Below are 72,089 nucleotides of genomic sequence, written 5' to 3'. Positions count from 1 at the left end.
CACAGCTATACTCTAAACTAATGTTATTACTAACAAGGATTTGCATGAAATCCTATCCCTTTTAACTCCCATGCAGGCTTCCAATAACTGGAGGAGACAGCCGGAAGAGCCCACATATTAATTCCAGTGACACCATTCATGCACAACATGCTGGATATAGCAGTTTGCTGATCCATGAGTTTCATAGTCAGCTCTCCTTACAGTGAAGACAGTGGCGGCGGCGGCGGCGGCTCTGCTTCACCTCACTCTCACTGGGAAGCATTTGCTGGGCTAAAGACTCCAGAGCCCCAGGGAAGCTTCTTCCTCATATCCCCTTGCACCATGCAGCAATGAAAGGAAAATCGGAACGGTGATTCTTCAACCACCAAGTAAGTGCCTGTGAGTGCTCATCAGGATATACCCTTCCCTGCACAACTACAGTATGCATTGCAGCAGCTAGTCAGCCATTGTATGCACCAATGACATGGCATAACACTGTGAAGTCAACAAAAAGGTGCAATATTTAGAGGGGCTGCATTTTCATTTAGAAGCGCCTGAACGCCATTTCCCAAAGCAGATGAACCCTCCACCAGCAGCATCTCTGTCTCATCAAGAATGAGCCCATCAAGAATTCTAGGGATGGATTCAGGACTAAGGAGCACGTCAGACCGTTTGTCCATCTATCTCAATGTTCTTTACACCATACCTGGAGATGCTGTGGATGGAACATGGAACCATTTGCATGAAAAATATGTTGTACTCTTCCCTTCCACCACCTTGCCTCTTTTAGTTATGCCAGTGTCGAAAGAACTGCAGCCATAGTTTCCAGCTATGTCATTAATTTACCTAACCATTTCTTGGCATTACATAATCTCGTTTTGTACTCTTTTTTGTTCTTTGTTGAGCCAAATATGCAGTTGTTCTGGAAGACCTGGCTCATATGGTTAACTATGATCATTAATAATTTCCACAAGCAAGGAGCCACCACCAAAAAGATCTATTTATGTGTGTGCTGTCCTCTGGACCTCTCACAGGGAAAGTACATGAAGAAGGGCTTCAGAGGATGATTGTGGGATCTAGGTTAGTTCATATGGAGTGAGAGGGTGTGTGTGTGTGTGTGTAAAAAACCTTGAGAATATCAATCTGCCTAGGATATAAGTGGGTGTTTGATGCAAGTCATGGTCTAATGCAGGCAAAGCTAGAATGGGCTGGAAACATCAAATTCTGTGCATAGAACCATTTAAACTGGATTCTGCCTGAGTCCCTTCTTTGGACCACTCTGTGACAGTGGAAGCACATTTTGCATATGTGGAAAGCTACTTGCTCCTTTGATTTTGCTTCTCATTTCCACCTCTGACATTGAAAATAGATTTGAGCAAAAATTTCTAGCGAGTAATCACTTGTAGGGATGGTTGTATGAGCATTTAAGATATGTGAATGGAAGCAAATTTCCTTCACGCTTTGCACTATGATGTATGTTTCAGACTTGTGGATTACAGCTAACATGCAAACATTTTCTGCTTGCTTTTCTAAACGCACTTCCAAACTATTAGTGAGGAAACTCACATAAGAAGCGGTCTTTAATATAGGAGAGATTTGTTTGCTATATCTTGTCGCTTACTGGGGAAGGAGACGCCACCTCAGTCTATGCTTATCTGCATTCAGCTCGTGGCTAGGCTCTTGCAACTCCTCTAAGTTAGCTGATGCAATTTCTATCAAATTTAGCACAGATCAGTAGGCAGTGATTGTGACCTTATTCCAAACCACCTCATCATTCCCGGCACACTTTCTCCCCTATCATTCATCCTGGTATTTTAAAAGTATTATTAAAAGTGGGAGAAAGTGAAAAACAGAAACAATTTTTAATTCTAAGTACAAGAAATAAATGCAACTGGTTGGCATTTAATTAACTGACTAGGGAAAGAGCAAAGATCAGTAAAAGAGCACACGGTTTGAATGAAACTGATCCCTGGTTCAATCCCTATTATCCCCAAAGTGATGTGATAGTAAATATTAAGTTTAGGAGCTCAGCCTGGGATGGCTCAGTCAGCAGAGCGTAAAATGTTTAATCTCAGGGTTGTGGGTTCGAGCCCCCCATTGGGTAAAAGATTCTCAAACACAACTTAGTTTGCAGCTAAGTTGATGATCTGCTCACAACACAAAGGCATAGCATAACATGCAGTTCATTGGGATCATCATTACTTCTGTCTTATGTATTGTTTTCTGATACATAGTAGTTTGATGCCATATTGGTGGTGTACAATCCCAATATCACCATGCATGTCTGGCCATGCCTCAGCAGCCATACATTCAGCTGAATGCATGAAAAGCTCCGCATGCATATATCTGTGAACGTACAAGCATGTGATTAGGAAGTCCAGCCAAACAGGTTTCCTGATCACATGTAAGGCCCCACATGCACACCACTGTATAGGCATAGGTACTTCCATTTGACCACATGGAATATGTTCTGGACACACAGACATTGGGGGAATAGCCAAAAGGGTGTGTCCGTGTTAGCATATCCTTATGTCATGACCCCAAGCCAGGAATCCTTGGAGGCAGAGTGCTGAAAAGAACACTGAGCTGACCCTGCCTTACTTGTCTAACCTTCCTGTCTGCCTTGAACCTTGGCACCTCCCCCATGCTTGAGCCACCACCTATCTGTGGTGATAGTAATCCCCATAGACCAGGACACCCTGCTCCATCTCACACACTCACTGAACATGCTAACACTTCATCTGAAAGGGCTACTGTAACTCAAATGTGCAAGTCATATCTCACATATTGCAGGAGAAAAAGGTTTGAGGAGTAGAATGAGGGAGCAAATATCAAAGAACTGCATTTTCCAGCCACTGCAAGCAATAGAATCCATTCAGCTGTGTTCGTGGGTTGACATTTCCAGAATCCACAGTAATATATACCAAAGAACAGCAGGGGTTGAATATGTGTAGAAATGCCATATAGATTTTGATGAAAAGTTTAGAAGATAGTTTCTTTCGGGGAGAGGCATTTTGACAACTGTTTTGCATAGGGAGTATCCGTGGACCACTTCTGCTATACTCATTGATACATTAAAATAGTGGTGGGAGAGGAATATGATTTGATTATTTTCCCAGTATGAGTATTTTGTAAGAGATCATAGCTCAGAGTATGGCCACACATTTTCCTGTACCTTATCAACATCTTCAAGATAATACAAGGCAGATTCTTTTTCCTTGTGTCTCCCTTACTTGAAACATTAAAGAACGTCACATTTTTCTGATACCTATGAGAAAGACTGAAAGTTTCTTAAATTTACATTACAAGGCATAGAGGAAGAAAGTATCTGGCGCAAAAGCATCATCACACAATAGGTTCTAAAAAGTACAGAGTGTCAAATATCATCCAACACAGATTTATGATAAAACCATCTGATGTGTAAGCAATACTTCACTAAATGATGTACTTTGGGGCTCATGAGAAACTATATATTAGTCAGAATGAGTCCGTAATAGGACCCAGTATTAATAAGTCTTAGTTTTCTATGGCTTCAATCCAATCAACTGCGCAACAATCTCCATATGCTAAAGAGAGGCAGCCCCACATAAACAGTGTGTGATATGGCATGGAAGCCTGTTGCCAAAATGACACTGCCTACGTGTAAAACTTTGGGCATATCCAAAGTAGGTCTCTGGAACTTGGCCTATGTCTGCAGTCCTTTGCTTTCTCCTGAAGAAACATGCATAGCTTCAGGCTATATATTATTTCAATACAATTGTGTTGTAACTATTGTGATGTGATGTGCATATGTGACATTTAAACAACATTACAGTCCTTGTCAATAATTTTGGGGTCTCCTGATTTAATCTTATGAAGACACTCAAAAATGACAATTGAATATTTTAGTGTTTCAATGGATGGTGTGATATCCTTGGTTCTTCAAAAAGTTCTGCTTCATTTCAGGATGAGTTTTATCACCCATTCTATCCCTGAGTCAATCATGAACGTTTCCGATTGTTCAACAAAAAAGTTTTTAATCATGTTTGCTTTTGAACTTTATGCAACCATGGCACTGTTCTGGGCACATCAGCAAAGTGGAGTGGGAGAGATAAATATCACACCTGCCTCAAGTTGGTGCAGGTGTGCTGTGACTTTCTCCGTCATTTCTCCTGATAGTAAAATGCTTTAATAAGCACATTGCTTTATGCCGCCTACAAACTTTTTAAAATACATAATTCTGATGGGAATTATTTGCTCTGAAAAGTGTTGTGTAGCTTTTCTTTCCTCCTCCACAATTTGACACTTCTGCTTGTTAAGGTGGCTCTTAAGGCAGTGATTACAGGCTTGAAATGTTACTAAGGCAGCATAGGAGCACAGGGTGCAACCTTATGCTAGCTCAGATCATTTGTCCACCTGGACAATATTGCCTACTTCTGGGGTTCTCACACTTTCTACTCTGGTGACACACTGGCTGAAAACTACATAGGCCCGCCAGTCACAAAATGGTGGTGCAGCCCCCTCCCCCTGAAAAAACCCAGACGCTTCATGTCATCTTTCTTCCCAGCTCCTTATACATTCACCTCTTCCTCTTATAACAGCTTTCCTCTCTTATCCCCTTCCTTTGTATTCCCAGTTTATGGATTGATAATAATCTGGGCTTTTTTCAGCCAGAACTCACCAGAACTCAGTTCTGGCACCTCCCAGGTGTGCACCACTGCAATTATAAGAGAACAAGAGAGATGTTCGTGGTGAGTTCCAACACCTCTTTTCTAGAAAAATAGTAATGGTTATGATGATGATGATACATATAAAATATTTGCCTTTTTATTTTATTTTAAATATCCTCCAATAGTTCCCCTGGCTCCTTTCCCTTCTTCTTCGCCACCCCTCCAGAATAAAACTTCTTTGCCTCCTGTCTTCCTTAACTCAGCATGCAAGGCGTTTATGGCCCTGATGTTGTTGCTTTCAAAAGGCCCACTGAAGAACCACTGGTCTACTGTCACTGGCGGTGTCAAGATAAGCTAAGGGCTTACACTCTCCAAATGAAGAAATATTTATCACTTAGTGTGTGCGACCCCAGAAATTGGATCTTTGACCAGGATGCCAATCCAGACAAAGCATCCATTAACAATGCTTATTATTCTATTTGGTACCCCCCAATTCAAGATCAACTATTCAAGGCCCCTTGAGACATTCACTGGCAGTGGCAGTTCAGTGTCAGCCCCATCACCAGATATGCGACCCTTTCTACAAAGTACAAGGCAGCTTCCTATATTCCTCTATGTAGAAAGAGCCCCAGGGGTTCTGGCAGGCAGCAATTAATTGTCATTAAATGTTATTTCTGTGTAAGTGGTTCCCTGTTTCTAGTCCCACTGAAACTCCATCAGATTTCCTACTGGAAAACAACCTGCACACTGTGGGTTTTGGTCAGGTTGCATAGCCTTGGCCTATGTATTATATATCATGAGGAGATGCCCCTCAGCTGCTGGTACCTTTTACAGGCATCCCAGCTCTTCTTCAGCCCTTCTCCATTATAATCATGCTGCCTGCATTCATTTAGAGCCAGATTTAAAAATTCACTTCAACTTTAATACATCTTGAGCTATTTTGTCCTGTCTTGTCTAATGTAATCAACAGGCGTTGGTCTTTTATCATTGTCACTTCATCTCCAATGCACAGGGAATGCTCAGTAAACAGGATTCTGGAAACGGGTTTATTGCATGTCACCTCTGACTCTGACTTCATATAAGGCAAAGAAACAATAAAACATCTGGGGTTGTTTTATTACTTACTCAAAAATGTGTCAAAATAACAATTTTCTTCATATTTTCCCCTTGATTTACAGACTGATCTCAGTTCATGTAAGCACTCTTTAGAGCCACAACTCCTTACGTTATAAGAAAGCAGTATTCATGTTTGGTGATTACACTCTACCTACATCAATCACATATGGCAAGATATGTTCCATCTTGAGTGCTGAAGTCTACTGTTACTTCAACAGGAAATGGAAGCATAGTCTCTACTTTATGAAGTTTAGGCAAACTTATATGCAAGGGTTGTTGCTATTGTTGGGGTCAGTGTTGTTGGAGTAGGCACTCATTGGCCTTTGGAATGTTTGCTGTAAGTGCCTCAGTGTGAACCCTTGACGTAAGATTAGCAGTTGACCAACATAAAATAGTGTGGATTTGTATTATGGTTGGAATATCAAGGAGTAATTTGCTACTGTTTATCCTGGGATGCTTAAGACACACAGAACTTGCTAATAATACTCCTTTAATGTGGAGGGGCACAAACATTAGGCCTCATAACATTTCATTCATGCTACCCCAGTTCTCTGACACAAGATGTAGCCAATCCGAATAATTTATGCCTTTTCAGCATATTGAAATAAGGGGAATACTTTACTGTTATTCAGATTACTGAAATGGCCTCAATAAGGTAACAGAGATTTTTATATATTTCTGCGCAGTGCTATTTTTCTAGAAAAAGAGGTGCTACAACTCATTATGAATGCCTCTCTTGTTCTCTTATAATGGCAATGGCACCCGCCTGAGAGGTGCCAGAACTGAGTTCTGGCGAGTTCCAGCTGGAAAAAAGTCCTGCTAGTGCAAACTGACATTTCAGGTAGGTGATTGAATCCCTCTGTCAAAATTGTCTGGAGGTGACCTGAGCCTGGGTTTTTTTTGAGGGGGTGACAAGGGAACAAACAGGCTTAGGATCATGATCTCCTCAACTCATGCCTGACACACATACCCAAATTCCACATTTCTGGCCCATCACTGACAGAGAGGCAAGTACCAGCATCCTGTTCCTCTAGGCTGCCCTTCCAGTGGATATTGGATTTCCCCCCAAGCTTGTTAAAATGCTGGAGTAGACATATTTGCCAAGAACAGGAGGCCAACAATATTTCTAAAGCAAATGAAGGGAAATTGAGAAACGAATGACATTACTGGAGCTGGCTGAACTACCAAAATAATCATCATTATTGCTACACTTCCTCTCTAATATAGTTGTGGAAAGCTAATGATGTGCACTCAAGTTTATGAAAGTACCTTCAAGTGGCTCTTATAACTTCCCTTTATCGAAGATGCTGGTCAATACTTTAGAGTTCCTCTGAGCTGATGCATTCTGATCAAACTACAGAGCAAAAAAGATAAAATTCCTTGGCTAATTACATGCCTGAAGGCGCATTAACAATGCAAGTGTCAGTGCTGTGCTAGAAACTCATTTTGCATTTCTAGCCCAGCACCGGTAGCAAAGCTTTGAATGTGACAAAGTGGGAAAGAGTAATATTTGTTTCAGTAGCTTTTCTGCAGAGATAGTGGAGAAAGCCAGGCACCTACAAAGCAGTATTTCACATGGTAAGAAGGAAGCCACACACAAAAAGAAGAAAAAAGAAGTGTTAATCTGGTCATTGTGGCTGGATAGCAGGAGAGCAAAACATAATCTTAAATAGGTGGTAGAAAATAAATAAATGAATAACCAAAGGGAGGGGGAAATCTGAGCTAGTTGGCAGGATTAAATGTTGATACCTTTTCTGATTTCAGTATTTCAATTAATTTGTAAATATTTTTATCCCTTTCATAAATCCACTTTCCTAAAGCATATTTGCTCCCCCCTCCCAAAAAAAAACCACCTTCTGGGAAATGTCTGCCTTCTTTCTTTGGTTTTCATCTTGGATTTCAAAGGGGATGCTTCAGGAATTCACCAGGACCACATTCCAAAGTGGAATGTGTGTACTAGAAGTCATTCATCTTCATACCCTGCACTGCAGTGAAGGGTGCAAGGTGGCCCAAGGCCTACATTTTAAAAACGAAACAAATGATGCACTGAACGTGGGGTTGCAAATGACTAGAGGAGTGATAACGGGACATGATGACCTGCTGTCCTCCTCCAGGAACATTATATATAATAAAATGGCTGTCTCATGTGTCTGTGAAAGATCCTTGTATTTCATGATCACATATAGAGAAAGGACTAGCAATAATATTTATTTATTTATTTAATCCCATTTATCTATCTCTTGCTATAAAATGCTACCTTGATTTGATTTTTGATGACCTCATGAAATATTTTATTTCATTCTAATGTCTTCCACTGTAATTATACTAATTCGATTGGTCCATGCTAAAAAATTCAAGGAAACCTTGGTATTTCTGAGTCTTCATGCTGTTCTCTGTGCTCACTCATACTTCAAATATAATGGCAACCACCACCCACTAATCTAGGGAATTCATTTCAGACTCATTCAAGGTATCACAAAGTCCAGCATCTCTAAATAGTTTCCAAAGTCATCCAGGTGCCAAATTCAGCATAATATTCTACCAATCATCTTATGTGCTGACTGTCTTTTGAATACAGTATATATATATATATATATGAACATAATTTGAATAGAACTGAACATACTATTCAAATGGATGAAGATACATACTAATGGATTGTATTAAAGGACTCCCAACTCCCATCAGCTCCAACCATCATGGTCAATAGTTGGGGATGATGGATCCTGCAGTCCAACAGTGCCTGGAGGGCCAGGGTGGATAAAGTGAGGATAAAGTAAGGCCGAGGGAGTACAGCCTCAAGATAGGTCCATAGCTCATCTGCGGGAAGTTCCAGGTTCAATCTATGGCATATCCAAGTAGAGTTGGGACAGACCCCTGCCCAAAATCTTGAAGAGACACTGAATATCTGTGTAGACAATACTGAGCTAGATGGGCCAAGAAAGCATCTTTCTATGTGCTGTACAATTCTAAGCAGGTTCTCTAGACAGGTTATATAAAATATGTTTATTTTTCTATATATTATCCACTGATTTTTAATACCAACTATCCAAATAAAAATGCTTTTAAAAAAATCTGTAGCATTTTTATATTGATGATAAATATCCAAACCATGCAGAATTCCTCAACATTCCAGAATGTTTTTTTCTGTGCAAAGGATTATGAAGTTAACTTGGAGATATATTATACACCTGTGTGAACTGCTGCGTTGATACATTTTTGCCAATTTGCATACTGTTAATGTTTTCAGCTTCAGAACACAAAGTCTTCTTTATTATAAATGATGGCAATATTCTGCTGACTGCAAAACTAAAGGAGACTATGATTGAACACTGCAATTGGCACTTCTTGCTTCTTCTTTATTTTAAACTTGCTTATATACATATATCTGAGTGTTTTTGCAATTAGCAGGGAAAGAATGGTAATATGAGCTATTAACATTCCTGAACCTTGCTAAGACCTTGTCTGCGACAAAATATTTTTCTCTTTCTTCATTTTTTTCCTAAAGAAGATAAATAAATAAATAAATAAATAAGGAGTTTCAATAACACAATCATGGAGCAAAAAGCCCAACTGAATCATCTTTCCCATCCAGTACACTGCATAATGTTCCACTTCAGATATAAAGATATTTTCAAATTCATTATTGCAATATATTTCTTCATGTTAATATCAGTGTCCCTCCCTTTTGTAAGTAAATAGCAAGGTCAGCCTAAGAACAAGAGCATTGCTGGATCATACCAAAATTCTGTCTAGTCCATCATTTTATTTCCAAACTATCTGTGTCTCTCCTGATGTTTCCCCCTTCCATGTGGTGGTCAGAGGCTTGCTCTGAATGGTATGTGGAGCTACAACCCTTGATCCACCTAACTTAATACATCAGCCTCCTGCAATGTGGTACTCTCCAGATTTTTTGGAATACAACTCCTATTTCCCCCTGACCACTGGTCATGCTGATTGGGGATGATGGGGGAGTGGGATCCAACAACATCTGGAGGGCACCAAGTTGGGAAAAGCTGGTCTACAGTGACCAACAGCAGTCCTTCAGGCTTTCAAGAGAGACTTTCCCAGCATTAGCTAGAGATGCCAGAATCTGTAGGGACTTTTGCTCTAAAACTAAGTTATGGCCCTTTCATGCAGTGCAAACTCAGATGAGTTGTTGAATTATTATTATTTTTAAAATCAAAAACAGAAGGAGCATATACTAGCATAGTTCTCACCTCAACCTGTGTTTGGGATGTACCAGTTTAGACAGCCACAAGGATCTCACTTGAATAAATGCTAATCTACAGCCCTCATACCTGAAAAAAAACCTTCAAATAGAGTTGCGTGCTGAGGTCCCCCAAAACACCCTTATCCCAAATAACTCACACTTCACACATAATTTTTGTTTAAGGTTTTTGGCATAATTTTTTGGCCACAACTTTATTATCATACAAAATTGTGAGTGGTTGCTTAGGCATTGGTTAAGACTAGCTGTCCCCCCGCCATGGGGACAGCACTGACTTCCGGATTCCAGCGAAAGCCAGTGTGGAGGAACAAGATCAGGGGATAACTGGAGCTGCGACACAGACCCTCAGCTTCTCCCCACATGCTCCTAGGGGCTTACACGGCCCAAACCCGATTCCAGGGGTTTGGACGAAAGGATGGTAAGCCCCTGAATTCCTTTAACGGAATTCCCGTGCAGCAGCATCACCTGAGGGGCAGGCACAGCCAATCCATACCCCTCCACCAACCAATTTAAACCAATGCCTAACCGCCAACCTTACAAGTTGTGACGATTTGCTACGCGGTAGGCAAAAACCAGATGGCACACACTAATCAGCCAAATGGCAAAATTCCTACCAGGCCCTCGCACCAATGCAAACGACCCCATGACAGGCATAGCAAGGTCAAGCGGAAGCCCAACAAGGGAGGGCGGGCGGGTGATCCGATGCCCACAGCGAAAGAGAAAGCAACTCTCTGTGGGCCTTCCTTAAATATCCTCTGATCTCCACCCCCAAAGTGGCAACATACAAATTGCCCCAGCAACACCATCACCAATCCTTGCCAGGCCCTTTCCTTCAATTTTGTCTGGCAACTACAGGGTGCTTTGCCTGGCCCCAGCCGCAACACGTGCTCTCCTTTAATGAGAACACGCTTTGCGTGCTGAGGTCCCCCAAAACACCCTTATCCCAAATAACTCACACTTCACACATAATTTTTGTTTAAGGTTTTTGGCATAATTTTTTGGCCACAACTTTATTATCATACAAAATTGTGAGTGGTTGCTTAGGCATTGGTTAAGACTAGCTGTCCCCCCGCCATGGGGACAGCACTGACTTCCGGATTCCAGCGAAAGCCAGTGTGGAGGAACAAGATCAGGGGATAACTGGAGCTGCGACACAGACCCTCAGCTTCTCCCCACATGCTCCTAGGGGCTTACACGGCCCAAACCCGATTCCAGGGGTTTGGACGAAAGGATGGTAAGCCCCTGAATTCCTTTAACGGAATTCCCGTGCAGCAGCATCACCTGAGGGGCAGGCACAGCCAATCCATACCCCTCCACCAACCAATTTAAACCAATGCCTAACCGCCACCTGAGCCCTTACGCTCACCGCCAACCACTCACAAACCTAAACACACTCTCAACTTAGCCACCACTGACCTCAACCATACATCATTCCCAACGGAGGTAAGATGAACCCCATCAAACCTGTAGCAATCAGTGGCTTTAACATTAATATCTGGGTGGGGAATCACAAGCCCACCCAGATCAGACACCAGCTTGCTCGCAGCTGAATTAATACGCTTTCGCACCCTTTCAGTGGCCGCAGGGCAGGGACTACCCCTCCAGATGCAACGCTGAAGCAACTGTGACCAAATTAGCTTAGTAGCGGGCACCAAGGCCGCCAGGTCCCTCAAATCCTGCAAAATAACAGCACGTAAAACATAACAGGAAAAAGAAACCATATCATTTTCCCCAAGCTGCACCACAATCGCCGTAGGGGGGCCCTCCAGAAGAACACGCCTCTGCATTAGCGGTAAGAACTCCTTCCACCGCATCCCCCTTCTGGAGATCCAGGACACTCGCACGTGCTGCGGAAGGCCGAGGCCAACTCCCAGTTCAGATTGCCGAGCTCTGCAAGCGGCCCAATGCACAATACTGTGCCCCACTATCCAAACCCGGACAGTGGGTAGACCTAGGGTAAAACAAAAGATGTGAGTACACGAGATCAACATCATTTCCGCACATAACCCTTATATGCGTCCGACTTCCAGCGACCCAGGTCTTTAATCCTCCTTGCCGACAAGCCCCAATGGGCGGCTGTTGTTGCAGCCCCAATCCTGAAGGAATGCGGAGCAAACTCAGAGGCTGCATGGCCACAAGCAGCAACGACCTTGCGCAAAACACCAGTGAATTGATGGCGTGCCAATGGACGCCCATCTTCATGAATGAACAGGGCCCCTCCCCCAGGAGGCCGCAACGCCATATATTTCTGGAGATCCTTGACTGGGCAAGGGCCCCCTAGCCCAGTTGCTGGGAGCCGAATAACTGCCCCTCTACCCAGTTGATCAGTTTTGGAACTCCTGACAAGGATCTGCAATTCTGACTGAGACAAGCTCACGTCCTGCAGCAACAAACCTCTCGAACCTCCATCCTGCTTAGGTTCACACACCACCTCCCCAACCCTCAGGGCTCCAAAAAAGGCTAACGAATAGGCTGCGGAAAATAACCGCGCCTCAAACCTGGACCAACAGATGCCCTTTAGTTTACTTCGCATCCTGGTCAACAATCCAAACGTTATAGGCCTCCTTGTAGCTGGTCTGGAGGGGCAAAGCCTCCCCCACCCCTCCAAAGCCTTGCGCACCACGAACTTCCCACATGGATCATTATTAAAATAAACTTTGCTAAAGAAGGAAATTGCAGCCGCATGCAATCTCAGCGTCCTGGCTGCCCTCCGCATCTGAAATAGATGCGCCAAATATTGGAGCACCTGTGCAGTAGAATGAGGTGTGCATGTTCCCCCTACCACGGATTGCCCAGTGAAATGCAAAAAATCGGTCCAAGCCTTCTTATAGGACCTCAATGTGGAGGGGGCAATAGATGCAGCTACTCCCTGTAAAACTAAGTGCTGCCAAGGTTCCAGAGATGATCCGGGAAAAATTCCGGACGGTCTCGAGCCACTGGCGCCAGGGACCTGAACCGCTGCATCTGAAAACGGGACAGAGCATCAGCAATCTCGTTAGACACTCCAGGAACAAAACGAGCAGAAAATACAATGTTAAAACGTAAGCAATGCAAAACAAAGACCCTCAGCAGGGCTGATACCCTAGGTGATCGTGAAGACTGCTTGGCTAGCACGTTCACCACCGCCAGGTTATCTGTCCAAAAACATACACGACGGTCCCTGAAATGCTCGACCCATAAATGGACTGCCACTACAATGGGAAAAAACTCAAGAAAAGTTAAGTCCCGAGTTATAGCTTCCCCACGCCAAGCTGAAGGCCAACGCTCGGCACACCACCTGCCATCCCAATACAAACCAAAACCCAACGACCACGCAGCATCAGAGTGCACCTGAAAATCGGTATAAAGGTTCAAGGTGTCCTGCCAAAGAGACACCCCATTGAATTCCTCCAGGAATTCCAACCAAATACGAAGGTCCGCACGCACCTGAGCTGACAGGCGCACCCTATGCCTCGGGGACCTCAAACCTGACATAAGCCTGGCCAAGCGGGAACAGAAAGGTCGCCCTGGGGCGATCACCCTGCAAGCAAAGTTTAGGTGGCCCAGCAAGGACTGCAGCTGCCGCAGAGTAACTTTTTTCATGGGAATGAGTTCAGCGATGACGCCCTTCAGCGTGAGTATCTTATCCGCCGGCAAACTGGAAGTTTGCGCCACCGTATCCAACGAAATACCCAGGTAAGTCAGCTGCGTAGAAGGACCTTCAGTTTTCTCCGCAGCTAACGGCACGCCCAGTTCCTCGGTTAAGGCAGCAAAGGCCTACAGCAACACCACGCAATTCCCCGTATCGCTAGCTGAGGCCAATAAAAAATCATCCAAACAATGAGTGACTCCGCCCAAACCAGTTCTTTTGCGCAGAGCCCAGTCCAGAAATGAACTAAAACACTCGAAGGCCGCACAGGCTACCGAGCAGCCCATGGGCATGGCCTTATCAAAATAAAATTCCCCGTCGAACTGAAATCCCAGCAACCAGAAGTCATCAGGATGAATTGGAAGCAGCCGAAATGCAGACTCAATGTCACATTTGGCTAGCAGGGCACCCTGTCCAAATTTTCTTATCATTTTGATCGCTTGATCAAGCGAGGCATACTTCACCGAACAAAGCTCCGGGGGAATAACATCATTTACTGATGTGCCCCTAGGGTGTGAAAGGTTGTGTATCAGGCGAAATTCCCCCGGAGCTTTTTTAGGAACCATACCTAAGGGTGAAATATGCAGATTAGGAAAGGGTGGAACGGCAAAAGGGCCTGCCATACGGCGTAGAGCCAGTTCTTTCCCAATTTTCTTACGCGCCACGTCAGGCATATCCTTCACAGACTTCTGGTTTGAAGGGTTTCTAGCTACAGGATTTGCCGCCACTGGGATTCGAAAACCCAGGGAAAAACCGTCACGCAAATAAGATGCTGCCTCCTGAAGAGGGTATAACTGTAACAATGACAACAACGGCTGTAGCCTAACCGGGGTATGAGCTAAGGAGGAAAGTACACTATTTTCCTGCACCGGCGGCTGCAGCCTGGGGCGCGGCTTTCGGGGGCTGCTGTGAGCCCCACCCCTTCCGAAAGGGCCGTCGAACCCCTGCACAGGCAGAAGCTGGATGGTTCCCTGAACACTTCTCACAACTATGAGAATATCTGCAGAATTGGCGCTGACAGGTTCCTTTGTTAAAATCCCAACAAAAGAACTTGCGACCCGTCTTAGCTGGCACAATCCTAGTTTTTTGCGATTCAGGGATCTTATTGTCAATACGTGGAGCCACATAAGTGGTCCATACATCTAAATCCTTCCGGTCCCAGCGGGCAGTGGGGATCTTGGCAGCCCTGCGTCTGAAATTCTCATCATAAGAAATCGCAGCAGACGCTCCAGCCATTGTAAATGCTGAGCGAACTATGGACAAATAAACCCATAAATGCATGGACCTCCGTGGGTAGGCCGCTGCCACCACTCCAGCGAACACCTGGAAACTATCCAGCCATCGCTCGAAGGTCCTTTCAACCTTTGGCAAAACCACCCTCTTTTTCGTGGCTGCCAAACCTCTATCCTGGGAGTCCTGACACTCCTGAGGGGGTGCCAAGCTAAATATATCAATGTAACGGCCATCCAGAATCCTAGATCGCAGCTTTGTAGTCAAGTGGGCACCTGGTATAATATCCCTAGCTGAGTTGGTGGAAACTTTCACATCAGGCATGAGGACCCCTTCCAGACAGTCCTGCACCGCCCCATACTTTGCCCTGTGAGAGTTTGCCCTCCGCTCCCAAGCCCATTTTGGAAGTCCCGATGTCTCCCCAAAGCCCCAGTATAGCGAAAGCGAAGCTTCCTCATCACTACTGGAGGTTTGAGACGAAGTACCTGCGGAAGAGGATGAGGTGTCTCTCCGTCTCCTCTTAGCACGCTTCTTGGAACTCTTTTTCCGGCGACGGAGCCCACCAGAAGACGACTTTGGAGGGAGAGGAAGGCTGTCCTCCACCGAAGACTCAGGTGCGTCGCCTTGCAGCACAACGCCTGGAACTGACTGAGAAGAGACTACAGGTGAATGACCAGGAACAGACCTCACCACTGATGAGGACTGTACAACTGAACCCCGTGCCGCCCGAATCCGGGCGGATGACCTCCGCCTGGTCGGACCCCTGGGGCCGCCCCGTACCCTTGGCGCTGCAGCCTGGGAGACAGGTGAGACCGACGACTGGGACAATTGATTAGTACGCGAAAGACCCCCAGCTAACAAATCCTCCCCCTCATCTTCAGCCGAAGATGACACCGAAGGAGGTGCGTCAACAGGCGGAGCTGGACTAGCAGAAGAAGTCGTCGGAGTCGAGCAGCGTTGAATCAAACCATCCATTTCAGCCTCAACACGTGCTAACACCACTGGGTCACTGGCCAAGCCAGTGACCATGGACTGAAGGCGTCTCAAAGATCGCTGTGGCACTGGAGAACGCAAAGCTTGGGACGGGCCTTTTATGGGCCGCTTCGCTGAGGAAGCGAGATCAAGCCTCCGTGACACCTTCTTCTTTGGAGCCATACCTGCTACTAGTAAAAAAGACAAATAATAGAATTAATGCAAGGCTACACCAGTGCTCTTTGTTATAATGAATAGTCAATCAGCCAGAAAACAATCAATCCCGATAGGTGCAACTATATGGCTCACCAGCAGGTGGCGCAGCCAGTAATCAAGGCCAATGGTATAGCTGCGTTTCAATAAACGGCCACTAGAGGCCAGCACGCAATGAGGAGGCAGTAGAAAATGGCGCTCCCGCCAAAATTCCCCAAAATGGAGGCCTCCCAACTGACTTCAGGCAGAAGGCCTCCCCCAATGCCCAAAGCAGGCCGCAAGCAGGCCTCCAACCACCAAAGCCGCTGTGCGCGCTAAGCGCCACCGGCTAAAGCTGGAACGTCCGAGGAGGGCCCCCCCGCAGCCTAAAACGGCCCAACTCCGCAGGCCGCAGGCGCCGAAGCAAAAGCAGCTACCGCTCGGAGCCGGGTGGGGGGGGTGCCCAAATAGGCCCCGAGCCCAAGGCACGTCCCACGGCCTCCCCCAGCTCCCCCAGGCACTCCCCGCTATACCCGGGCCAAGAGGGGAAAGGCTTGACTAAGCCTCCCCAAGCCCGGCCCGAACAGGGCCGAATAAGCAAGCGCCGAGCGCCGCGTGCGAATCGGCGGCTCCAACGGCGCCTGCGCGGAGCCTCCGCGCCAGCCGGCCCGCCCCGGCTAGTAAGAGCGCGCCGAAGCGCGCGAAAAGGGGGCCGCCGCCGTGAGAGGCCAGGGGAGGACTACGGTAAGCACCCGCTTTTTTCTCTAGTAACCCTACGAAGTGGGGGGGGGGGAATGGTAAAGCTCCGAGGGCCCGAAGGTCAACCAGCCCCGTCCCCGGCGCCTCGGCTACGAACCGGGCCGAAAGGCCTAGGGTCCGCCCCCCCCTCCCGGCCACCCCCAGCAGCCCCACGGGACCAAAAGCCCACGAGGAAAGTTGGGGGGGGAAGGCTAGTAAAATGGAAACAAGAGTCAGAACAAAAACAAATAAAAATTGAAAACTAAAGACAAAGAACCTGGAAAATAAATTAAAGAAGGGGGGGGTAGACTTTGGGGAGATAAACACAAAAGGCCAAGATCAAATAAATAAATAAAATAAAATAGGAGAAAATGAGGAATGAGATATAGATTTATACAACCGGTCTTTAGCTGTGTTCGATCCGATGCCCACAGCGAAAGAGAAAGCAACTCTCTGTGGGCCTTCCTTAAATATCCTCTGATCTCCACCCCCAAAGTGGCAACATACAAATTGCCCCAGCAACACCATCACCAATCCTTGCCAGGCCCTTTCCTTCAATTTTGTCTGGCAACTACAGGGTGCTTTGCCTGGCCCCAGCCGCAACACGTGCTCTCCTTTAATGAGAACACGCTATGTAAGGAAAAGAATATTAAATTAGACATATTAGTTTTATATATTGTAGGAACAGTGTGGGTTTTGGGAACAGGAGTGCCAACTTAGCCCCATGACCATGGGTGCCCAGTGCTCTGGGTGCCATGCACCGTGCATGGCCCTGGCACTGAAATTTGTAGGCAACAAAGGCACTGCCAACATGCATCTGGATTTTCCCAGACATTTTCACTAATTTGCACGCAGACACTGCTGCCAGCTGTAGTATCCAGTCTGGGAAATTCCAGACGTATGGCAACCCTATGCCCAGCGCCTTCATGGGGAATTTTGTGGGTGCTTGGGCACCCAGGGCCCCAGGAAGTTGGCACCTATGTTTGGAAGGAAGGGGAATAACATTAAATCATGTGTGAATCCCACTTGCAGCTTTCCCCATCCTGCAGCCCTTGAGAAACTTTTAACTACAATTGTAATCATGCCCAGCCAGCATGGCCACATGGTCAGGGATGATGCCGGTAAAATAAAACATTTTAAGGATACCAAGTGGGGAAGGCTCTTTAACCCAAAGATGCCATGAAGGAAGGAAAGGTTATGAAATGTCTTAACAAACTCAGCCACTGGAGGGAAGAGTAAACACCTAATATCTGCTGTGTAATTAAAATTGCAATGTGAAACGTATAGCTTATTATAGGGGATATTGTGTGTCTGGATTATTGTGGATTATTCTAAAATTTCACAATAATTAAACTCCCCCCCAAAGGATAGAATATTTATTCTCTTCATCATATTTTTTACTTATATTTCCTCCAATAGGTCCATTTGTGAAACCTATAGTGTTTTTCTCTTCTGTTTAATTATCCTCTGCAAAGGATTGTCTGATCTGATTATTTCCCCCCCTTTTGCTATAGAACCATCATCTGCTTGCATCTACAGTGTGCATAAAATGAATTGGATGTCCTAGAAAGAAAATAAATTTACAAGGTGCTATAAAAACTCACCACTCTTCATGACAGGATTATATTGCACCTCTCTCAGCTTTTAACTGCATGAGAGCTTTTCATATGGATTGCAGATCAAATAATCAGATTTATACCCGCAAAGAGTTAAATTGTCAACTATCTCTCTAAAGACTGCTTCCCATACCGGTTATTCTGACAGTGATAGAATAGTAATCTGGGAAATGCTACTGCAATGGTTGGATGGTGACTAGGGACACTTGGGTTTACTTCAGTCATGAAATCAACTGGGTAACCTTTGGGCTAGTTGGTGTCTAAGTTTAGCCTATCTAACAAAGGGATTGTGAGGTCTGTCCTCTAACCCACCTGCAACCAGTTTGCACCACTGGCAGATACTATGCCAGCAGATGATGCCATCACTCCTGCTGTAAATAAAACACCAAAATTGGACTGTCCCCATGTTCCTGCTCCACTCAGGGAGGCAACCACTGGGTTCTAGGCAGTTCTGCAAGGAGACATGTACCCCATGCACCCTACAACTTCAAAATTGTGTGCATGAACTCTTTCTCTTTCTCCCTCTCTTGCATTTGTTTTGGATACAGGAGATCCAATGTGCTGAATAGTTGCCCCTTTCATTCTGATAGGGGAAACGTATCAGCGTTAATTTACTTTGTGAAAATCTGTGGAAAGGTCTCCAAAATTTGACATTTCTGCACTCCAGATAACAAAAGAGTGTCAGAGAATGGTCATCAAGTTGCAACATGCAGCGTAATGCTCAAGTGCTCATAAGTGGCAAGAAGTGGCAAGTGGGTGAAACACCTTTAAATTTTACCGACCTCTGCCTTACTCACAATAGCCAATTGGTCATCAGTTATCTGATGGGCATGCGTGACATTTGAACATCGTACATGGAGGTTTTAGATGTTGGCAGCAACTGTTTGTGCTCCAGCTTTAGTCATCTGAAACTCATGCCAGATGGCAATTCAGCCACTGAACACTGAAAGAGGTAGAGAAATATATTTATCTGATGCAAATGTTTGCTCATTATGTATTTATGGTCTGTGTTTGAACTGCTTCTAGTTTCTGCCACACCAGAATGATCAAGGTCCAAAACTCCATTTCTGAGTGCCATCAGTATTCTTATTCTATGAACTGTTTCTTCTGCCTTAGAAAATACTTTGAAAATATATGATATTTATTAAGATTTTCAAAGATACAGAAAGTAAAGATTAAAATACATTCAAAGCCTTATTTTCATAGATCCACTTTCCGGGACTCCCCCCTTCCCCCACCCCTACCATATTCCCCTTTCATATTGTTGGCTCCACAAGCTCTCAGTTCTAATTAAAACTTAATTTGTTTAAACCATTATTCGAATTTAAAATTTATACACTCCTCATCAATACCCTTAATAAAAAACAAAAGTTCTCTCCCCAGGGCCCACCCCATTTTCATTCCACAATTTCCCTTTTTTTAAAAAAATAAGGACACCCCACACAATAGAAATATAAGAAATAAGAAATAAAAAGTATAATAGGTGAAAAAGAGCCAGTTCAGAAAAAAAAAAAGTTGACAAGCCTTTGGATTTTAGTTCTCCCCCCCCTGTCCCCGGTTTAATTTCCCCCTGACCACCAAACCATGTTATCTGCCTGGAATTCTTAAAGTCCATAAATCACCTATTTCCCCCAACTCCTTGCTGGCTTTTTCTTTTTATAGTTATTTTTTAAGACATTTAACTTCAAATCTTTAATAAAACTCCCCCCATTGTTCTTTCCAAGTTGTAGTCCAATTTCCTCTTGTTCCGCTGCTGAAACGTTCTAATTCAGAAGTTTAGTAACTCTGCAGGGATTATTGTTATTCAGGAACAAAAACTTGCGTTCAGTCCCTTCCTTTCTTCAATAGAAAATTCTATTGTCTCCTTTAGCTGAACACCCTGTAGACAAAATATTATTTCCGTTTTGCAGCTTTCCCAGAAGATAACCAGTCCTGTAAAATTCCAATGGTATTTTTCCACTTACGACCATCTTTGTAATGTCCCGAAACTCCTCTAGGGGGATTGTTATAACTTTGTTTTCTCTAGTCCAAAAGTCCGATTGTTATCCATGTTTTCGCCATTTTGTATCCAAGTTTTAACGGGTTATAGCAAATTGTAACAAATTTAACCAGCAAAGTTCTCATAATAAGATCCTCTCTGCTTTCCGACTTTGACAGCTACTTTGACAGCTGTCAAAATCTCCGACTCTTTTCACCAGGCTCTCTCTTCAATCACCCCGGTTCCCAGGGGGGGGGGTCACGTTTCCCTTCTCCCTCAATTCTTCCTCCAGCACAGTTCTTGTAGTTCCCCATCGTGGAATTCTTAGTTTTTATCAGCAATACAAATCTTTTTGGACCTTGGTTTCCACCATCCTTGTTTTGGAAGGTTTACAGTAGGGAGGGGGACTGACTTCCTTTTTGGATCCCCCCCCCCGCTCGTGTCCAATCCGAAAAAAATTTTTTTTTTTTTCTCCTTTTGAACCCGGTTTCCAAATTACTCACGGGTTGTTGTTAAGAAGTCCGAATTTTCAATAGAAGAAGTCAGCGCTCTCCGCCAAATGGCATGCGGCTTCGCTCGGCAGGGATAGCAGAGGACTCAAAGCACCACGCTTCTCCCCGGCACCCGATCCGTAGCCTTTAAAAAGGCTCCTTCACGAGTCGGGAGGGCGCTAGCGGTGCCAGCCGAGTCTCCATGTCCACGGCCTCCGTGGCCGTGGTTTTTAAGGGTCCCCGCATCGCCGGTGCGGTAGGACCCAGCCCCTGCCGAGCAGGCTCCCTCCGGAGCTCGGAGGGAGTCCGCCATTCGGCGATGGCGCCAACCCGGCAATACTTTGAAAATATAATGTCATTAGGAAAGGTTGCTAGGTTTATTAATGCTGTTAAGACTAACATTAGCGCTAGATTAGTTCTGTAATGTACACTGGGAGTTTTCTTCTTTCCTCCTCGTTCCCAAGCCTTTTCCTTTTGTGTGATGTCTTTAGACTGCAAGCCTGATGGTTTTAAACATGAGTCATGAAGATATATCCCTTTGTAATTCTGAAAATCTGACTGCCAAGGCCAAGAGTCTCTTTATAGGTAGGAAAAACAGGTAATTTCTATATATTGTATATTTCCTGCCTGTCTATTCAGGGCCAGATTAACAAGAATTAAATTAAAAACTAATCCAATGGAGGTTTGAAGCATTCCACTAAACTTTACTGCATCCTAATTTGCAAAAGTGGTTAAAATACTTTGATATGTGTTGTAATAGATTTAACAGTGTAAAATGTCCAAACCAACAAGTAGCCTGGGAAAAAATATATAGCATATTTTAATATAAAATGTGGGGAAGAAGCTTAAATTATTCACAAAAAAATCAAGGCATTTTACAGTTGTCAAACAAGTGAGTGTGAAGACTTTGGTAATACCTTTCAATACGTGTACAAATGTGGACCTAAAAGGTCCCCAACCTTTTTGATCCTGTGGGCATATCTGCAAAATGGATAAACTATGTTGAGCATCACACACAAACACCACAACCAAGCACACACCACAACCTATGCTTTTGGCTACAACATCACCCTGCTTTCAAGCCTAATTTCAGCATGAAGGGAGGGAAATTGTGGGTACCAAGGTAGGTCCTTGCTAAGCATGGACATGCTCACAGGCACCAGTAAGCAATTGTAGTAATGGTGGCCTAATACTGTAATGCTCATCTAACTGGAACTTGGAAAACAGGAAGTTATTGCAGTACTAGCTGTCAAGCAAAGACTGCCACTGGTATACAATCTGAGTGTGGGAGAGCTTACGGAGAAGCAATTCAGAGAAATGATAAGGTTTTGATTGGGTATTGTTTCTTCAGAAGGCCTTAGTGCTGATATTTAAAACATTCTAAAAGTTATTCTGACCCTGCAACTAATCAGATACACCTGTATATGATTAAAGGGCAGAGGGAGGGGATAATATGGAGATGATATTTACATCAACTTTAAAGAATCCAGGGCTCTCAGATAACAGACCATTATGTTTAAAATAATTTGTATTTGCCCAAGTGAATTCTGTGCAGTTTTAATTTTTATTAATAGTATGAAATCTTTGACTAGAGGTAGAATTGCAGAGTTAGAAGAGGCCCCAAGAGCAACCTAGTCCAATCCCTTGCAATGCAGGAAGTAAAATATCTCACCAAAGTTTATTAACCCCAGGGCCAGAAAAAGACATTGTGCCGCCTGATGTAGATGCCACCAGCCCTCTGTACAGTTTACTCCTCTCCCCAGCCCACAGGTTTCTAGCCCCCATTGCTTTGCTGCTGCAAATGCTGGTCATGCATTGGACTGTGGCTGATCCTGTCATTTTTCTCACTCTGAGGAAGGGTGGACAACATGGCCCAAGCAATTTCCCGTGCTGTCAAAAAATTGCTACCATAGCTAGAAAGTACAGAGAAGCGAAAAGCAATTGGTGATGGGCGGGAAGATGAGCAAATAGGGCCATGGCAACAGCACAGAAGAAGGATTATTCCTGGAAACCATATACAAACTTGGTGGCTTGGTGGGTAGAAATGGCTGGGTAGTCTATTAGAACAAGCAAGAAGCAGGCACAGGGAACACAAATTTGCCTGCTGCCTGAGCCAATGACTTCATTTTGCCAGATGATTGAGCTGGCCCATTAAAGAATTTACGAAAAGTAATTTTTAAGGAAATACTTAGAAAAAAATAGCATTTTAACCTAAGAAAAGGAGCATGAGAGTTACTTTTAACTTTGTCCATGTGGTGAAATTTTATCAGATGAACACTGATAATCCATAGAGGCTCAGACACCACCGACAGAAGTTGGCACATTTTTATTGGAGAACACTTCAACGTAATCCCAGTCATCACATTTCTTTTCTAGACACATCTCATTTGTTCACCACCTAGTAAATGTTTAGATTCTCAAACCAAAGAGAACAACCACAACACTGTAAAAACTGCAACCTGTTTTTGTGCACTTGAAAAATAACTTTTCGACATTTTGTTACATTTCCAGATTGCTGGAGCTTACATTATGTTATATTGCAGCATGTGGCACACCAAAGTCTCATGGCATAGCTAAACAAGATGTTAGAGAATGTGGTGCAAAATGCTTTCAGTTTTAGGGAAGGGAGCATATGTTTAAATGGCTGTGCAATTTGTATCCATTGACTGTGTAGTAAAACAATTTAGGCTGGAGGAAATACTAGGATTAACCTGCAAGATAGTGTGTGGAATTGGCCGTATCCCTAGGATTTCAAAGGTCCCAAAGGATTTTATGAATTTTGGGAGGACAGCTAGGTAGCCATTTAAGAAAGTAATTAACTTAATGACTTAAACCTGCAAAATATGAGAAATGCTAGGATTGTGTTGAATGCCCATGGCTTTTTGGTACAAATTGTTGGGCTGGTTCAGAAGACCTGAGTGTTCCATGAATGCTTTGCTCATCTTGTTTTTTGACCTGCTCAATGGGCCTTGTGCCTGAAGCAAGCCCTTGGGGATCCTGCCATCTTCCATTCTGTGGACATGACCAAGTCAGCGTTGATGTCATTGAGACAGGAGTACAAACATGCTGGGAACATGGGCTTGGAAGAGCACATCTTTGTTTGAGAGTTCAGAGCATACCGTATGAAAAGGAGACCTTTTGCTTACATCTCTAAATAAAGTAGCATCCACACAATACATGTCCTGTGTGTAGGGAAATGTGCTGATCTGCTAAGAGGGAGCCAACCCAAAATGGGCAGGGTTGCACCATCCTGAAGGAATCAAGTTCATAGCTTGACCATCTTCCTAGACTTGTTGCTATCTGCAAAAGCATAGGTGGCAACTTCAGTTTATATGACAGCTTCTATCTGGCTGTTTGTATATCTGAATCTTTGTTGTGTATAGCTAGATTTGTGTACTAATTCATCATGTTTGGATAAGTGAGCTTTTGTATAACAAGCATTTGGACGGTGCGACCTGTGTGTATAGTAATCCTATCTAATATAGCTGAACTGGTTGAACTGTGTGTCTGGGCCCAACCCAAATGCTAGTTTTGACCTGATAGAGTTGTGGCTGATTCCTTCAATTTATATCTTTATTTTTAAACAACCACCCCCACCAGCATCACAACAACAACTTAACTGTTTTCCTTACATTTTAATGGAAAGGTTTTATTGTATAAAATGTTCCTGGGGTGTAAGCTGATGTCTTATTGAACTTTATTACTTGGTTGTTTTATTGTGAGTTTTAATGAATTGCTGTAGTTTCAGAAAAAAGAATTGCATATTGTGGTTATTGTCGTAAGACTCTATGTGGAGCCCAGAGTCAGGAAAGGTAGCTTAGAAATACCAAGAATAAATAAATCAATTCAACAAATACTTTATTATGAGACAAAAATCCAAAGCCTAGATGTATCCATGGGGAAGCATTCCAACTGATTACTAAGATGTGAGTCAGTTTCAGAACAAATCCAACTGCAAATTTACTTTATTCTTAGAAAATATATATTTAACTGAATTACCCTCCATTCCTAGCTATACACCATAAGCTCAGTTTGTTAATGTTTATCATCCCTAAAGTCCTCCCTCCAAAAAAAATGGAAAGTTTTTTATTGAAAGTTTTTTATAGCTGCATGATGCCCCCCAAACACTCATCTGCTGCTGTGCATAGTCCCTCTAGCCACTGAAATGCCCCAAATCAATGTGCTTAATTCTATTTATTTCTTCACTGGGGAAACAGTTTCTACGGTTGGGCATCACTGGAAAGTGTATTACACAAATGTATGTCTCTCCTCAATTTCATCCTATTAGCTTCCATCTATTCTCTGATTTATGGCGACTTCGGTATATAAATGAAATTGTTGTGAAAATACTTGTACATGTTAAACTGTGTCCTGTCATCCATCACTGCTGCAAGAGAAGAGCTATAAATACCTCTTTTGTTAGATGCCACCCAGAAATGCTACTTATCTGTGTAAAAATAAACTCAGCAAGCAGCTGTAATTTCTTTCACTGCACTGCATCGAACACAAATGCTCACTTGACCCTTCACAACAGGTAACTTTAAAATGGCATAAAATTCAATGTAGCGAGAAGCCAAACAAGTACAATGGTGAAAGCAAATGACCTGCTAAACATAGAGGCATCCAATGCTTTGGGGCAGATGGGAGATCATTGGCCAGATATGTGCAGAGATGCTCACTTCTTGTTGCTTGGTATACCTGAGTTGTTGTCAAAGAAATTTCCAGCATTGTCAGTATTTATCCAGTAGTGAGAGGGCATGTGTTGTCCTCAGGTGTATTTGTCCACCAATGTGCTAGAGGACTAAATATTTTATGATACCGTATAGACAGAATTATACTTCATGTACTAGGACTATGAAGCTTGTTATTTTCCTAAAGTTACTCAACTTACCATTTTCCCTTCCACCAATTCCCATTTCAAGTAAACACCTGAAGGCCTATGTAAGTGCACTGGTTTGTAACACAAGAAAAGCTTATAATCACACATTTACAAATAAATTCGTTGCAGGGAGGGGAGACTTCAACAAATTCTCCTAGCTAGCTTCAAGCACATGTTGAGTATGTGATCCTATGACATGTCAAAGATATTCAATATCTAAACAATGTCTTTCTTTGTTGTCTTGGTATGTCTAATACAGGGCAGATCAGAAGTTCTGTGATGTTCATCTTGTAGCTCAGTTGGCAGAACATGAGACTCTTAATCTTAGGGTTGTGGGTTCAAGCCCCATGTTGGGCAAAATATTCCTGCATTGCAGGTAGTTGGACTAGATGACTCTCGTGGTCCCTTCCAACTCTACAGTTCCATGATTCACTGGATATTTTTAAAGCTTGAAGAATCCAGGGTGAAATGTAACAAAATTTTATATGTATGGAGTCCACTCTAGAAGATTTGCCCTATCAACAACTTTTATTCTTCTATATACTATTTACAACGGAGAACAACATTTACCATGGCAAATCTTCAAGTCTCCAAAAATAATAAAAATCATCTCATGGCACAGACATTTCTGACACTTACTTCTAGACAGGCTGCAGTATTCAGAGTTCTTGTTCTGTGCATTGTTCATTTTTTAGCCACTTGATAAGACAGAAGAGGCAGACAGGCTCTTTGATCACTGCAGCCTTCCAGCTGGGCAGGAAGCATTTAATCAGCTCCTTCTACAGTAGCAGCATGTAGCCAGTTGGGGAGTGGCAAGCCAGGTTTTCCTCCATACAGCCCTAATTTAAAGTATCAGAGTAGTCTTTCAAGTATTTTCAATCCCTACAGAATATACCAACACTTCACTTGACTTTTAACTGTGAGCTTCCACTTTTTCTGGAAAAGATCCCCAAAGTCCTGGTTATGCATAAGTGGAAATATGCACTGCTGTTACCTGGCTATCCCCTAAATCCAGAGTCCTGTGCTAGCCTGTGATCTTCCAAATGCTGTTGGATTAATCTTCCATCATCCCCGACCACTGGCCATGTTGTCTGCAGTTGATGGCATTCAGAACCCAAAACACCTGGAGGATAAATGGTTAGCTATCTCTGCTAAGTAAATACTCCAGGTTAGAACAAGTACGAAGCACTTTGCACTTATTATGTATATGTTTTTGTTTACTACCAGCCGTGCACCAGCTGGTATCAGGGTGGGTTACAAAACTAAAAAAGGTAAAACAGATTACAAATATAGCTTGGGCCCTGAAAACACACATCTTAGGTGTCAAAAACACCTTAGACTTTGCACAGTAAATTTGTAAAACTACTCATTTGTCAGTTTTTGCCCTTTGCATTTGATGGGAATACTTAACACTGGCAGCATATCCTAGATCTGCTAACTTGAAAGAGTTAGCAAGTTCAGGCATAGTTTATAAGAGTTTCAGTTCAGAAGCATTAAGGGGCACCTGTTAACCACCCCAAAAACCAAAATTCTATTGCTCAAAATAAATTTTATGAGGAGGTAACGAAAGGGTGGATGGCATTATTGCAACTATGGCCTGAAAGCTACATTCCCTTTTAGACAACCTTACAGAGGCCACATGCCAGTGGTGGACAGGGCCACAAGCACAGGTGAGAGCAGAGCAACAAATGTGAACATTAACTTTTGCACAGTAGGTTAGCTTCCATATATGGTCCACATTCTTCCACTTTTCTCTCTGTCTTCCATGTAGGCAATTAAGAAACAGTTTCAGAGTTCAAGGACACATTCCAGCCAGGTAAAATGAGGAGGGTGCAAAATAGGGCTGGTGAGAGATTTGATTCAGGAGGGTGCATGGCCTGGGTAAAGCCCAGAGCATCAGCTGGAGAGGTTCTGTTCTACTGTGTGAAGCAAAGGAGGCTGTGCTCTAGGTATCATAAAGAGCACTAGAAAAATAATAATCCCTTGGTTCAGATACTTCACTCTAACCATACAAGGTTGTGAAGCCCTAATTAGGGGCAATACCTGAAACCAAGTGCAAAAGATATATAACAGGACAGGACAGGACAGGACAGGACAGGACAGGACAGGACAGGACAGGACAGAATAGAATAGAATAGAATAGAATAGAATAGAATAGAAAGAATAGAATAGAACAAAATAAAATAGAATAGAATAGAACAATCACTCTAGTTCATTTTATCCTGGGACAAATGAAAGGTACCTGGCCATTCAACCTTTTCCCCCAGTGGAAAAATACAAAGGTAAGAAAATAGCAAACCACATATTTCAGAATCTAATATTTTAGATTCTATCTACTTCACAAAAATATGAAATTTTCCTGAGTCTGTATAGTGATCCTCTAAGCAGAAATTTTAAAAAATGAGAAAGTAAAGTTTAAAGTATAGTTCAAAGAAATTTCACATATAATTGGTGGTTCAATGCTACATATGAGTTACACTTTGTAATACTTCCTTTGTCTTGGATTTCTGTTATCCTTACATCTCTAAATTTCACATAAAGAGCAATGTGAAAATGTCACTTACTTAAAAGCATCATTTTATTATAAGTGCATCTTCTATTGTGAACCATACTTTTATTACAACACTTTTCTTCCTTAATTTGTATAGAAAACTACCATTGTGAGAAACGTTGTCCTGTTTTAGCTCACCCATCCCACACATTGGTTTTGAAGGTTCACTTAAGATGTTCTACAACACAGTCACTAGATGGGGTGGCAAGAGAAAATGTGAGGCTGAATCAGGCAGAAACTGCCTAGAGAGGATTGGCACTGCTGTGGAGGTTGCAAGCAGTTAGTTTTTCGGTGTCAAGACACCATCCTAGGCTCTGACTAGGAGGGGCCATCAGATTAGCAATATTAGATGCAGAGGAGCTGGAAACTGTCACCAATAACACAAAGAAGTCCTATAGGTAGACGCTGTTGGAATGAAGTGGTTGTCCCTTGTCATCGCTGGGACATAGCTTTACAGGAATTTGAGATCTCATAGGACACAAGGCACCAATAACTGGAGAAAAACTCAAAACTACCTGGTTCCCTAGTGTGGTATTGTGTGGTGTTACAGAGTACAAAACACAATGCCTTTTAAAAAAATGTTTTTGAAGAGAAGTGCATTTCAAAATCTGATCAATATTTTTTGAGCTCCCTTGATATTTTCCCCTCCCCTTTTCTCTCTCAGCAGGAATGTGGACATGGGTCAGGTTCAAAACCAACATTCTGGATATGACCTAAGTTCAAAGGCGATATTTTAACGGCTAAATTGCAATAGCTGACAGAGACACGTTCTCATATGATGATTTAAAGGTACAGAACCTGACCCTCAATTCATTCTCTACAAATCCTCCATGCCCAACTTTAATCAACAAGCCTTTCTCGGTTCTTTCTCAGTTGTACATGCTGCTATTTTTATTTGAAAGAAACACATGCACATTTTACAGTTTCAGTCTCTCCATTATTTATCGTGTCTGTATTTATCTGCATGTTGTGTGCTATAGACTTCACCCCTAAATACATCATTTTAAAAGACAATTCTGTCATAATGACTATTTCATTATGTGTAATTCATCAATGTTTATAGTTATATTAAGCTATGAGAAAAGGTTTACTGGCTTTTTATCTTCATTATTGGCAGTAATAAGCTCTCACTTTACTGGAGAATGGAACAAAATATGGGATGAACAATGAGTGTATCTGCTAAAATATAATTCTTATTTGTTGTTTCTCTAATATTACTTTCCCAAACTACAAACAACATCAGTCACTGAAGACGAACTGCTGTGCAGTGATGGAAAATGTATGCTTGCCTTACAGTCATGTTTTTCTTCTCTTGCAAGATATCATTCATAATGGAAATTGTAAATCTTAACTACTGGTTTCAGAAAGTATGTCAAGAAACAAGTTCATCTTTTATGCCACGAGAAAAGGATTTGTGTAGTAAAAGAATTAAAGTAAGTGAAATATATATTATGCAGAGAACAAACGATATAGCAAAAGTAATGACCAGCTCACAGCTCAGGAACCATAGTGTGGCCCTTGAATTCTTCAAAATGTGGTTCTTAAGCAATACAATGAAATGAATAGATGCAATATATCTTGTGGACATTGAGTTAGAGGCACAGTAGAATCATATTCCACTGATCTCCAGGGCATACATTATGAGAGAGGATCATTCATGTCATTCCCCCCCCCCCACCCTACATCAAGATAATTTCTGTGTAGGAAGAGCTGTGTGCAACATCATGTCTGTCATGCAGGGAACAAATTGTACCATTTGCAGAAAATAGATGGATTGGAAAGTTGGCTTCCAACATATTTATTGCATATACCGTAATAATTAGAGCAATGCAAAAAACCCCACAAAAAACCTTTTTTTAAAATAATAATGATGATGATAATTTATCAACCATTTTTTGGGAAGGAGGGGACAAAATAAAATCTTCCAAAAATCATTTCTGGATGGGAAAAAGATATTTACTTCATTTGGGGTGGTTGAGAGTTCTCCCCCTTTCTTTCCTTGGCATTTAAACATTCGAGTAACCTCCATGCTACTCAGCCAATGCAAGGTTCTCTGCACTTCTTGGAACGCCTTCTAGGGATGGTGAGAAATTCAGTTCATTTCACATTCAAAACCAAATGTATAAAATTCACACTTTCCAAAACAATACAAAAACTGAAACAGACATCCATGAACATTTGCACGAATCTGGCTTTGCAGTGTAGTTCTCCAATCAATGTTTCCCAAAATGCAGATATTAAGTAAAAATGTGTGTTAAAATGAATATATTAGTGGAGATAAAGATATAAAAATGCATTATAGTAGGAGAAATTTATTGCAAGCATGCTGCTTCCCCTACCTTCCAAGGATAAAATAATGGCAAGGGGGAGATCAGCCTGTCATTGCCCATCAGTCAGAAAAGGAGTGGTTGCAGTGAGCCTTCTACCCTGTCAGGGAGATCACTTGGTTTCAACTGACAGTTGTCCTGTGACTGTGGAGCTGAAGGACCAAACACTTTAGCCTCTGCCATTATCCAGGGGACCAAGAGCTACAGGATGGTTGCTCCTAAGAAGAACATTGTGGCAAAGAAGAGACTAATCTGGCCCATCCACTGACTAAATAAATTAGTAATTTATGTTTTGAGGGGAAATACCTTAAAATATATCTATTTAATATTACCTAAATGCAATATTTATGTGGATTCTTTTTTAAAAAATAACAACAACAGATTGATGCATAAACCAGAAGGGATAGGCATGTTTGAAAACAACTTGGAATGGAAACAGTCAATCTCTAAAGAGTGCCATCTTCCATCAGTGCCCACATCAATGCTACCACTCTGCTGGATCAGGCCAAAGACCCATCTAGTTCAGCATCGTGTTCTCTCGGTGGCCCACCAGATGCCTATTGAGCCCTCAAGCAGAATGTGATAGCAACAGCACTCTCCCCACTAGTGTTTCATAGCAACTAGTATTCAGAGGTCCACTTCAGGCTTCCTCAAACTTGGCTTTCCAGATGTTTTGAGACTACCATTCCCATCATCCCTGACCACTGGTCCTGCCAGCTAGGGATCATGGGAGTTGTAGGCCAAAAACATCTGGAGGGCTGAGTTTTAGGAAGCCTGGTCTACTGCCTCTGACAAGGCATTCCCTCGTCAATTTTTCCACAGTGGTGACAATTGCCCTGTTCCACAATGATACTCACATGAGGAAGGGGAAGGGGCCACACTTGCAAGACTTACCCCCACTACTGGAACCTATGCTGGCCTCTCCATAAAGCTGTCCATGAGTTAACAGGGATAGCCTGCTGAGTGCATGGAGGCTGTCCCTATGTATTGTCCAGATTTACAGCTGATGAGGACACATTATGTATATTTCAGGACGCTGTCCTGCTCCAGACAGGTCCTCATCCCATAGGCAGTATTGGACAGAGGTACAGGACAAGGGCAAGTGAGTGCAACTGCATTCTCCACTCTCCTTGCTTGCAGTTTGTTGTTGAATGCTCAAATAGGATTAGTGTCAAAGCTGATACCAGTCCGTGAGCTCCCTGTGATCTTCTGGCCCTTTCACCCATCATAATGACAGGCATTTTGCTAATATGCTAAAGTTGATTTTCCTTTTATTTGCACTTTTCTCTAAGCTCTCTTCTAAAGGGTAAAACGGCGGATATTGCTCTGCGTAGCTTCTAGCCTTGTTTGCATTCCTGTAGCCTCTTTGCTAGGAAATTAGCATCATCTGGAAAATCTGAGATAACTCAATGGCCGAGATGATTATATTCTAGTTTCCATCACCATTTAATATTACCCTCTCATGCTGAAGAAATAGCTTTCAAAGAACAATGAGTGATTTACACAGTATTGCAAATCAAAGCTTTCTCTGAAAATAGATTTGCTAAGCTACTGTTAATGTCAAGACTTTCTTATTTCCATTTATATTAAACAAGCAAAAAAAAATTAAAAATTAAATTCTATACTACATTGTAAGAGGTGGCACTAAATCTTTGTGTACACACATTTACATAGATGTGACTGATTAATATAATACATCAGGTGCTTACAAATCATGGGTGAATTACAACATCTATTCCTGCTGTGTTTTTGAATTGTAACTTATCCAATAAAAACTGTCATGGTCCCAGCTCCTTAAAAGCAAGGCTAGCAGCCATGAGAAAATGAGCCCCAATGGTTTATTTGCCTATAGAAAGTCTCAAGACCAGCTTCTAGCTTTTCATATGCTCAAAAAATAGCAATGCCTTTGGGCCCCGACTCTATTACCTCTTGAATCTCTGCATGGATCAAGCAAGTTCAGTCATGTGAATATTCAAGAGTGAGTGAATCATCTAGTTGCTGGAGCTCCCAACAATCATTTAAATTTTTTTGATTTAACCACCCACAACAATTTGATATCACCAGCAATTAAATCACTGCTGACCTCAACTCTTGATTATTGATGAACAAGTTGAAAAGTACAGACCTCCATACTGATCCTTGGGGACTCCACTTTCTATATCCCTTAATTGGGTGAACTGTCCATTTATTTCTACTCTTTGCTTCTTCTTCCTTAACCAAGCACTGATTTGTTAGGATCAGCAACTGGTTCAGGAACAGGAAGCAGAGAATAAAAATAAAATGGGCAGTTCTCCCAATGAAGGGATGTAGAAAGTGTCCCTCAATCCTCATCAATGTGAACAATATTGAACTAGATGGACCAATGGTCCTATCTTATTATGATTTACAGTGCAATCCTATACTTGTCTTTTCAAAAGTAGATCCCACTGAGTTCAGTGGAGCTTAGCCCCAGATGAGTGGGTATAGGCTTGCAGCTAGGAGCAGCTTCTCTGATGGGGTAGAGTCACAGCAGTAGCTTCATGGTAACAGCACCACTGTCACCAACTGCAAGGGAGAGGCTCAAGATGGGGGTGAGGTCAAAGCTGGTAGCACATAGGTGGGTGTGGAAGGGCTCTGCAGATACATCTGCACAGCTGCAACCACAACCTTGTCCCTCTGTGTCCTAAGATGTAGCAGAAATGCTGCCACCAGGAGGCTTTTGCTGCAGTGCTCCACCACTAGGTGAGTTGTTTCTGATTGCAGCCCTGTTTACTTATCTCTGCTTGTGGACAGAAAGAGTGGGGGGGGGGGATTCATCTGACAAAAGGATTGTGGCATAGCCATGAACGTACTTTTCAGGAGAGAGAAAACACCATCAATACCCGCTTCATTCAAACATACAAAACTATTGTTCTCTCCCTCCACCCCTCTATGTAAGACAGAAGTGTGTCAATGTAAGAAGCCAATAACATCTACAACAACTCTGTATTGGAAACGCTGCATGAAAACACATATTGCAGATGCTACAGAAATGGAGTCTAGGATAACTATGCCTAGAAAAGAAAGGTGAAGGTAGATTTGTTCCAGGGTGACCCATTTCTTTGCTTTCATAATGCTTTAAGCATCCATCTTGTCAGCTTAGAAGATGAAACATATTCTTCACTGTGTCTTGCTCTTTCCCCAGATAAATTAGCTTGTCATGGGCACCCTTAGCCAATGCATGATATGCCTAAACACAGCTAGAAGTGTTTTGCATTTGCTTGTGCTTGCTCAATCCAGCAACAAGAAATATCCCACATAATATAACAGCAGTTCTCTGCTTGCTGCCTGCGCACTCAAGCATTGTAGCAAAGCTGGGAAATCATGAGCAGAATGCCAGCCAAATACCTCATGGGAATTTCTTTATTAGGAAATAATAGGCACCATAAAACCTATATATAAAAAAACCTCAACCAAACTTATATCTGAAAGCATTAGTGGCAAGAAATGCCATTTCCACTGACCCAGGTTTCAAGAGCCCATGAAACCAAATAATTTGCAAAGACTTACAGGAGACTCAAAGTTCTACTGGAAACTACACTAGTTTGATTCAGAGGCAGATTATTCTGTAGAATTCTATCATATATTTTCTACATCTCAGACTACAATTCAAACTTCATACAAACTGTGGTGGCTCTTAGATTGTGGAACATAGTGTCCATGGCTTCTACTGGTAGGGGGTATTGTGTTTTGGCCAAATAATGAGGGAATCAGTGTGTTTCAGCTGTCTTCCCATGAGGGTTCAGGACCCCGGCCATTTTTGTCCTTTTCTGTGATGTATAGCTCTATAGTTCTCTGTTTCTTTAAGTCCATGGGCTTTGCAAGAAATAAGGCCATCTGAAATATTGTCTGAAAAGTTTTTAAATCAGAGTAGCAGAGGATATTTTTAAAAGTTAAAAGCTTCATTTACATGTTTAAAAAATTCTATGTTGCTATGCTTAAACAAAGCAAAGCAAAAGGAGCTCTTTAGAACTCTGTAGGCAACGTTTTAGACATGAAAAGCCTATTGGAAGACAAAGGGGCCAGAAAGAAAAGGCCAGGATGAAGATGCAAAGTTCTAAAAATGTTTCTGCAAGAATACACCACTTGGCCACCTCTTAATTATTTTAAGGTAAGAAAGAGCTAGAGTGAAACCCCTGCTCCCCACCTTCCTTGGGAGTTATGGAGGAAAGTGAATCCTTTTTTCTCCCACATAAAGACTCTGAACCTTTGTTGTAACCAACTCTGGAAGGACTCCTGTGCCCATAAATTTAATCCAATTTGGCCAAATGTACAAATTGTGATGGTCATTCAAAGTGAATGGGGAACACAGAATTTCAAGCAGGAAGAGACACTGAGGCAGCATGCCTCTCCATGCATGCCAGCTGTCTTGAATTAAACCCAAGTTTGTGGTTTTATGAGAATATTGCAGCAAAGATATCAGATCCCAATACTTACTGTAGTTGTACTTTGTTTCCTAAACCATATTCCACAATTGCCACTATTGGACATGCATATTAAATTTGAGCAGCTACAGCTGGCAACGTGGAGCTAGCTGCTTGCGTCTGGCTTTTATTGCCATAGGCAAATGATCTATGCATTATGATCCTGTGCATGTTTACTCAGAAGTAAGTCCTACCATGTTTAATGGGGTTTACACCCAGATGTGGTAAAGATTACAGCCTAAGGCTAGAATCCGAGCCACACTAATTTGGGAAAAGCACTGAGCTGAGTGGAATTTTCTTTTGATATACATGCCTAGATATGTACTGCATAATGCATAGTGCCAAGCTCCTACATTTGAAAATAGCAAGCATGCTTTTTATGACTCAGATTCTTCATACTCAGATTCAGGTGTGAATTTCCACTAAAAGGCTATAGATCCTAGGCAACCTTTTATTACCTTTAAGTGACTGAAACCAATTGGAAGGTAAACATGATTAGCAATCTCAACCGTCAACCAAGTAATTGCCAGAAAAGTGAACTTTTAAACTGAATCCCATATTTAATTGAAATGGGAGGGAGGGGTTACCAATTCCATTATAATGAAATCCATGGAACTGTAGCACAGTTATCTGGAGAAATATATTTTTAAACCTTTTAAAGCACACAATAACCACAGAGCTCAAATCTTGACATTACTGTCAAATAAGTAAATACCTATCTGACTAATTATGCCATAAATTCCTATCCCAGCATCAAAGGTCACCGAAACAGAGCATTTGGATGTTAGTAGCTGATTGCAGTGCAATGTTTTAGAATGTTTTCTGTGGAGAATATATCAGAACCATGGCCCAATTAGAGGTGAGAGACCAAGCCATATTGAATTTATTTCAACAGAAAATAATTAAAAGATGTAACATTGTAAAGGGTATGCCATGGCACCAATTTCTATGGACACAGATGTATGCAAACTCTCATTAGTGTGCATGGTAAGGGTTTCTTAGTAAGTCAAATGCATACACGCACTTATAACAGTAAAAGGCAACCTCTTACCTATTTTTGATCATTTTCATACTTTTGTCAGCAGCACGGCAGATAAACTGGGGGCAGAAAGGAACCTCTAATTGCTGACTCACATGAAAGCCAGCTATCAGAAATGGCTATTTAATCTGTAATGAATGAAAAACAGGAGCAAATTTAGTTCAGTTTTTCTTTTAAGAAAACAGTCAACATAATAAATAGACCTCATTGTCCTCACACCATTCATCATTCATTATGGGGTGGGGATACTTTAACTTGGAGTACTCTCAAAGGTTGGAAATCCCCTCTTGTGACTGTCATTTATACAGTGTATTCGAGCATTTGGGGGAAAGGGACAGACTACTAACTGCATTGTCTCCTGATGTTTACACAGAAACTCACTTTACGGTTGAGTTAACGGTAGAACATCTGCTATCCCTGATGAGGCCTGCAGAGAGTAGTAATGCATAATGTCCTTAGGTCTCATATGCCACACTCCTCCACATCCTTCACCAGCCCTTCTTTGCACCCTCCTGTAATGTTTTTGCCTAGCTGGAATGTATCCTTGCAACAACGCCTCTTGCTTTCCTGCATGGAGGATAGAGAAGTGTGTATAGAAACTATGCTACTGTACACAGGTAAATAACATTACACCACTGGCATGCAGGTCCCAGAAAGTTGCCCAGAATGTACTGTGGCTAATAGATTTCTGTTCAACAAACTGAAAGGGGACACATCCAAAGCACTGCCTTACGAAAGGTGGTCTTTGACACTGAGTCTTTGACCAGCCATTTTGAGCTTCTTCTGCATTTCTATGGTACAGGGACAGCACATTTGAATGCATGCACACAATATATATTGAGTGGAAATGAGTTGCTATCCAAGGCTTTGGGGACCTGGAACATGACTATGCTCTAAGGCAGGGGTAGGCAACCTAAGGCCCATGGGCCACAAGTGGCCCACAAGCAGCCCACGGGGGTTGTTTAATCGGTCCACAAGCCGCCCCCGAACCGAGCTGCCCGCTCAATGAGTCCCTGCCCGCTGTGCTGAACTGGTGTGGCACAGCGTGGAGACTCACTTCCGTGGTGCTGGAAATCGCGTCTGCGCAGACGCTGGAAATTGCGGCTGCGTTTGCTCATGGCGCAAGCGATCCAGCCCACGGAGGGATCCCTGCTGGAGTGAAATGGCCCAGGCGAGGTAAACCTTGCTGACCCCTGCTCTATGGCAATAATCTGGAAACAGCCAATATCTTCCTTGCTTGGGAGCTTTTTCACCAAATCACAACCAAATTTGTACATTTCATAAAACCTTAGTGCAGAGACACCAAGTGCCACTTTTATTATGGCAGAAGATGCCAAAGCACTTAGCCAAAGTATAAATCTGAATATGACTAAACAGTCAATTTCAGGGAAGGGGATATGTCAGGGAACTGCCATCAGTGCCGGAGGGAGAGAGCAAAACCCAGAGGGATTCCAGAGAGCGTCCCGGGATTGGGAGAGGCAGCCCATCTTCTGGGGAAGAGAATCAGCGTAGCACCAGTGGAGAAGGGGGGCAGATGGGGGAAGCGGCGAGGCGGTCCCATGACTCCTTGCCGGGGACCAGCGGGGAGAGCAGGGGTCCTCCACTGCCTACGCCCTCCTTGCGCAGAAGGCTTTCGCGCAGAGAGAGTAGGAGGAGACTAGGCGTCAAAGAACTTCTTTGCTGGACGAAGTTTAAGAAACGCCCACTGACGGATTCTGCCAGCGATTGAGACAGCCACGGGTGAGTGGCTGTCCGGACAGAAAAGGTTCACTCAGGCAACCCAGCCTGGTGTTTGCACCGGCTTACACACGAGCAACTCCTAGAACCATTACAGGATAGATTATTATTATTATTGCTGTAACTTCTGTGAGTGTTTTCAAATTGTGAGGCTATTTCTTAAAATTCAGGGAAAGTGACAGAAATTATTATTCTTGCCAGCATGTGACATTCTGATAATATTTCACTAGTGCTGAATGGTTTTTGTTGCCTCCTGTCTCATACTTGCAGCTATTTTGTCATGGAACAATTAGCTTTGAGTTGAACGCAGTGGTTGCCAACGTATGAAATTTAGTTTTCCTGCTGGGTAGAAAACTGGGAGAAATTTCCCGCTGCTCTGCCAAGCCTGAGGTGATCATCAGTAATCCTGCAGGCTCCCTCTGCTCTTCTGGTGATAAATACTTCAACCGATTTGGCTAGCTCTTGAGTCCCCCCACCCCCATTTTATGTGCTGATTTAAAGCAGGGGATCTTTGATTTCTCTGTTCACACAATTATTATTGTTGTATATTCTACAGCTTTTGATGAGGCTGATGAGTCTTTTTTTAGCAGTGTCTGTGGTTGCAAATGCTTTGCAGCATTGTTCAACACCGTAGGACCATTACCTGTATATGCATGTTTAAAAACTGGCCACCCATGGGCAGCATTTAGAATAACACATATCCTACAGTGTACCCTAAGAGGCAAATAGGTGCACTTCTTTTAAGCTAAGTAAAGGAAAGCTTTCACAACAAAAAATGTTAAAACGCATTTCCCCCAAATCAGAATACACATATTCATATTTACATCTCTAGATGAAACACAAACACACACAACTACAGAGAGCATATTGGGACAAAGTTGGAGAAAAGAAATCACAGCCAATGAGTAGGCTTCTGTGAAACTTATTAAAGTTGAACGAGTCCTGCGTAGATTCTCTCAGTGTGACTCAGAGGGTTCCTTAAAATTTATGGGCAAAAACAATATTCTGTGAAGCTAAGGAACAAAGAGGGAATGTCTTCTTTAGAAATTTATAGGGGCCAAGAAGTGAAAATGGTCACTTGATGGACAATAAACTTTACACAATTGCCGCCATTCAGAACTGGTAAAGTACAAGAATCATGTAGAAAAATCTATCTAGAAATGGTGGAAATGTTGCTGGTAGGGGTGATTCATCAGGTGACAAAGGGATACATTAAACATGTATTGGATGGAGTTGAACTCCCCTTCAAAGATCAGGGTCCCAGCTTGGACAGATTTTTAGATGTAAATACATTTATATCAATGTGAAGTAGCCTAAGGGGTTTAATTTTTTATTATTATTCTTTTTAACTTCATCAAAGGTAAAAAGCCTCTCTAAAGCAACTGGTCGCTTGAGCTGCTCTGGAATATGGCAGCCATCTGCTGTAGGCATCACAGGGAATTTTTTTAACATGTGAAGTGTGTGGAAATCCCTTCTCAGCCCTAGTGAACACACACACACCACAGTGACATCAGTCTCCTCAAAATGCCCTGGTTTCCATTTGGGAAAACCAAAGGACAGATTTAGATGTTGTGAGTGTTCTCCTCTAGACTCTGATTTAGGATTTGCCATCCTGTTTTAAGCAAAACATGTGTCTATGCAACCCTTACAGCTTAATCAGAAATTTACTTTAAGAAGCATCAAGACTTTACAGCTCTTGAGTGCAGACTTGGGCAGGGAGGAGAAGCAGCAGCAAAAGACTTCCAGGGTTTAAGAAACTATTTTGACAAAGAGCTGCAGGGGTGGAATTCAGAGTGGGCACTGTACAATTAATTATGATCTTGGGTGCTATCCGCATTAAGCACACAGCTTACACATACAGTTATGAGTTTGAGGTGTTAAACTCTACACCAGACCCCTTTGTTCCCTAGATCCAGCAAGCATTTAAAGCTAATCAAGCCAAGCTAGCTTCCTAGTGAGGTGATGGGTGATTAAGGGGCTAGGTGCAAGATGACAAATTGTGGGGTCCCCTCCCTCAACAGATAAAGCCAGATTTTAGAGACTTGGGCAATGATGTGAGCTGCAGGAAAAGCAGCAGGCTAGAGAAAGAGCCTGAGTCATGCTTGATTTCTGTTTGAATTCAAGGTTGTGTATATAAAGCATATATCATAAAGCCACCACAGTCTCCACTGTGCCTCATTCCTAACCTGGGTAAGTGTCTGGAACCCTTGGAATTTCACACCACTATGAGACTGGGGTGGTGTGCAACAGTACAGTAGGTCTGCAACTCACACTTATTTTTCTTATGCATTCACAGCTTTAGGCAGATCACAAATAGATAGATGATAGATAGATAGATAGATAGATAGATAGATAGATAGATAGATGATAGATAGATAGGAGACAGTAGACCTTTGCTTACCAGGCTCTTGAGGTTCTCATGAGATATCATGGGGTGTGCGAAGGATATTCCTTTGCAGAAAGAGCTTTTAAACCCCTGTGCCTTGCTTACAGGGCTCTGGGACAATTGCACAAGGTCACTGGTAGGCTCCAGTGGTATCTTGTGGAGCCATCCAAGATCTCACAAGACCTTGGATGGCAGGGCTGGTTGCATAATTTTGCCTTTGTGTGTGGACCCCTGGAATGTAACCCCAGAGTAAATTGCAGGCCTACTCTACACATTTCTAAGTTATAAGTTTAAAAAACAGTTCTGTTTATCACACACACACACACACACGACTACCCAAAAAAATGTTCTGTGAAATCTTGAAAACATATCCCAAAGTCCTCCATTTTGTTTCATACAAATATCCATCTTCTGTGTAATAGAAGTAACTCAGAGGCAGAGAGGTAGGCATATAACAACACATAAATGAGCAAATTAGGATATAAAGCCTATCTTGGTTGTTTCCTATACCAGTGTCTTATCTATGCTTCATTATATAATATGGCCATTTAACCAAATGCTAGAAATCAGAATGTGAGGAAATATGTCTAAGTGTTATACAATAAGAAGATAATTTGTATGTAGTAAACGGAAAGTGAGTTTCTCAGGCTGCTGTACTTGTATTTAGCAAGTGAACAGATTGGACCAATAAATGTCTGACCTTTTAATAATTTTCCCAATTATCTTTACACAATAATTTCTAGATTAGGGTACTGTGCAAAGGGAGGGCTTGAGGGTTTTTTAATAGATGGAGATTATGTCATGCTGTTTTAAAGAAATACAGATGAGAAATAGGGAAGAAAAATGTAGATTGCAATCTAATTACTGCAATGTGAAATCATATGTCTGAATTCATGACTGGTGTTTGGTGCATAAGAAGAAGAGAAAATGTGAAGATAAATATGCCAGAAATGAATACAAGAAAATGATCAACCATAAAATGGGAAGAAAAGAAATGTAGAGGTTTAACGATACAGCACTGGACTGTGATCACTCTCTTTTATTTCCAAACACTTTATAATTTTTCTGACATCTATTACTTTTCTTACACATTTACATTTATAAATACTTTTGGTTGATGATAATAATTTTTACAGCACAATATTGATTCATGTGCCCAGCAGCCCAGAGGTTTAAAAGCAAGTTCAGAAAGCTAGAGTTCAGATAACAATTTATGCTAACAATGGAAATAAACTGTAGGCATTATTCCCTCTTATATAGTGGAGGTGCAGTTACCCTCACCACCTCCCCTTCTGCAAAGATGACGTCAGAGTTGCACCCTAAGGAATGGGGTTGTGGGGGGAGGGGGAGCTGTGACTGATTTATTTTATGTTGCCTCATTTTTCATCTGCTCCTTAAATTATTGTAGCATCTGGAAATGTTGTGGTTTGGTTGCCCATTGGGCTTGTGAGTCTGGGCAGGTAAGGAAAGTGAGAAGAAATATATCTATATATCTCCTCAATCATGCATCTGGCCTGGGGATAATCTGGGGCTGCTCTTTAAGGACTATCATGCAAAATTTGGGTGAGTGCTAGACAGTAGGGTCTGGGTACATGTGTTGGGTTCAAACCCAAGGCTCACCTAGTGTCATGGACTGGCTGGATGCAGAGGAATGGAATCAGCTGGGGAACCACCAAGGAAGATGTCTCAGAGCCCAGGGAGTTGTGGCAGGACAACAATGAGTGGTCTGAGGGAGCAGAGGGAAAAGACAGCGAAGAGGAGTTTTTAGAAGCTGAAGAGTTAACAGGGGCTGATGAGCTGGGTAGAGTCTGTGGTAGAGAGAAGTCAAGAATCAGAGGCAGAAGCAGAAGCAGAAGCAGAAGCAGAAGCAGATGAGTGAGAGGATTGTGAGGCTAAGAGACAGAGATGAGTCAGGCTGGTGAAGAGTCATGGGAGTCTTCCCCTCCTGCTGTGATAAGCTCCCCTTCCCCCTGTCTTCCAGAACCAGGAGAGGGCTGAAATGGGCAGAACAGAGACAGGCTGCATGCATGTGCAGTCTCCAATTGCTAGGGGAAAGCCCTGGGGAGGAGTGGACTTAGGTAGCTGTGGGGAGACAAGGACTTTTAATCTCAGCACTTGATTCTTGGGGTAATACCTACGAGTACCAGGGACGCGGGTGGCGCTGTGGGTAAAACCTCAGTGCCTAGGACTTGCTGATCATATGGTCGGCAGTTCGAATCCCCGTGGCGGGGTGAGCTCCCGTCGTTCGGTCCCAGCTCCTGCCCACCTAGCAGTTCGAAAGCACTCTTAAGTGCAAGTAGATAAATAGGTACCGCTTTATAGCGGGAAGGTAAACGGCGTTTCCGTGTGCTGCGTTGGTGCTGGCTCGCCAGCTGCAGCTTCGTCACGCTGGCCACGTGACCCAGAAGTGTCTTTGGATGGCGACGGCTCCCGGCCTCTAGAGCGAGATGAGCACGCAACCCTAGAGTCGGACACGACTGGCCCTGACAGGCAGGGGTACCTTTACCTTTACCAGGGATGAGCTGCTGTGCTCATTAGGCCTGATACTCAGCCAAGTTTGTGAAGATTGTGTTTTGCTAATAAAGAGTTAACTCCAACTTTGAACAGTGTGATTTACTGTTGGCTTGCTCTGTGACACCTAGCAAAGAGGGAATCATTTCCTCCCCATCCTTACCTTGGAAGCCACAGCCTTTGGCTGCATCACATCCTCAGGTTTCTGGAATGATGCTTCTTTCCCAGCGTTTTCCAAGATGAATCATGGGAGAACAGAAGCACGTCTGTATGAAGGGTGGCAACATGACTAATGACATCCACTGTTATGTCACACCATGCCCACTGGTGTGAATGAAATTTAGTGTGACACAACAGTATATCGATCAAAAAGCCACTGTTCCATAATGCAACAAAGAATGTAGCTTCAAAGGAATGTTAGAAACTGGGAGAGCATTATAACATGGAAAACTAACACAATAATCCCCACATCTGAATGTACCCCGAATCATCAACTGCTCACAGTTCATGAATTCGTCTAATTGGGTTGCAGTTCCTCCAAGTTATTATATTTCCCCACTCCATGTTTTGCCTCATGAATCATATTTGTGAGTGTGGGAGCAAAAAATTGTTTGCCAAAATATGGATAAACGGAATTCAGGAATTTCACTTGCTTTTATGTTTTTCTTACATTCCAGAGCTCTCCAGTTCAAGACATGGAACAATGGATTATTGTTACTCTTTATTGGCAAATAAATAACTTAAGCAATATTAACACAAGGACTTCCATGTTTTAATATTACCTCATTATTCTCAGCAATGTAATTAGATTTGGAGATGCATTTTCATGCTTAAAATATATTTTTACTGCTCTGCTGGATGTGGCAAAATCATTTGTTAGAGGGTGTGCTTTTTCTGAAGGACAAAACGCTTTTTCGTGAATAAGATTCCATCAATAAAAATATCCTGCTTGAGTCTCTAATTTAAACTGGAAGGACAGGAATGCATGTAAACCTTTTTGGACAAGGTAGCTAGCATTGGATAACAAGATGAGAGGTGTTCTGCAAACTTGCCAGGAACTAAGCTGCATGAGTGATGTCAGGTCAAAATGAAGTCCTTTATGCTCACTCCAAAATCAATTGGCAACCAATGCAGACTATGGAACACAGGTGTAATGTATAAAGTGCCAGTTAATAAGCAAACCACTCCCAACTGTCTTCATCCATCAAGGCCCATCTGGCAGTTTCACTCTAAAGAAGCAAGCCAGCAAATAAACAAGCAACCATGGACTCTTTGATCATTTCTGGTCCCATGGCCTTCAAAATATAGAGACACCTTAACCCAAAGGTTTACAACCTTTTTCAGTCAATGGCTCCCTTGACCAGCTACATTCTTTCTGCGGCTCTCCTGTGGGGAAATGTGCTCTGAGCCGCAGAAGTCCAGTTATGTCACCCCTTGCCTGCAGAGCCAGCAGCCCCTCACCCCTTTTCGAACACCCTCCCTTGTGGAGTGTTCCCTCAGCCTCCTTTCCTCTCTCTTCTCCTTGGGAATCCTCTGAGCAGCAGTTGCCACCACTGCTGGTCTCTGAGATTCCCCCCACCTCAAAGAGAGATGCCTCCTCGAGCTGCCCCACAGGGGCCTAGAAAGAGGATGCCCCCAGCCTTGGCAGTCTGTTGGAGACTGGCCAAAGGGAGGCAGCAGTGGCGGCAGCAGGCGCTGCTGGGCCTACATGGCAGAAAGGCTCCCTTTGGCACCGGGCACTCAGCTCCCAGGCGGGCATTGCACACAGCAAGCACAAGAAAAGCCAGCACTGCACCTGCCTGCCTGCCCGGCCTCACACTTGTCCACCTGTTCCCAACAGCAAGGGCTGGTGGACTGGCTGGGTGGGTTCCCTCACCCATTTGCTTGCTTATTCTGAGGCTGCCTCAGCTCCTGGCCAGCCCCAGAGGCACCATTCACCTGTGGAGCTTGTCGCCAAGGCTGCTTCAAAAAACAAAACAAAACAAAACAGCTGTGCAAGCCTTTGGGAGGCAGAGACATGAGGAGGGAGGGAAGGAAAGAGGGACAGAGGCCAGTGTTGCCTGTGGCACACCTGACTATGGCACACTGGTTGAAAACCCCTGCCTTAACCCTTTCAGGCATTTCTCTCCATTTTATTGACATAATGTGGAAAGAAGCAGGAGGGCCACCTATTCTCATATGGATCTATGCCAGTCTCTTCCTCACGCAACCCACATTTGGAGGAAGGTCTGAAAGGGGACCCTGTCAAATATACACAATCTGTTCCCATTATCTGGAACAGCTCTGCGGGTGGATCAGCCGGGTGAGGGTAAGTGTTATACAGTAGGGTACATAAAGGGAGGAGATTCGCTTTCCCAGTGGCTACTGCTTAGGGCTGTATAACCATCTGTCCAAAGCCTAGATTCTGAACCAAATTGGCCCGAGTCAGGCTCATATCAGTCATCATTAAACATGTGTTGGGGAAGGGAGAGAATAAGGAGAAGGGGACACAGACTAATGTTTAAATATCTGGTTATCATTATAATGATTATATATTGATTTATACTTCACATTTCCCAGCTGGGGCAGCTCCCAATTTGCTCCAGGGCTCAGATCCAGGTCAGGTTGAATGTGAAGCATCCTGGGTCAGATTGGAGCCTATCCAAAGTGCTGGGTTGGGTCCCAGATTGGCTCTGGGGGACTTGTGCACAGTCTTACCATTGCTATCTATACCCTGCGCTTTGAGACATCTACATCTCACATGTGTGCACAGTACACACCCAAATGCCTTTTTATTTGTAACCAAAGTGATGGAGTTGCAGTAAACAGCAGCAGTAAAACATCTAATGTCTCCAGTTCAATCCCTGGCATCTCTAAGTGGCACTAGGAACATCTGAAACCCTGGAAAACCACTCTCAGCCATTATGGGCAATATGGACCTAGATTGACTGATGTAAGGCAGTTTCTCATGTTATTCAGGCCTCAAGGAGTGACACAATGTAGTTGACATAAGGGACAGTTATGGGAAAGGGAAAGGAGGGGGAAATAGGTGCGAGATACATGCTGGGGCAATGTGCTTGAGAGGCATGACTTGTATGTTATTCACATGAATGCTCACAAAAACATTTAAAGCCAGTGGAGCTACAACGTGCTTTACTTCTTTCTCTTATCAAATTCAGACACAGAGATACTGGATATGCAAAATATAAATTCCTAGCTGCATTTTTTTAAATGGAATTCATCTGCAGCTTGTACCATGTTTTTAATAGTCTGGCAAACCAGCACTAGGAACATCTATATTAGGACCTTCAATAGTATGAATGATGCTGACAATACCAAAATGTGGCCTCAGCAAAAATGTGCATCTGTCAAATGAATCTAATGGCTAACCTACTTACATGCCAACAGTTTTTCTTCCTTCTCTCTCTCTCTCTTGCATTATTTCTTTTCTGTGTGAGCTAAATGGTGGGCAAAAGAGCTCCACTGTATTTTGTTTCGTTGAAGTACAGTTTCTTTGGACAGGTTTGCTCCAAGAACATGAATTAGCTAGATTGGAATGTAGATGTAGAATTATTCAGCTGCAGTTACTGGAAACTCAAATTAATACTCAATGGATCTTGAGATCCCCTATCTCGGATGTATAGCATCTTTTTATAAAGCTCTTATTCTCTCTCTCTGAATTAACAAATATATTGAGAAAAACTCACAAATTCTGGAAGGCATATTGAATGTAAGTCACAACAACATTGCAATTCCTGTTACTTTACCTTCTGCGTATACAGGCTGGTTGGAAGCTACGCTTTAATATCTGGACAGACATCTTGGGAAATGGTTGGCTCTTTTTCTGTCTCCAATGAGCTAATGGCACCACTCTGAGAACCACTTATACTCTAAGCAAGGTTTATAAATCCTAGACTGGAAGCTGGGCAAGAACACGACTTGCTTTCAGAATGGGCTATTAATTGGAGCTTGTGGGGAGGTGCTTTAGCCAAGAATCTTGTTAATTAAAGCTGACATCAGAAGAGACATTTTTGTTAGCCTGGCTGGATGTCTATAGTTTGAAGAACATTTGTGTACAGTTAATTTGAATTGCTACTGCCCTCTAGCTGCCACAGGGCAAAATTAAAATAAAGATTAGCATATCATGTGACCCCATGTGACACCCAGACTGAACACAGGTGGCAGGAAGTGAATTCTGCATTTCTCTAAGACTTCAGTGTGGATTCTGCATTTCTCTAAGACAGACTTGCCCTGAGGTAGAGGGAGGAACTACATGTTTTCCCCATGATATTTTCTGCACTTCTGGTTTTACAGAACTCTCCCTAGTTGAGACTATATGCTTGAAATGTCATACATTTTCCTAACTTTTTTGTCTGTTCTGTTCTAAGGGGATAAAATGAACAATGTTCTGATTCATCTGCCAATGAAAATGTTGAAAGTCTGAGTGGGGCTGACAGTTCCCAAATCTTATTACTTCATTCCTAACTTTATTTTACATTGTGTCAGTGAGTGATACAGCACAAATCTACAGTGACAAGCTAACCATAAAAAAAAAGAACGTAAGTGATACATTGAGTCAATCCAGGCCAGCATTTTTATCTGCGTGAAAGGGGGAAGGCAAGGTAGACTAAAAGATAAAAGGAATGTTGAAGTTTGGGCAATTAGCTTTACATTCCTTGAACTTTTTTCTAATCCTCAGCTTGTAAAAACGGGACAAAGGTGTCTGATTGCAAATTGCAAATATAAGAATTGTTGAGTAAAAAAATCACAAGAAGACAGGAAATATACCTAAACAGAAGATGTAATATATTCAGAAGAAAGTATTATTTCATTCCAGGGTTTGGCATACATAGAGAAATTGCATGTTTTGATGCACACAGGCATTAGGAACAAAGGAAGCAGACTTATACCAGACCAGACCATTAGTCCGTCTAGTTCACTGGCTGGCATGGACTCTCCAGGATTTCAGACAGGAGTCTCATCCATTCCAGTCTTGCCTGTAGACACCAGGGATTGAATGTAGGACCTTCTGCATGCAATTATTGCCCTGGCCTGTGTTATTGAGTGTCAGATAAGGAATGGAATCCAATATCAACTGTATGTGTAAATGTGAAATTTTACATGTGAAAGTTCTGTATGGATATGTCAATGCTGCATAATATCCCAAAATTTCATCTGAAGGAACACTCAGAGATCTTTAAATGAAGGATTCAGGGCCATTTTTCTATCTCATTTTCCCCAAACACAAATCCCAGTTCCTGCCAAGGACTTAACCCTGAATGTAGCCGTGGTTTAAGATCTCAGCTGCCTTTGTACAGATTTGCATTCATCTCACAAAGATTTAATATTGCTCTAGAATATAAACCCTTTTTTATTTATTTGATAATACAAAAACACCCTCCCCCCCCTCCTGCTCAAGCCCTTTGAACACTTAAGACAGCTGGGATTTGCATTTCTAATGCTAGGCTTGAAGAGGTGAGCTGAAAGTATTGAAATTTTGAGCTTTTTTTTCTAATTGCCCTTCAAATGTGTAAAGCTGTCTTCGTCTGTTGGGAAAGTCACAGAAAAGTCTATTAACTTTCACAAAATCAGGAGTTCATCCCCTTAATTTTGATCTGGAGGCATCACACATTTCTGAGAAAGACCTCAGACTAATGTTACCAGCAGGCTGCTAAAGCCATGTCTATATTTGACCACCAACTGTCCTTTTCAGAATAGGAGGAAGAAAGGAAAGGAAAATATACTACAGCAATTCACATTCACAAAGAATAGTGGGAAAGTATTGGCAGCTCTGGCAGCATGTCCAAAAGAGTGAGCAAATAATTCAATAGCTCTCAAACAATGTGAAGAAAATTCTTTTGTGTAGGTGACATAGCCCAGAACTAGGATTGCATTGCAAACTTTAGAAATATTTATTTTTCAGTTAAGGAACGTTGAATCAAATAAAAGACACTTATAGTCAACAGGGCTGGTCCCAAATAGTGCTGCACTACCTCAAAAGCCAGAACTCTGTGCAATTCAATCAAATCCCAAGATATACAGAAGGCATGCAAGTTGCTAAAGGATGCAGAATAGAACACAGGTTCCTCAGAATGAGAAACCACTTTTTAATTTGATAATGGGCCACTTTTTACATGGGGGGGGGGTTCTGTAGCTTAGTGATAGAGAGTACACGCTGTGCATGTAAAAGGTTGCAGGATTTATATTTGAAATCTCAAGGTAGGGATGACGAAAACCTTGGAGAAGCTTCTGAGTTAAGATAGGCCCATAGTATTATGCACTATGGTGGATAAAGGGGGACATTCAATGAATTTCTACTGTTTTGCTCCTTTGCTGCTGCTGCTACATTTGCTTGTGCTTGATCATTCTTACTGGGGGGTTTATTGTTATAATGTAACTAAATCTATTTTCTTTCTTTTTAAAAAGTGCCTTTTTTAAAAGAGTAAATTCAACACTGGAGTAGCGAGTTCCATCTGAATTTGATTCTCTCTCTTGCTATTTGGTATTGATCTTTGAGTTGGGTGGGGTTTATCCTTTTGTATATTGCAGGATTAGCACTTTTATGTGAGGGTGGCAGATGTAGGCAGGCAGAGAGTAGAAGCAAACATGAATGCACTTTCATCAGTCTGTCACCAAACTTCATAATGTCTTGGTTTGTATTATGAACTTGGTGTGCTCATAAAATATCCTAGTATTCTGATGTAAACTATTAGTCTAGCTCAGTGTTGCCTACACTCACAGATAGGCATCAACTCTCTAAGGTTTCAAACAGGGGATATTCCCAGACCTAACTGGAAAGGTCAGTGATTGAACATGGGCTATTCTGTCAATGATGCCATAGCAGTGTTCAAAGCAAATGAGGAAGTGTTATCCCACACTGTTCAGAGCTGTGAATACAGATAATTCATAACCACTGTAATACCTGCTCCCTAGTGTCAATAAGATCTTCTTACATACTGGAAAGGCACGTAAGTGAATAGATGGAAACAGTGCATTTCCTTCATTGTTTTGTCCAAGCAGCAAAACTGAGCCTTAAGGTACAATTTGGAAACTGAAGAGGGGTAAAAGATGGGTGTAAAAGATGTGAAAGGTGGTATCAGAATTGCACTCAGGAGTTGAGGCCATATCCCATCTGGTTTAAATGTTAGCTTGCTCTGTGCTATGGTATAAGGACTAATGCAATAAATGTTATTGTTGTAGCATTCCTACTATGACCAAGTACCATCACAGCCTCCCCAGTTCACATTAGAGCTTAAGAGGGGGGTTTTTTTGTGGAGGAGGGGGTACAAAAACACAAGTGGATTGTAAAATTGTTGCATATAGAATATAATAGATATGCTTTGTTGACTGATGGTGAGCCCTTTTGCTTGATCTTGATCTGTCAATTCTAGGTGTTTGTAAGGTAGTCATACTGTGAGAAAAACTTGAATGAATCATCAGGATTTTCACAATACCAAATACTTGAAATTTCAAGCCTGATTTGACATTATGAGAACATCTGATATAAGCAGTATTTTAGGACCCATCCTATTCTCCTGATTGTACTTTAAAAAATGTTTTTAATATTGTATTTTGAATTACAGTATTAACCAGGGTCATTATGGTGAAGTGCTGGTAAAAAACTGAAATAATAATAATGTGTGCTTTTCTCCCCCTATGCATGAACTATTTTTATTCTTTGTTGTAGCATGAAGATTTTTGGTAGATAGCAACTTATGGCACAATCCTATTCAGAAGTGGGTTCAGTTTATTTCAGTGGTGCTCAGTCCAGTTAAGAGGGTATCTTGAAACCATAAGAATTCCATTGAATATTATGTTTCAAATATAATTATAACAAGTCTTCCAGATTAACCGTATTATGTTAAAATAAAAATAAATGTGATTACTTTTGTTCTCATTATAAGCATTTTAAAACAATTCTACATAGTCAAAAGATTTTGTCTGTTGTTAATAATTATTCCTCTACAGAAAGGTTTAACAGCTTCCAGATACCTAAATAGCAAACGAAGGGCTAATTTTCACCCTTGCTGCTTGCACATTTGATAAAAATAATACATGAAAATAAGAACTAACCTCAATATTTTACAGCAAAACAAAACTCACTGTTTAATGTTACATTTCTATTTTTAAGATATAGCACTTGCTGGAGGGTGGTGATCAAAACACAGTGTATAATTAGAAATTTTAAAAAATATCCGAAACTGCATTTGAAACATAGCTAACTTTACAAAAGCTTTTTCATTGTAAGCTTTTACTCTCTAGAAACTACTTCAAAGCAGACACACCCTGTCAATAAAGTGAACTATGAGCATGAACGGGACGCGGGTGGCGCTGTGGGTAAAACCTCAGCGCCTAGGACTTGCCGATTGCATGGTCGGCGGTTCGAATCCCCGCGGCGGGGTGAGCTCCCGTCGTTCGGTCCCAGCTCCTGCCCACCTAGCAGTTCGAAAGCACCCTTAAGTGCAAGTAGATAAATAGGTACCGCTTTATAGCGGGAAGGTAAACAGCATTTCTGTGTGCTGCGCCGGTGCTGGCTCGCCAGAGCAGCGTTGTCACGCTAGCCACGTGACCCGGAAGTGTCTGCGGACAGCGCTGGCTCCCGGCCTCTAGAGTGAGATGAGCGCACAACCCTAGAGTCTGTCAAGACTGGCCCGTACGGGGAGGGGTACCTTTACCTTTACCATTATGAGCATGAACATTCCTCTTTTGAGGATAGAATGTCTGCATATGGATGGGTCAGCCCCAATTTGCATGACCAACAGTCAAGGCTGATAGAAGATGTACTCCAGTAATATCAGAAGGGTCACAGGTTTCCCATTCCTGCTATTCTGCCTACTGCTGCATTCATGAAAGTAGGGTACCAGAGTTATTAACTTTACCCAGCCTTTCCTTTTGAACCGGCAGCTAAAAAAGCCAATGCAATTCTGGGCTGCATCAATAGGAGTATAGCATCTAGATCAAGGGAAGTAATAGCGCCACTGTATTCTGCTCTGGTCAGACCTCACCTGGAGTACTGTGTCCAGTTCTGGGCACCACAGTTCAAGAAGGACACTGACAAACTGGAACGTGTCCAGAGGAGGGCAACCAAAATGGTCAAAGGCCTGGAAACGATGCCTTATGAGGAACGGCTAAGGGAGCTGGGCATGTTTAGCCTGGAGAAGAGGAGGTTAAGGGGTGATATGATAGCCATGTTCAAATATATAAAAGGATGTCACATAGAGGAGGGAGAAAGGTTGTTTTCTGCTGCTCCAGAGAAGCGGACACGGAGCAATGGATCCAAACTACAAGAAAGAAGATTCCACCTAAACATTAGGAAGAACTTCCTGACAGTAAGAGCTGTTCGACAGTGGAATTTGCTGCCAAGGAGTGTGGTGGAGTCTCCTTCTTTGGAGGTCTTTAAGCAGAGGCTTGACAACCATATGTCAGGAGTGCTCTGATGGTGTTTCCTGCTTGGCAGGGGGTTGGACTCGATGGCCCTTGTGGTCTCTTCCAACTCTATGATTCTATGATTCTATGATTCTATGATTCTATGAACCGTTGAGTTACTTCATATGTAGACTTCAATGCTGCGGTGCGGAGAGGAAAGAAACAAGGCACTATTGGCCCCATATTGGTATTTTCTCCATACAGAAAGATTGTGCTCTATATTCCAATTATTTCAAGCACATGGGTTGTAGTCAACATTGTGCTAAAGTGAATGTTTGAGTGACAGAGCAGTCTCTTCATCTCTTCCCCCCACCCCCCACCAAGTATGCTCTGGGTTTTCCCTCAACCATCTGGAGCAGATTTAGGGATGGCATGGGGCATGTGAGGAGGGAAGGGAAGGAGATGAGGGAAATCCCCCTACTGTTGGGAGTATTGGTCATTCGTTGTCAGAAAACTGTCTCTGTGAGTTTTTGCATGTAAGACGGAACTCTGGCTGTGGAGTGAAATTGTTCACACAGCTGCAAGATAAGTCAGTAAAATCATATACATGCACATTGCACTATGTGAGCAACTGAGAGAACTTTCATTTTGTCTGCGGAGAGGATGCAAGCAAATCTACCGCTGTGGGAATCCACAGCCGTTAAGGACTATCTCTGTAAATAGCGACCAATATGCTTAATGACAGGCAATAAAGGAATCTGCCTGGTCAATCAGACTAAGGGTGATTGCACTCACTTTTGCCTCAAACTGTGTTCACTCTGCTGGCAGTGTGCCAGGCAAATCTGTTTTATGACAACCTTCATGCCATAAACAGCCACACTTAAACCAACACAAAAAAGTTAGTTGAATACCTCCCAGTAGTTCCATATAAGTATCCTTGGATTTTCACCACCTGGTGTTACAGGGCTTTCAATCCAAGTTTCATGCGGGTCTAATGCCCACAGGGATATCTGAGCAAGCAAAGAGGTTCCCCATTAACATCTGGTAACAGTGTTCCATATATGACACCACGGCATGTGTAAAATAGGTCCTGATATTCATGGATAAGTTGTTTGCATCAAGGTCTGTGCACATCAGAGCATGCATAATAGATGCATTTTCCTTTTGCTGCCGGACTGGGGAGAAACTATCATTCTAGTTTGTAAATTACACACTTCTCTCTGCAGTGTGGTTACACTGTTCTCATTCATTTGGGCTTAAAATTGTTTGAAGGTTAGTTGACTATTCATTCATTTTGCTTTGGGGAAGCATGGAGAAGTTTCTGTGGCCTGAAGTTTGCAAAGAAAGGCTTCAGCACTTTACATGTTTACTTAGGGGGAAGTCATATTAAACTAAATTGGATTTATTACCAAGTAAACATGAACAGGCTGCAAATTTATTTCCCATAAACTAAAAGAGATTTGCCAATCGGTATATCATTTGTTCAAACCCCACCCACCCCCAGCATTTTTGTGGGAGCCAGGAAGTCATGGAAAAAGGCTTGTAGCGCCACCTGGTGCCTCGCTGACCTCAGTGACCTGCATGTCCGTGCCTTGCAGTGTATTAAGAGCATAGCCTTATATGGAGTTATGTTCCCCCTCTGGGCAGTATAACCTTATATGGTTTGTGGGTGGGTTAAAGCCATGACCGGATGTAGGTAATGTGAGACATTGGCAAACGGCCATGCGAGTGGGGAGAACAAAGGATAATAAAAAAGCTACGGGAGGAGAGAGAAGTTCGAAAGGAGCTGCTCATACCATCCTGAAAATATTGCTGGCTCTCTGTGTCTTTATTTTATGCTAAACTGTGCCATTTGTAACGGCTGGCTCCGACACATTTTTGTATAAAGAATAAAAAGGATAAAAAGTTAACAACTCATTGAATATAATAAAAGGGAGGAATCTTCAGCTTTCTAGTGGGAGTTATGCACAGATGATATATGGTTTTCACTTGGGCAATTAGGCATTGAGCACCTGTTTTTTTTCGCCCACTGAGTTGTGATTTACTTTAGAAGGAATAAACACAGATTGTCTCTTTCAGTACACAGACTGCTTCTCTTTGATTTTTTTTAAATGGCCTCCTCTTCTCTGAAGACTTTAATATTCTCACAAAAACAGAATGAGAGAAAAGCACAAAAAGAACAAAAGTGCCACTACAATATATGAACAAAATAAATTACAATGCCCACCTTCATTTTTTTCTATCAAATTTGTAAGATAGATTCATTTTTATATGAATTGCACCATTTTTTAACTGTCACGGTACATAGCCGGAGAAGAAGAGGCTGCAACTTATCTTTTGTTTTGCCTCAAGTGGCAAAATGTCCGGGGCCAGCCCTGTTGAAGACTGCAGTGAAAATAGACCGTGTGTGCACTGTTTCTGCCATTAGATATTCTCCAAGTGAATTCAAGAAGACCACAGCACAAGACAAAGCTAACCCACAGAAGAATATGCAATCATCCCATCCAGCCCTGCCTTCAAAACAACTGTCCCTATCATTTCCACAAAACCTATCACAATGTACAAATTGTGTTCACCTCATACCTGCAGCCAGGTTGTTAAATGAATTGGGTCACCACAAATGTCAAACATAATAGGATGCCATGCTAATGTCAGAAAGCAACTCTTTACAGATATGATGACCAATAAATTTGCTAAGCAAAAAACATAGAGGTCAGCTCTAAATGCCGGTAAAGAACTATTTTTAGTTCAAGAACGTTTAAAGTTCTGATCTCAACAGCTGCTTTTGTTTATCAGGCAATGCTGTTCCCTCAGATTCTTCTGCATATTTCAGTGTGTTCTTACTGTACTTGCTCAACGTGAGTAATTTTTATCCTTTCTGCACTTAAAGTAAAGTTCATAGGGGTTTATTTTAATCTTTGTTCTTCATTGAATTTTTATCCAGTTGGAAATTTCATTGTTTTAAACGCCTCTGTTACTGCAGATATGAATTCCTTGTGGGGAAAAGGAATACTGTCCGCTGATTGTCATATAAGATGTTCTTGCTGCGATGTCCTTCACACTGAATTAGATTAATGGACGTTAATTGATTCAAGCTCTTTAACATGCATGTTGCCATTTGTCAGCCATTCTGTTGCCATAAGGGCTGCATAGATTCTTAATGGTGTTTGTGACATCCTTTCTTTCAGGTTTAATTTTTATTCCCAAACTATGTTCCTTTATCTCAGAAGTGTTATTATGTAATTATCAGACTTTAGTGTTGTGTGTGCTACATTTGGATGCTTCATTGTCATTTATCCCTTATGATCAAGGGTGATTGTCAATTAATTTGCATAAGACTTAGCCAAACAATCTTTAGTTCATACTGTTTGGCATATTATGCAGAAGCTTCTGGGAGAAGCTGCTGTGTATTATCCCTTTTCCTGTGTCATTGGACCATTTTCAGTATAGATGACTGCTGCCAATTTTAATGCTTTGTGGGTCTCAGTAGCTGTTTGAAATATCTATTATTATTATTATTTTCATAAACCTGAAGCATGTTATAATCCAGTTATTCTTCAACAATTATGGGGTCAGTTGTGCTGCTGTGCCCCCTCATCCTATTCAATTTTCCAAGGCTGCAATCCTAATCCCACTCACCTGGGAGTAAGGCTCATTAACTCAGCCAGACTTAGTTCTGAGAAGACATGGTTAGTGTAACACTCTGGTATCTGAAGTCTGATTGGCCCTGCCAGGGAACTGCCATCAGCTCAGAGGTGAGAGGTAGGTAGGAGGTGGGAGGGCAGCTGGGTTACAGGGAGCCTCCAAAGATCCTGAGAAGCAGCACTTCCTCCATGGAGGAGGGAAGCCCCGCCTCTAGTGGGGAAGGGATGCAGGGCTCGGAGGATGCAAGAGAGAGCCAAGACACCGCGCATGAGCAAAGCGGGGGGGGAGGCAGGTCCCCCTTTAGCCACGCCCTCTCTGTGCAGTAGGTTTACGCGCAGAGAGGGGAGGCGTTGGATGGGGGTCAAGAGACTACTCTGCTGGGGAAAGTTTAAGGACCGCCCACTCTCAGATTCTGCTAGTGACTGAGCAAGACATGGAATTGAGATGTTCTGCACTGTAAATGTTTTTGCACCAATAATAAAGCCTTTGAAAAGACCAGTGGGGATCTTGCCTGTTCACTCTTGAGCAACCACACCGGTAGGCATAACATCCCCTATTGAAATTAATGTGAAAGTGAAACATACCATTCATGTTTGTGAAACAGCAAAGACAGACAGTTGCTTCTAACAGTTCCAATAAGTATAAAAGAGAATTTGGGGTATGAATGGGTTTTTTGTTCTTTTCTTTTAAAAATATATATCATATTTTCAAAAAATGCAATTACATTATTCTCTAACAACAGCAAGTACATAAGCTTCTAAAGCCAGACAGTCTAAGCAGCAGGGGGGTTTCAAAAACATATGTCTTCATTTATGCCCAAGGTTTTATTCTTTATGAGGTTTACTCTAAATTCACTGCATGCAGAGCAATTACTAAATGATATACACTCCAGATGGATCATCAGCAAAGTTAGATGAAAATGTATACACACAATAGTACATGTCTTCCTAGGCAGAATGCTTCTAGGTATTAATTAGCCCACCTCCCACACTTTCCAACTATTAATACCCTATTAGCGGGCAATGCTTTTCATAATTAAGTTCTAAACAAAAACAACAGGAATCTAAAGTCAGAAAGAAGCATATCACTCATAGCATGTAAAATATTGTAGTATTTGTAATCTTCTTATTATAATCTAAGAAATTATTTAATATTGCTATACCAAAAGTAAAGTTGTGATTGAATAGAACTCTCATAGAATCACAGAATTGTAGAGTTGGAAGAGACCCTGAGTGTTTTATTGTCCTACCCCCAGCAATGTAGGAATCTCAACTAGATCATATACGAAAGATGTATGATCCAACCATCCAACTTCTGCTTAGAAACCTCCAAGGAAAGAGACCCCATCACCTGTCATAGGAGTTTGTTCCACTGTATAACAGTTGTCAGGAAGTTATTCCTGATGTTTAGTCAGAATCTCCTTTCTTGTAATGTGAAGCCATTGGTTTGGGTCCTGCCCTCAAGAGGAGAAAACAAACTCACTCCATCTTCCATGTGACAGCCCTGAAGATGGCTATCATAGCTCCTCTCAGTCTCCTCTTTACCAGGCTAAACATACCCAATTCGCTCAAGAATACCCCAGAAGGCTTGGTTTCCATACCCTTCATTATTTCAACTCCCATCCATCTTGGACTCCCTTCTCTTTGTGTACTGTATTTCTGACCATAGGACTTCACCCAGAAGTCCCTTAAGCTTTTTGAAATCGGCCTTCTTAAAGTCTACAGTGCATGTCTGACTACAATCAGCTTTCCCTTGTCTATGTATAATGGAACCCAAGAGGAAGTTATCACTTCCGCCCAAGGTCCACAGTACTTTCATTTCATTAATCAGTTCCTCCGTGTTGGTGAAGCCTAGGTCCAAGAGAGATGGCCCCCTAGTTACGTGGTGTAGTGGTTAAGAGCAGTGGACTCGTAATCTGGTGAACCGGGTTCGCTTGCCCACTCTTCCACATGCAGCTGCTGGGTGACCTTGGGCTAGTCACATTTCTCTGAAGTCTCTCAGCCTCACTCACCTCACAGAGTGTTTGTTGTGGGGGAGGAAGGGAAAGGAGATTGTGAGCCGCTTTGAGACTCCTTGAGGGAACTGAAAGGTGGGATATCAAGTCTAAATTCTTCTTCTTCTTCTTCTTCTTCTTCTTCTTCTTCCACCTTCTGGGAAACAAAATTGTCATTGAGGCAATTGAGGAATTTGTTGGACCTTACATTCTTGGCAGTGTATGATGTCTCCCATGACTACTATATCTCTCCTTTTTGAATATTTGATAATCTGCTCGAGTGTTCAGTCGTCAGTGGATTATGTCTCTCCTGAAAAGCCATGCTTATCTATGAGTCTATAGAAGATGCCTGATAGTGAAGGTTGTGAACACTCCTTTGTCATCTTTCAAGCAAGTTTTGACCTATCCCAATAGGTTTGGTCTCTTAAACTACTAGCAATAGCAGCATTAATGGTAAGGAAAGACTTGGGGGCTTCTGAGTAGAATCCAAATTTAGGACAGGAATTGCTTGGGTTGTCAGACACACATATATTGCAGTCACCAAGATAAATTAGCTTATTCTGTGAAATGTCTCTGTTGATAAAATAGTAACAAGCTTTTTATCATAGGGCTAAGGCTTCTGAATAATACATTTTCTTTCAAGCTCCAGAAGACAGAAACTTCTTAAATAGACTCTGAAGAACATGCTTGGAAAAATACTGATTGAAAAGTAGGGGAAAATTATAATGTTTCTCTCACCAGTTTGTCCCAAAGGATTCAAATTGATCTCCTCTACAAAACTGTAAATCAGAAAAGAAGAACAAAATGGCCAACGATGGTAGTAGGGTTTCACTACTGAGAAATCCAGATGAGAGCTTCAGTGCCTTTGCAACAGTTTTAGCTTGGTGAATCATTATCTATTACGAACTTCTTTAGCAACTTTTTTTAAAAAGCAAAACAGGACAAGAAGCTGTAAAAATATCAATGAGAACCCTAACTAAAACAGTGACAGGTTGACAAATAATCCACTTACTTACATGCAGTGAAATACTGAAGGAGCTCAATGAGATTATGTTCCCCCCTTCAAAAAATAAATACAGAATTCTGAACCTAATGCAAATTTATGTTGATCTCCAACCTTGAGCCCACTGGTGCCCTGGAAGCAAGGCTGTTTAAGAACCATATTTTGGGTTAGGCAAAGATGTGGCTTTTTAGAACTGTGAATAAAAAGGGGGAGAAAGGGGAAGGTGCTAGTGATGCTCTGCAAATACTTATTCATAATAATCCATGCAGTGCATTTTCTAGCCATCTTTTCTAGCCATTCTCATGCTTTTGCTAGAACAACTTATTGTGCAATCTGTTGTGTAAATAGAATATATTTGTTCTTCTATGCTTCCACTTGGTAAATGATCCAAATGATCTAACTCGGTTTCAGTATGGCTTTACAGCCAGTTCTTTATTATTTCTTCTTCTTCTTCTTCTTCTTCTTCTTCTTCTTCTTCTTCTTCTTCTTCTTCTTCTCCCCATTAACAGCCCAAAGCAGAGGACACCAAAGGAAAAAGGAAGGAAGGAAGAAAAATCAAAAGGACTTCTGATTTTCTGTCAGTCAGTTACATACAAGAAATTGTTCAAAGCTTTAACTCTAGGATGACAAGAAATTGTTCTGCTTTCTAGTGAACAATATTTTCCCAAACTTCATAGGCAAATGTCTCAAATTCATTCATTTTCCTTTTCACACAAAAAGTCCAAAAAGGATTATCTAATTACTGTTATCAATAGTTTTTCTCTAATCAAACATATCAACTTTATCTCAAAATTCCTCCATATTAAACAATAATAGGTCTTTCTATCTTTGTCCATATAAGAATGTCTCCACTGTGCTCATATATTGAGATTCTCATGCAAATTTGACTTTTCTCGAGCAAGTTCTAGCATAAATTGTAAAGTGGCCCTTCTGTAAGCAGAAGATGACTTCTCCACAGAGAGGTCATCTTTGTATTCTACCCATTATTCCTAATGGCGTTGCGAGGAGGGATCCTTTGCTATTTCATTTCATAGGCAGTAAAATTAAGTGAAAGAAAATTAAGCATTCAACTATAGCCAAGTTCATTCCAGAAAAATGTGCATAATAATTGTGTACATAAATCTACAATTTTGCCTTTAATCTGAAACACATTTGTAGTTCAGTGGAAAAACGGAAACAAATATCATTATATTTGCATGTTATATGATTCAGCATCAAGGTGATGTTGCTTAATTGTCTATTAGGCCAGACATGGGATTCCCACATTGCAGGACTAATGCCATTGGAAGTGTGGATGATCCACTGGGGCTCAATAGAGTTGGATGAGAAGGCCTCAGAAATGTGTAGCCAGAAGAAGGAATAATACAAAACACATTTTTAAAATAAAGGCAGCTACTGAGTATTATCTGAGCATTATACTAAGACTCTAGCAACAAGTTTCTTTTTACCAGAGGACATTTACAGGACAAATACTCATCCATTGCCCTCCTACAGAGTTTGCACTAAATATTATCTCTGTGGTGCTTCCACATAGCATATTAATAAACTAAACATCCTCAGATGGAAAGCACCAAATCTATTCTAAATATAGATTGATTTCTCATCTCCCTTGCTAACAAGGCTTTGCTTCCTGTGTTAAACTGTTGATTCATTTTGAGAGGCTGCTTGGATCATTATTCTCTTAATTTCCCCCAATAAACTCCAGATGGCTACCTGCCCATTAAGGTATTTTTCTTTGTCACTACATTATGCTGTAGCATGTATTGGTGCATAATGAATATTTAACATTTTGGTTCTAGCTCAGTTTGTGTGATTTTGCAAGTCGAAAGAGTATAATTTGTCATCAGCTCAAGAGGAGTGGAAGCCATTCAGTAGTTATTGTGACAGATAATATTCCTAAGAAGTGTCGACCTGCAAAAAGGGTTTTTGGTTTTGGTATTTGTTCCATTTTCTTGTTCTTGCTGCGCCATATTCCAGAAGAAGAAGAAGCAGCAGAGCAGGAGCAGAATAAAAAGAATAACTTTATTTTTCCCCTCCCTTTCCCCCTACATCTCCAACTTTGACCCACACCGCCAGATCCAAGTCTATGGGGGATGCAATCTATGGGGGAGCATCATCCCTGTGCATATCACTGGATAAGAACAGTGTGCTTAAATTAGAATGGTGTCTGAATGTGTATTTAAGTATGGTTGCTGTTATCCGCACTGCATTGCTTTCAATTGGATGTGTACTGGATGGGCAACTCAGTGTAGGAGGTAATATTTGAATGTGCATCAAGAGTGCATGTGCCAATGAAAGCAATGATGTGAGGACTGCCTTCATTTGGGTGCACATCCAATTTAACCTATGTTGTGTGTGGGAGAGGGAGGAATTAGGGCTTCGAACATACTCCCAAAGGATGTTGTATATACCAAGACCAATTCCCCTAAACCAGTGATGGCCAAACTTGGCCCTCCAGCTCTTTCGGACTACAGTTCCCATCATCCCTGACCACTGGTCCTGTTACCTAGGGATGATGGGAGTTGTAGTCCCAAAACAGCTGGAGGGCCAAGTTTGGCCATCACTGTCCTAATATGTTCTCTCCTCACTTTAGGCTTGTAGTTGTGCACTGCTCTGTGCTGTCAATATATGTTGGCAGGATGATTGCTCAACCACTCGTCCTCCTCACTGATTTTGGGTGGGTGGGTTTGGATGAAGAGACTGACTGGTCCAAGGTCACCCAGTGAGTTTCAGGCTGAGAAATGTGTAAAGAGTAAATAAGTTCATTCCGTTGAACAAGTAACGGGTGGGCACTTTAGATCTGCTCTTAATTGAAAAAGTATTCCCCTATGTGCACAAATAGTGATTACAGGCTCTATCTAAACATTTATATGACAAAGCACTTTATTAAATTACAACTCCTAACTTTTCTTATTAATTCTTAGTCCAGGCACAAGTCTCTAAGCAGGTGTTATCATGAGCCCAAAGAAGGAAGAATCTTCTGATTTATGTTTACCTCCTTTCAAATATTGAAAGGAATTCGTGAAGTTTATTTGATGTAAGTGAAATACGCTTAGCAAGGGAACAATAAACACAAGTTAAGGCAAATGTCAAGTTGATAGTTTGTCTCCTGTGTGCCATCATATGAAAAACTCGCCAGTGTATACATAAAATAATGCACAGCTTAATCATAGGATGAAATGTATCATCACAATGGACTCAACTTCAGAGGTCCCTGCCAGCGCAAAAAGAGCAATGTTTAAAACAGTGCTAGTGACAAACACAATTTAGAAACTAGGGAAGGGGGGGAAATTAAGTTCAATTTTCATTTTAATGGGATTCTACCTAATTTGCACTTCCGGAAAAGAAATGTGAACTGAAATGTATCAATCGTTTGAAATGCACACTTTTCCAAATAAAAAGTTTACAAAGATGCCTATCTTATAAGAAAGTGTACTTAAAAATGTGCAGATTACTGAAAATGGCATACATACAAAAATGAAGCATTTTGGTAAAAACCCTTCAAATATGTGTATATTAGGCAGCTAGCTGTTGCATCCTGTGCACCTACGAAAAAGGGTAACAGCCAGGCTGGTCATCAATTTTAAGGATCAGATGATGTGATGGAATAACTACCTCTGTTGAGTGCAAAAGCCTAAAAAGCTTCAGCTCAAACTCATTTTCCGCATCAAAGGAGTAACACTGGAATCTAGAACAGATAATCATTTAAACTGAAATCCCTCATGGAGATTTGAAGTTTCATAAAACTGACAGCTAATTTAAGGGAAAAGACACAATGCACAGCTCTCTTATTCCTAAATTAATATGTTAACAGATAATTGGCAGAGATTATGAACTGAAAAACTGAATGTGTATTTCTCAGGAGAAGCCACCAACAGATCAAGTAAGGGCTACGCATTTTGAGTGAGGCACATAAACAGTACCCTTTCATTTGAAATGCACGCATTGCTAAAGTCAAGAAAGGTGTGAGTATTCACAACGCATACTGATACCTGTCTGCTCAAAGGAACTTGCTTTAGGGCATAGCAAAAGTAATGAAAAGACCTTTTGTATTTGCTTCCCCCACCTTCTTCCAAAAATCAAATTTCTCCACCAAAAACCATCTGCCATGTAATCAGATTTTGTGGTCATCACTGAGTTTCAGTAAAATCAAAGTACAGATGGTGGTTTATTGCAAAATAGCATAGGAGGCTTAGAATAGATGATACATTTGGTCATTTTTTGCACATAAACTCTCTGATTAAGTATGAAAAATGTGAACATTTGTTTATCTTGGAAAAACTATTACTTCTGAAGCATGACCAATTAGGTATTTCTAAACTGTTATCTATATAATTAAGAAAAACAGCCATCTGTAAAAGTCAGAAGTTTGTGTCTCTTTCTCTCTCCCTTCCTCCTGGTCCACTCATAAATGTAATTTTTCCTAATATGATTTGCTCACAAGACAGTAAACAGGCAGAAAAGAATTGCTGTTGATTGAAAGTAGTCTGTTTTGTTTTATTTTTTTGACTCTTTACCTTCCGCTCATAATTTTCTTGCAGTAGACATTGGTTAATAATGTGGGGAGTGGAGGGGGGAAATCAGGGGTGACAACTTGAATAAAATATTGGGGGGACCCAGGTAAGCCCCGCCCTGCATAATTGATCACATGATGTGGTGCATGCACACCATTTGAATGGCAATGCCCATCAACTGGGGGGCTCTGCCCCCTCAAATATTTTATGGGGGGACTGAAAACCCCTCCATCCCCAGGAGTTGGCTCCTGTGGGGAAAATAAATCTTAACATATTTATCAGTTTGTAGACTTCTAAACACCACTGATCTATGAGAGCAAAATAAAAAGAGACCACAGATATTCTGAATATTCTTAAACTTCACAGTTAACGCCTCTAATGGATCTGGCCTCTGTTAAAAGACGGCCTAGGACCCTCGTACCTACGGGACCGCCTCTCCTGGTATGTCCCACAGAGAAACCTATGGTCTTCAAATAAAAACATCTTGAAGGTCCCAGGCCACAGAGAGGTTAGGCTGGCCTCAACTAGAGCCAGGGCTTTTTCGGCTGTGGCTCCGATCTGGTGGAACACTCTGTCACAAGAGACTAGGGCCCTGCGGGACTTGACATCTTTCCGCAGGGCCTGCAAGACAGAGTTGTTCCACCAGGCGTTTAGCCAGGGCACAGCCTGACTCCCTCCTTCAGCAATCTTCGCAGAGCTCTGGCCCAATGGTTGCCATTGGTTTGATTTGGATCAATTTTATAATGAATGATTTTAGAGTGTTGTGTTGTGTTGTACTGTTGTACTGTTTTATTGTGTGTTTTTTTTATAAGATATTTATTAAGATTTTCAAAATATTACAAAATAAAAATAGAAAAAAGAAAAATACAAAATAAAATTAATTAAAAACAAGTCAATCTTTCAATTACTTATTTTTCATTAGTGTGATGAATATGAGTTACTCGTGCGTAAACTGGTGCCTCTCTAGGCTAATTTGCCTTGTTAAACCTTTCTGACTGCACAGCCCTTTCTAATCATGACTGTCTCAGTCACTAGCAGAATCCGTCAGTGGGCGTTTCTTGAATCTCTTCCAACATAAGAGTTGTTTGACACCCAATCTCCTCCTCCTCTCACTGCGCGGGAGCCTTCTGCGCAGGGAGGGCATAGGTAGCGGAGGACCTGTCCCCTCCTCACTGAGTTCCAGTGAAGAGTCCAGGAGCCTTCTCTCCGATTTCCCCATCTGCCCACTTTTGTTCCTGGTGTTGCGCTTAAATGCTTCCCCCTCCACTGAGCTGCTTCTCCCCCTGCTGCTGGGTCCTTCTCCAGCATCATCTAGGAGCCTCCCCTTCGCCTCCCGCTCCGATGTCAGTTCCCTGACAATTAGCTTGTTTCCCGGACCTCCTCACGCCTCCCTTTTTTGTATTCCAGTTCAGTTTGTTGGTTCAGCAAATCCTTCCCCTCTTTGTTTATCCTAATCTCTAATCTTAAAGTATTGTAACATTAAATTTTTACCTGTTAGTAATCCATTTTTCATATTCCCTTATAATATTTCTGCTAAAAACCATTTGATTTCTATCCAACATCATTCTAACATTCATTAATTTTACAATATTTCTGTAAATAGTCTTTAACTGTTTTATTGTTGTTAGCTGCCCTGAGCCCGGCTTCGGCTGGGGAGGGCGGGATATAAATAAATTTTATTATTATTATTATTATTATTATTATTATTATTATTATTATTAAGTGGTGTCTTCTGACACATTTTGGGATTGTCCCCAAAGTATTCTTACATCCAATTTTTACACTGTGATTAAAACAAAAAGCAGAAAACTAACCACATCCCCAAATACTTAGACATCCTTCAAACCCACACTTCTTCATTTGTTTTGAGGGTGGTAAACATTAATTCTATGCACTGTTCATTTGCCGTATGCGTACAAATATGAATGCACAGGTTCTCCAAGCATGGGTTTTCACATTCATTCAGTGGATGGGAAAATCACTTTTCCTTACTGAAATGGACTAGGACCTCATTCAGACATCATACTCATAACAGATCATTTGATTTGTGCAAATCCTCTGCAGACAAAATTTCTGCTGGAATTGCTGAAAAAGTGATGGGGGGAGGCTGCAGCAGAGACAGGGATTAATACAAAAAATGCTGTTCTTCATCACCCACCATGCCAAAAATTGTTCTTTGTTTAGTCTGTCCCTCTGAATTTGAACCAAAAATTCAAAGATACAAACTCTTGGCTCAACATTAATGTTTACTGTGTTGTTCAGTCTGCTCAAATCTATAAGTGATGGACTGAATTGCTTCATCCTACACAGTGTTAAACAGATTTATATGGAATTACTGTTCCAAATCTCTGTTCTAACGGGTTCATGTTCTCCATCACAATGTAGCAGTCTCCTTCCTCCACCCCCAGAAATTGTTCAGGGAGCACAGAAGTTGTTTAGGGAGACACTAGTTTAATTTCAATTTCCAATGCCAAGTCTCTTGCTTCTGGCACAGCTTTCTGCATACCAAATTAAGAGCAATATTATTCCTCCTTTCCAATTCTCTAAAACAGTAAGAGGATCTGGTATGATGACAGTAAACTAAGTTGCCACCATTAATAAATTTGAAGGGCTTTAACAATGGACCACAGGTATCTAAAGTTCTGCAGTCATCTTGCCAAGACTTCAGAACCATGCTATGCTGAATTCTATAACCCAACACATAATTTCTGGCAATGTCTGAGAGAGTGCCATATGTTTCCCAAATCTAAATGGGTGAAGAGCATCAGTTCCAATAATCTCATGTCAGATCAAACATTTGCAAATTGCTGATATGTTTCTTCAAACATCCCATTAATGTGCTGAACATGCCAGATCAAGCACAACTGGAAAATGACTAATCTCCATACATGGTTTATAAATCCCAAATAAGTAATATTGACAAAGAACATATTTCAAAATACTTAAAATTCTGATGGCCACAACTTTTCCTTTTTTAGAAATGATTATTATAGTAAAAAATCAAACTGAGAATATTTGAAGGAAGAGAGACCTTCTGGATCTATGGATAAACAACATAAAACCCTGTGGACTTAGTATGTATGGAAGAGAACTTAATTCCTATAAGACTTTTTTAGTTTTTACAGTGGTACCTCGCAAGACGAATGCCTCGCAAGACAAAAAACTCGCTAGACGAAAGGGTTTTTTGTTTTTTGAGCTGCTTCGCAAGACGATTTTCCCTATGGGCTTGCTTTGCAAGACGGAAACGTCTTGCAAGTTTGTTTCCTTTTTCTTAACACCGTTAATACAGTTGTGACTTGACTTCGAGGAGCAACTCATAGAACGCGGTGTGGTAGTCTTTTTTGAGGTTTTTAAAGACTTTGGTGATTTTTGAAGCTTTTCCAAAACTTTCCCGACACTGTGCTTCGCAAGACGAAAAAAATCGCAAGACAACAAAACTCGCGGAACGAATTAATTTCGTCTTGCGAGGCACCACTGTAATGGACCCAAGTACTTTTGCATATGCCACACTCCACGCAACCCATCCATCCTCAGTGTCATTCAAATGATAATTATAATCTTGGGTCACAGGATGGTTGGGTTGTATGGAGGGAAGCAGAAACCAAAACAATGAAAATCCTCCCTCCCCCCCCCCTCGGTTTGACTCACAACCACGAGAGAGGCGTGATTTGTCCCGATCATGACAGCAAAACAGGGATAGGATATGACTCCTCTCTGTCACTCTTTGCGACCAAAGCAACAAACCCGTGTGCCACATACCACATGCTTATGCTCATCCTCACACACACCCCTGCTGTAGCTGATGTATATTGATGTAATAAGATAAAAAAAGTTACCTTTACCTTTATATTGGTGTAATGTGCAGCTTGACCCTCATGTGATCATGAAGGATTTTCAGACATCAGTCCTCACAGACTATTTTTCTTAGGCCAGCAGCATGAATTATGAAGTCGGTTAAAACTGAAAAAAAACTTTCTTCATTACTTATTTTCTTAGTGCTCATTTCACTTTGTTCTATTGACCCAAATTGAATGGCAACTGTCAGCAGTCCCATATGACTGGTATCCCCTGGTATAATCAAGCAGAGATTAGCGTTTGTTCTCTCTCTGCTGTTCCAAATGTGTTTAATGAATTTATGTGAAATCAGATTTGTAAGTTAGTTTACTAACTTTACCAAAATAAGACCAGTGAAATTTAACATTGTTTATTCTTAGCACATACTTTCTCACAACCTGATCAAATTTGGTGAGCTTTTCAGTACACTTTAGAAATTCTCCATGGTCCTGCTCATAAAGTTTATCAATAGTGCTTTTAAGAGCGAAGTCCTGCTGACCAGGATATTGAACTGCAACTTCAAGCCATTTAAAAACGTCTTGCCACCATCGTTTCCTGATGTGTCACATATATTGTTGCCTGACATTCAAGCCATATTGATAACTCTGCCCATTCCAAATGGTGCTTAAAATGGTCAGACTGGGTAAGGTGCTGTGAAATGTTACTTTGCTCCCTCTGCTCCAGCATGACTCTCTGTTGTGCTAAAAAGTAAAAACAAAATATTCCGGCTTCCCTGTCCCTCTTGTTTTTCTCAAATAAGGCATGCAAGTTCTTTTAATTGTTTCTAGCACTGTGCAGCTGACATTTGAATTGGACCAGTGTGAAATGACTGTTGTGTGCATCTTTGGGGCACTGAAAATATTTCAGTGGCAGTAAATGGACATTTCTGGAAATGTCTTTGTCCTTAGAAGTCTGTCAGGGTTTCATATGTGAGGAGTGAAGAAGTGCTTTCTTTTATTGGTGCTGAATCTTCCAACATTCAGGTTCCTTGAACTTTTGTTCTTTAATGAGTTTTCTGTCCTTCTAGGCTTCTCTTAACAACTTTTCCTATCATAAGTTTTTCTGTATTTCAGCCCACATTCTCCCACCAATGTGCTCATGTTCTTAGTAGTTGGATCTCCCACACCCATCTCCTGCTATACCATGGAATAAGCACCAGGAGTACTGCTACTGATGGATATTAGTAGTGTTGCAGAAACATAATTGCCCAGCAGCCATGGTGCCTGTCTTGCTATTGCAGAAACACTGAAGCCATTTAAGAAAGGGTCAAGTCTTATTTCCTTTCTCCTTCCCACTCTTGCTAGAGCCAGAGTCACATTAGCAGCATCACAATACTGTACATCTATTTGCGTGTTCAGACCCAGAGATCTCCCCCCTAAATAAAGACACATTTGACTCCAATTTTAGTTTTGATTTTTCGTAGAATTTAGGCCACAACTTTATTGATTACAGAAAAGTGAGTGGTTGCATAGGCTCTGGTTTGACTAGATCCCTACACCCTTGCAGGTAGTGCTGACCCAGAGCTTTATCATAGGTCAGCCAAGGGTGAACACCTGAGACAGGTGAAAAGCCTGGGAACAGATTCTGTTCACTCCCCAGATGCTCCCCTGGACTCAGGCACGGGCACAACCCCCTCTCAGGGGTTGACCAAACCAAGTTGAGTCCCTGGATTCCTTTAACGGAATACCCTTCACATAGGGATGGCAAGACCGTTGTCCCATCCCTATCACATGAACCAGTACCTATCTGCAACCTTACAAGTACAGACACTTCAGGTTACAGACTCCGCTAACCCAGAAATAGTACCTCGGGTTAAGAACTTTGCTTCAGGATGAGAATAGAAATTGTGCTCTGGCCGCGCGGCAACAGCGGGAGGCCCCATTAGTTAAAGTGGTACCTCAGGTTAAGAACAGTTTCAGGTTAAGAACGGACCTCCAGAATGAATTAAGTTCTTAACTTGAGATACCACTGTATACAATTATAAAAATAGATAAAACTATTACAATGATAAACTAAGTGAAACTATTCCAAATGCAACAGAACAGTATAGTATTAAAATATTCTGTATCTTACCTTTCTTTACAGAAAGTGTTCTTGGTGAGGGGGTGGGTGGGAGGGGCATATGTGCTCATTTTCCACAGATACTACATGCCTGAAAAAGGCTTAGACCTCTTATGTCAATTTTACTGGTTCATCAGTCTTTTCCTATCACGGTAATTTAATGTCTGAAACTGCAAAAGCTGCTAATTTCTTTCTGCAACGTATAATTACCAAGGCAATTCAAAGCACCTCTGTAAGGTGAGGAGAGAAGACAAATGCTAAAATTCTCATTCTAGTCAAGAATGGAATGGAAATCTATCTGGAGGCTTTTATTGGGTCTGTGAGAATCTAACAATAAGGACCAAGTCATTCTAGTGCAACTTCCTATTTTCCAAACTCTTTCCAGCTATACACAAGGGGAAGCCAATTCTTCTAACACTTTGCATTCATTTATGTAGGCAATGCGAGACTAGATCTTACAAAGAGTTGAACTGCTTTGTAAATTACTTCCATATTCAGACAACATTCCAATTATCCAATGAAACACAGTGATTTTTTTTTGTCCTGTGAGAATGTGACACAGCTGTATTCCCATATAATTTCTGGCTACACTAAACATAAGCAGTATGTAGGACAGGGATGGAGAACTTCAGGCATGGGACCAAATGTGGTCCTCTAAGCCTCTCCAAGTGGCCGTTGGGACTTTCCCAAAGCCACCCCCCTAGCAGACCTGTTTTACATCCTCCTTGTGCTTTTTTACCTGACTGCAATGTGTCTTCCTTGCTTGCTTGCCTGGATGGATGATAGAGAGGGGTTTGCAAGTGCATCTCAAAACTGGCCTTCTTGCCCAGAAGATGGCCCAGAAGGGAATGGGGTCCTCACACTCAAAAAGGTGCCCAACCCCTGATGTAACAGAACACTTTTGGGATAGTATAATCCTATGAACACTTACTTATTCATTTAAACATATGTATCCCAACCTTCCAGCACAAAATTAGCAGAAGAATAAATAAAGGCGGCACTTATGGCAGCTGACATTCAAAATTGAAACTACATTTTTAAAATATGCCAGTCGACAAAGGATAAATGATTAGCAGTTGAAACCAAACATAAAAAAACATTATGCATCACATGAGAGATGAAACCCTACCAGAATAAAATGGCAGTCTCTGTTTTACCCCTTCTTCCCAGTACTCCTTGCTAAGGACAGCCTCTTGCTGTCACCTCACACAGGACGCATCACTTTGACAACCTTTGCCTGCCCAAGCCAAAGATTCCTATAGATGGGCCGTCAATACCTTTTGTCATGTTAACGGCTTGGGTTATCCCCAGCTAGCTATGAGAAGTTGCCTGGGTTTGTGATCCTAAGCTGAATGCAAAAGTGCCTGGCTTTGTTTTCAATAACCAAACTATGCTTGCTTCAAGAATTTATGAGTTTGCTTAAATTCTAGCTCTTTACAGAATCTAGAGATTATTGAGAGTCTGCCCCTTCCCCAAACTCATAGCAATACGTTTTCATACAGCAGAAACTGATAGAAGTCTCCAAAGCATCCTCCTAACTTTCCCAGCATTCATTAAATGTAATATTCACATCATGCAAATCAAAAGGATCCATTGCATATTTTTGTGACCCCTTTCCTACACAGTCCCCATTTTAGGAAGGCTTTCTTTTAATGCCACAAATCACACTTCTTAGTTAAAGCACAATCCTGTGTATGCTTACTGAGAAGTAAATGATGCAGTGCTCGGTGCAACTTATTCCCAGGCACGTGTGCATAGGATTGCAGCCTTAATCTCCTTATAATTGGGCACCATGTCTCCACGCTAGAAGCATATTGGCAAAGCTTACTGTAGCACTTGACTATACGTTACAACTTTACTACGGTTTGTTGGAAATATACTGTTGAATCCCTGCATACCATTATAAAATATAGGGGTGAGAGTTTGTGCATTGAAAGCAGTTCATTAAACCATCAAGAGTAATGGCTTGGTGATTTGTTGGTGGCTATTAGTAATGCTGACTGTGAAACAGCTGCTTGATTTAATTGGCAAACACTTGTTCTTTTCATTTACAGGCAGAATTAACGCTTCTCCTCTTGCCAAGAAGCTAAAGATTGTGCTAGTCCTGAAATAGGCACTACTTAACCTGGGTCATAATTAATGCAGAAAAAGCCCACCTCACTCAGTTAACCCAGCCTGGAATGCACACCTTAAAGGACAAATGCAATTAAAGCTCAACTGACGTTTGTAGTGAACAGAGATAGACTCTGAAGAAATCTTTAAAGCCTAATTTTCTTCTCTGTTGTCTTATGCAGGCAGCCCAGCAAAATCAATTTGGGAAAGGGAGCAGTGATGGGGGCACTATTCACAATGCAGCATGCCAAACACAAAAAAGAAAAGTGACAGTGATGGTCACCAATTTTGTCCCATGATACTACGGAATGACCTTTCACCTTTCCCCTCTTGTTTTGTTTTGCTTGGCTATATAATATGCAGTACTAATTTCCCAAGAGTCCTACATATTACCTTTTAGTCAATGCTTCCAGAAAGAGTCCCTAATGGTGGCTTTCCTTTATTGATTCTAGTTATGAAGAGCTGGGGAAATGAACTCAGTTCCCCAAATATTGTTGATTATTTTCATTCGTTATGCATCAAAGCTTTACTTCTTCTGCTCAGTTAGCAAAGAAGGAGGTACAAAATTCAGAGACTACATTTCTGTAAATATATTTTAAACACATTGTTGTAGTTATTCAAACACCTCCATACACATAGGCAATGTACAACAGCAGTACCAAACAATTCAAAACATTATTTTATTTCAATAAAATGCACAGTACAATCTAATATATAGTATAATAGTCGGAAACACAGTAACGTTGACACAATATCTAAAGAAAATAAGAGATTTTGCCTTCTTCCTTAAGAGGACTGGTTGGTCAACGCAGCAGAGGACCGCTGAAAAGAAATGTTGTGCCTCGTGAAGCTCAGTTTTCCAGTGTTAGAAGAGATGAAACATAATAGTA

General features: G+C 41.8%; 1 long non-coding RNA gene across 1 annotated transcript; it reads left to right on the top strand.

Annotated features, from left to right (window-relative positions):
• Nucleotides 1-27,892: 27,892 nt before the first annotated feature.
• Nucleotides 27,893-29,168, top strand: LOC308485976. The gene is made up of 2 exons (XR_013990895.1): nt 27,893-27,981; nt 28,918-29,168. It is a non-coding gene; the product is annotated as an uncharacterized lncRNA (long non-coding RNA).
• The last annotated feature ends 42,921 nt before the right edge of the window (nt 29,169-72,089 follow it).

The sequence above is a fragment of the Podarcis pityusensis genome (assembly GCF_964106645.2).
Source record: "Podarcis pityusensis genome assembly, chromosome: 9".
NCBI lineage: Eukaryota > Metazoa > Chordata > Lepidosauria > Squamata > Lacertidae > Podarcis > Podarcis pityusensis.
Note: the sequence above shows the minus strand (reverse complement) of the source record. Positions and strands in the feature narration are given on the sequence as shown.